We start from the raw sequence: 72089 nt of genomic DNA on the forward strand, positions 1-72089 counted from the left end.
CCACCAAGGCACTTGTTAACATCAGCAACAGAAGCCACGACAAAGGTTTCACAGACTGCAATAACGGGAGATCAATGCCTCACACTGAAAACTACACCATCGCCTAGTTTGCCCTGTGCAACTGGGATGCAAAAATCATTGGAGATTTATGACTTGTGCATCTTGATGAAAGTTAGCCGGTCTACACTTTGAGGGGACAGCCAGATGCGCTTATCTGTCCGTTAACAATCAGTATTAATTTGTTGAGATAGTGTGGCTGGACCACAGAATTAGCACAAAGATGTAGATGCTGAAATGTGGACTGGTGGATGGACCACACAGTTAGCACAAAGGATTTAGTTGTTGAATGTAGACTGGTGATGGGACCACATAATTAGCACAAATGATTTATATGCTGAAATATAGACTGGTGGAAAGATCACTCAATTTGCTCATCAAACACATCCCCCTCCCTCTCGCTCATCATACAGCACCACTATATTAACCAAAGTCCTAACAAAAGCATTAGTGTAAACTTGATCATTTACCGAGCTTTGATCGAATTTTGCCGAATTTGAAGAAAATGTTTTTGAAACTGAACACTAATCCGAATGTGCAAGATTCATGCCGAATTTGAGATGGCGAACTTTCTCCGAACAAGTTCGCTCATCTCTAGTCTCTAGCAGCCCAATGCCTGAGACCGCTGCTGACAATTCACACTACTGTTTCTCATCCGACTGACACCCTTTTAACCTGACACTAACTCCCTGAAGCTGACACTAACCCCCTAAAGCTGACACTAGCCCCCTGAAGCTGACACTAACCCCCTGAAGCTGACGCTAACCCCCTGAACCTGACGCTAACCCCTGAAGCTGACACTAACCCCTGAAGCTGACACTAACCCCCTGAAGCTGACGCTAACCCCTGAAGCTGACGCTAACCCCCTGAAGCTGACGCTAACCCCCTGAAGCTGACGCTAACCCCCTGAAGCTGACGCTAACCCCCTGAAGCTGACACTAGCCCCCTGAACCTGACGCTAACCCCCTGAAGCTGACGCTAACCCCCTGAAGCTGACGCTAATCCCCTGAAGCTGACGCTAACCCCTGAAGCTGACGCTAACTCCCTGAACCTGACGCTAACCCCCTGAAGCTGACGCTAACTCCCTGAAGCTGACGCTAACCCCCTGAAGCTGACGCTAACCCCCTGAAGCTGACGCTAACCCCCTGAAGCTGACGCTAACCCCCTGAAGCTGACGCTAACCCCCTGAAGCTGACGCTAACCCCCTGAAGCTGACGCTAACTCCCTGAAGCTGACGCTAACCCCCTGAAGCTGACGCTAACTCCCTGAAGCTGACGCTAACCCCCTGAAGCTGACGCTAACCCCCTGAAGCTGACGCTAACCCCCTGAAGCTGACGCTAGCCCCCTGAAGCTGACACTAGCCCCCTGAACCTGACGCTAACCCCCTGAAGCTGACGCTAACCCCCTGAAGCTGACGCTAACCCCCTGAAGCTGACGCTAACCCCCTGAAGCTGACGCTAACCCCCTGAAGCTGACCCTAACCCCCTGAAGCTGACACTAGCCCCCTGAAGCTGACACTAACCCCCTGAAGCTTACACTAACCCCCTGAAGCTGACACTAGCCCCCTGAAGCTGACGCTAGCCCCCTGAAGCTGACGCTAGCCCCCTGAACCTGACGCTAACCCCCTGAAGCTGACGCTAACCCCCTGAAGCTGACGCTAACCCCCTGAGCTGACGCTAACCCCCTGAAGCTGACGCTAACTCCCTGAAGCTGACGCTAACTACCTGAAGCTGACACTAACCCCTGAAGCTGACGCTAACCCCTGAAGCTGACGCTAACCCCCTGAAGCTGATGCTAACCCCCTGAAGCTGACGCTAACCCCCTGAAGCTGACGCTAACCCCCTGAAGCTGACGCTAACTCCCTGAAGCTGACGCTAACCACCTGAAGCTGACGCTAACCCCCTGAAGCTGACGCTAACCCCTGAAGCTGACGCTAACTCCCTGAAGCTGACGCTAACTCCCTGAACCTGACGCTAACCCCCTGAAGCTGACGCTAACTCCCTGAAGCTGACGCTAACCCCCTGAAGCTGACACTAACCCCCTGAAGCTGACGCTAACTCCCTGAAGCTGACGCTAACTCCCTGAAGCTGACGCTAACCCCCTGAAGCTGACGCTAACTCCCTGAAGCTGACCCTAACCCCCTGAAGCTGACGCTAACCCCCTGAAGCTGACGCTAACCCCCTGAAGCTGACGCTAACCCCCTGAAGCTGACACTAGCCCCCTGAAGCTGACACTAGCCCCCTGAAGCTGACACTAGCCCCCTGAACCTGACGCTAACCCCCTGAAGCTGACGCTAACCCCCTGAAGCTGACGCTAACCCCCTGAAGCTGACCCTAACCCCCTGAAGCTGACACTAACCCCCTGAAGCTGACACTAGCCCCCTGAACCTGACGCTAACCCCCTGAAGCTGACGCTAACCCCCTGAAGCTGACGCTAACCCCCTGAAGCTGACGCTAACCCCCTGAAGCTGACGCTAACCCCCTGAAGCTGACGCTAACTCCCTGAAGCTGACGCTAACCCCTGAAGCTGACGCTAACCCCCTGAAGCTGACGCTAACCCCCTGAAGCTGACACTAACCCCCTGAAGCTGACGCTAACTCCCTGAAGCTGACGCTAACTCCCTGAAGCTGACGCTAACCCCCTGAAGCTGACGCTAACCCCCTGAAGCTGACGCTAACCCCCTGAAGCTGACGCTAACCCCCTGAAGCTGACGCTAACCCCCTGAAGCTGACACTAGCCCCCTGAAGCTGACACTAGCCCCCTGAACCTGACGCTAACCCCCTGAAGCTGACGCTAACCCCCTGAAGCTGACGCTAACCCCCTGAAGCTGACCCTAACCCCCTGAAGCTGACACTAACCCCCTGAAGCTGACACTAGCCCCCTGAACCTGACGCTAACCCCCTGAAGCTGACGCTAACCCCCTGAAGCTGACGCTAACCCCCTGAAGCTGACGCTAACCCCCTGAAGCTGACGCTAACTCCCTGAAGCTGACGCTAACCCCTGAAGCTGACGCTAACCCCTGAAGCTGACGCTAACCCCCTGAAGCTGACGCTAACCCCCTGAAGCTGACGCTAACCACCTGAAGCTGACACTAACCCCTGAAGCTGACACTAACCCCTGAAGCTGACGCTAACCCCCTGAAGCTGACGCTAACCCCCTGAAGCTGACGCTAACCCCCTGAAGCTGACGCTAACTCCCTGAAGCTGACGCTAACTACCTGAAGCTGACACTAACCCCTGAAGCTGACACTAACCCCTGAAGCTGACGCTAACCCCCTGAAGCTGACGCTAACCCCCTGAAGCTGACGCTAACCCCCTGAAGCTGACGCTAACCACCTGAAGCTGACGCTAACCCCCTGAAGCTGACGCTAACCCCTGAAGCTGACGCTAACTCCCTGAAGCTGACGCTAACCCCCTGAAGCTGACGCTAACTCCCTGAAGCTGACGCTAACCCCCTGAAGCTGACACTAACCCCCTGAAGCTGACGCTAACTCCCTGAAGCTGACGCTAACTCCCTGAAGCTGACGCTAACCCCCTGAAGCTGACGCTAACTCCCTGAAGCTGACGCTAACCCCCTGAAGCTGACGCTAACCCCCTGAAGCTGACGCTAACCCCCTGAAGCTGACGCTAACCCCCTGAAGCTGACACTAGCCCCCTGAAGCTGACGCTAGCCCCCTGAACCTGACGCTAACCCCCTGAAGCTGACGCTAACCCCCTGAAGCTGACGCTAACCCCCTGAAGCTGACCCTAACCCCCTGAAGCTGACCCTAACCCCCTGAAGCTGACGCTAGCCCCCTGAACCTGACGCTAACCCCCTGAAGCTGACGCTAACCCCCTGAAGCTGACGCTAACCCCCTGAAGCTGACGCTAACCCCCTGAAGCTGACGCTAACTCCCTGAAGCTGACGCTAACTCCCTGAAGCTGACGCTAACCCCTGAAGCTGACACTAACCCCTGAAGCTGACGCTAACCCCCTGAAGCTGACACTAACCCCCTGAAGCTGACGCTAACTCCCTGAAGCTGACGCTAACCCCTGAAGCTGACGCTAACCCCCTGAAGCTGACGCTAACCCCCTGAAGCTGACGCTAACCCCCTGAAGCTGACGCTAACTCCCTGAAGCTGACGCTAACCCCCTGAACCTGACGCTAACTCCCTGAAGCTGACACTAACTCCCTGAACCTGACGCTAACTCCCTGAACCTGACGCTAACCCCCTGAACCTGACGCTAACCCCCTGAACCTGACGCTAATTCCCTGAAGCTGACACTAACTCCCTGAACCTGACGCTAACTCCCTGAACCTGACGCTAACTCCCAAGTTCCCCCTGCCAAACTGGGTCGACCATTAGTTAACTCTGCTTAAGCTAAACTGTAACCCCAGTGAGTGTTTCCCTTTTATAACATACATGAGCATCAATACATGTAACTCTTTAGAATGTCAGGGAGCAGACCATCAGCTTTACCACTCCTGCATACTTTCCCATTGAGGCTCTCTTCTTGGCCCAATAAGTAACAGAATGACTCACAATCCAGATGACTAAAGGATTACTTAACCCCTTCATGTCGCGGCCCTTTTTCGTTTTTGTGTTTTCGTTTTTCGCTCCCCTCCTTCCCAGAGCCATAACCTTTTTATTTTTCCGTCAATATGGCCATGTGAGGGCTTATTTTTTGCGGGACGAGTTGTACTTTTGAACGACATCATTGGTTTTACCATGTCGTGTACTAGAAAATGGGAAAAAAATTCCAAGTGCGGTGAAATTGCAAAAAAAGTGCAATCCCACACTGTTTTTTTGTTTGGCTTTTTTGCTAGGTTCACTAAATGCTAAAACTGACCTGCCATTATGATTCTCCAGGTTCATAGACACCAAACATGTCTAGGTTATTTTTTATCCAAGTGGTGAAAAAATTATTCCAAACTTTGCTTAAAAAAAAAAAAAAAAAAGTTCCATTTTCCGATACTCGTAGCGTCTCCAATTTTCGTGATCTGGGGTCGCGTGAGGGCTTATTTTTTGCGTGCCGAGCTTATGTTTTTAATGATACCATTTCGGTGCAGATACGTTCTTTTGATCGGCCGTTATTGCATTTTAACGCAATGTCGCGGTGACCAAAAAACCGTAATTCTGACGTTTCGGATTTTTTTCTCGCTACGCTGTTTAGCGATCAGGTTAATGCTTTTTTTTATTTGATAGATCGGGCGATTCTGAACGCGGCGATACCAAATATGTGTAGGGGTTTTTTTTATTATTGTTTTATTTAGGATGGGGCGAAAGGGGGGTGATTTAAACTTTTATATTTTTAATATTTTTTTCACATTTTTAAAAACTTTTTTTTTTCACTTTTGCCATGCTTCAATTGCCTCCATGGGAGGCTAGAAGCAGGCACAGCCCGATCGGCTCAGCTACATAGCAGCGATCATCAGATCGCTGTTATGTAGCTGAAATGCAGGTGTGCTGTGAGCGCCGACCACAGGGGGCGCTCACAGCAGGCCGGCATCAGAACCATAGAGGTCTCAAGGACCTCTATGGTTACCATCCTGATGCATCGCCGACCTCCGATCATGTGACGGGGGTCGGCGATGACGTCATTTCCGGCCGCCCGGCCGGATGCGGTAGTTAAATGCCGCTGTCTGCATTTGACAGCGGCATTTAACAGGTTAATAGTGGCGGGTGAATAGCGATTTCACCCGCCGCTATTGCGCGCACATGTCAGCTGTACAAAACAGCTGACATGTCGCGACTTTGATGTGCGCTCACCGCCGGAGGCCGCATCAAAGCAGGGGACCCGACATGCGCAGTACATGTACGGCGCATGTCGCGAAAGGGTTAAAGAAAATAATAGATTAATCAATCAACAGTTCTGGTCTAACATATATTTTAAACCTGTTTGAATCACGGTGGCCTAATTTTTTTTTATAACAGACTCCTCTAGAACCAGTCTGGCTGCTTCTGTCACTGCGCCAATCCTAAATAATTGTGATGAAATTTTATAATCATCTAAATTTAACAGATTTAAAGGGCACCAGTCATCGGGAATAATGCTGTTAACCTGCACATATGCGGTTTTCTGCAGGTTATCAGCTTTATTATGCTGCTAGGTGCCTGCATGCAGTGGGGAGAAAATTAACTTTATTTTCCCCAGCAGCATTTGGTATTCAGTCGTGGAGGCTGGGGTGCCGTGGGTTCAGTCACCGCTCTGAGTATGCAGAGCGGCCGCTGTAACTGCGCCCTCGGCTTTGACTGACACTGGCTTTACATTGAGCCCAGCTGTCAGTCATTTTTAAGCATTTCTTTAAAACTGTGATGAATTGAAATTTTGTTAGTGGAGACTGGTCTCTATGCTACAAAAAAGGAACCCTGAACTGTTTCTTGACATTCTGTACTGGACAAAGGAAAGAACAAAGTTTATCCAAAAACCTTTCTCTGGGTGATCAGTATTAGATGTTTTTAATAAAATCGACACCGATGTCTGCTTCAGTAACATATTTACAAATGGTAATCCCAAAATACTTGCCTTATTGCTGGCCACTAGGTCACTTATCTACAAATCAGAGAAGAAAGCTTAGCACAAGGGGAATTCTGAACAAACATAACTGAAAGCTGTCAATACAAACTTCAGATAAAATTAAGCTCAATTCTTATAATAAACTCACGGTATCTACTATCCAAGCTGATATAAGACTTATGATAAATGTTCAACATCTGTTTTTCAAGGCAATAAAAGGATATATTGCCTGTTTCCCTTACAATTTTAGAAAAAAATGAGAGTTAGGTCCAGAAATATTTGGACAGTGACTGAACCTTAGCGATTTAGGTTCTACATGCCACTATTTTGGATTTAAAGCAAAATAACTTTTCCATTCTTCCTTGGAAAATTCTTCCAGCTCTGTGAGATTCCTGGGTTTCTTGCGCATTATTATTTATATATATATATATATATATATATATATATATATATATATATATATATATATATATATATATTACTTTAAACCTGTTTCTCTTGTAAACCACTTTGTTGATTTTACACAAACCGATCTTTTCCTATTGTATGTATACATACAAAAAATAAGCAAATAATGAAACTGTGTACAGAAAGAAAGACCAGATATTGCGTATCAAATCTAAAAAGATGTCAAACGTTGAAAAACAAAAACAAATATGAAGTGTGCCTATCAACAGCCGCATTGATGACATTTTGACACATACATTTTTTGCGGATGTCAAATATAAAGCGGCTGTTTCCATTAGGCCGGGTTGACATTGCGTTAATTTCAGCCCGTTGAACACATGCGTAAACTTTCTGCTTTTAACGCAAGCGTCGTTATGGCTGGACGCTAGCGCAGATAGAGCATCTGCTTGCTCTAACTGCGCTAGCGGTGGTGGACCCTGAAATTCAGCAGACTAGTTCTCGGGGTGTGTTACTCAATGACGGCACATAGCTAGGGCACGCCCATTGTTGTCGCGCGTTAGCACTGCGTCAGACATTGCATTCAATGTCCTTGTTAATGTTCGACGTTACAACACTTCATGGCACGGTGTTACGTGGTCCGTCTAACGGACGGGTTACACTAAATCTGAAACTAGTCAAAATTATATGTTACATGGGAATGTTCAAACATTCTAGTTTTGACATATCCAAAAAAAATACAATAATGCACACTATTGCTACCGAAAGTAATCATGCAGATATTCAATTTTTTTAAAATTATTTAGCATGTTAATGAAGATTCCATTATAATTGGCAATTAGTATTTTCCTATTTTTCATGTAATTATGATTTCTGATTAAAAAAGGTATGTTACATGTTGTGTCTGTCCTTGACATTTAGTGAGAATGTTGCGTGATTCAAAATTTTTTTAAATATTATTTTATTTTTGAGAAACCACAAAAAAAGTCATCAGACAAATGGACTAAAACGTTACATCATTCGTCTAACATTCACATCAAAAGATACAGCCAAATGGCCATATTTGCATTGGCGGGGAAGGCAGTGAGGCCCTGGGTGCAGAGAGATGACAGGGTGTAGACAGCAGTTGTGCTTAGCCACAAACAGCCTTCCAACAGCAACATGTGAGCGCACACCAGCTGTGGGTTTTTTTGTGGTTGTTTAAATCCATATTTACTCACCATGTTAGGTACAGTCTCCTCTTTATTGCTTTCCATAATAATATAATCAGTACAGTAATTAAATAATGATTACCACAATAATTATGTTATTTTTTAAATGTTGACTTTTTATTTTTCTTCTACCTAAAAAGATATAATAAAAAATATTTTTAATTATAGATATATACACAGCGGTAGATGGATTATATATATATATATATATGTATAAAAAAAAATTGAATCGAGACCTTAGTTATCTTTTCCAATATGCTTTTTGGCTATGTGCACACGTCCTGATTTGATACATAAATATCAACCGGCAATTCTGGAACTCGCAGTCGAAGTTAAAACCCATGCAGAATTGGCCTTCATTTTCAATCAAAACACAGAATAGTTTTACAACCGTAATTAGCTTACAGAATGCTAGCTTTTTACAAGCAATCTGTTGCATCACAAGGTAGCTCACACTTGTCAAACAGAATGTGACATTTTTTTTTTTACATAATATGGAACACAGGGCCTGGAGAAGAGTCTCCTCTCCTCCACCCCAGGTACCATACGCACATGATCCACTGAATTTCCGCATGGTGGCCATTGTCATTTGTGGAAAGTATTCGTATAAGTGCATTTGTATGTTTCATCATGCTCCCCCATCACCATATATTGGTCCACAGTGTGGTTTAACCCCTTCCCGACATTTGACGTACTATCCCGTCGAGGTGGGGTGGGCCCCCATGACCGCCGACGGGATAGTACGTCATACGCGATCGGCCGCGCTCACGGGGGGAGCGCGGCCGATCGCGGCCGGGTGTCAGCTGCATATCGCAGCTGACATCCGGCACTATGTGCCAGGAGCGGTCACGGACCGCCCCCGGCACATTAACCCCCGACACACCGCGATCAAACATGATCGCGATGTGCCGGCGGTATAGGGAAGCATCGCGCAGGGAGGGGGCTCCCTGCGGGCTTCCCTGAGCCCCCCGCAGCAACGCGATGTGATCGCGTTGCTGCGAGGGTCTTACCTCCCTCCCTGCCTGCTCCAGACCCGGATCCAAGATGGCCGCGGATCCGGGTCCTGCAGGGAGGGAGGTGGCTTCACAGAAGCCTGCTCAGAGCAGGCACTGTGAAGCAGCCTGCACTTCTCGCAGATCGGTGATCTGTCAGAGTGCTATGCAAACTGACAGATCACCGATCTGTATTGTGCCCCCCTGGGGCAAAGTAAAAAAGTAAAAAAAAAATTTTCCAGATGTGTAAAAAAAAATAAAAAAAATATTCCAAAATAATGAAAAAAAAAAAAATATATTATTCCCATAAATACATTTCTTTATCTAAATATAAAAAATAAAACAATAAAAGTACACATATTTAGTATCGCCGCGTCCGTAACGACCCGACCTATAAAACTGGCCCACTAGTTAACCCCTTCAGTAAACACCGTAAGAAAAAAAAAAAAAAACGAGGCAAAAAACAACGCTTTATTATCATACCGCCGAACAAAAAGTGGAATAACACGCGATCAAAAAGACAGATATAAATAACCATGGTACCGCTGAAAGCGTCATCTTGTCCCGCAAATGACGAGCCGCCATACAGCATGATCAGCAAAAAAATAAAAAAGTTATAGTCCTGAGAATAAAGCGATGCAAAAATAATTATTTTTTCAATAAAATAGTTTTTATCGTATAAAAGCACCAAAACATAAAAAAATGAGATAAATGAGGTATCGCTGTAATCGTACTGACCCGAAGAATAAAACTGCTTTATCAATTTTACCAAACGCGGAACGGTATAAACGCCTCCCCCAAAAGAAATTCATGAATAGCTGGTTTTTGGTCATTCTGCCTCACAAAAATCGGAATAAAAAGCGATCAAAAAATGTGACGTGCCCAAAAATGTTACCAATAAAAACGTCAACTCGTCCCGCAAAAAACAAGACCTCACATGACTGTGGACCAAAATATGGAAAATTTATAGCTCTCAAAATGTGGTAACGCAAAAAATATTTTTTGCAATAAAAAGCATCTTTCAGTGTGTGACGGCTGCCAATCATAAAAATCCGCTAAAAAACCCGCTATAAAAGTAAATCAAACCCCCCTTCATCACCCCCTTAGTTAGGGAAAAATAAAAAAAAAGTATTTATTTCCATTTTCCCATTAGGGCTAGGGTTGGGGCTAGGGTTAAGGCTACAGTTAGGGTTGGGGCTAAAGTTAGGGTTAGGGTTGGGGCTAAAGTTAGGGTTAGGGTTTGGATTACATTTACGGTTGGGAATAGGGTTGGGATTAGGGTTAGGGGTGTGTCAGGGTTAGAGGTGTGGTTAGGGTTACTGTTGGGATTAGGGTTAGGGGTGTGTTTGGATTAGGGTTTCAGTTATAATTGGGGGGTTTCCACTGTTTCGGCACATCAGGGGCTCTCCAAACGCGACATGGCGTCCGATCTCAATTCCAGCCAATTCTGCGTTGAAAAAGTAAAACAGTGCTCCTTCCCTTCCGAGCTCTCCCGTGTGCCCAAACAGGGGTTTACCCCAACATATGGGGTATCAGCGTACTCCGGACAAATAGGACAACAACCATTGGGGTCCAATTTCTCCTGTTACCCCTGGGAAAATACAAAACTGGGGGCTAAAAAATAATTTTTGTGGGAAAAACAAAGATTTTTTATTTTCACGGCTCTGCGTTATAAACTGTAGTGAAACACTTGGGGGTTCAAAGTTCTTACAACACATCTAGATAAGTTCCTTGGGGGGTCTAGTTTCCAAAATGGGGTCACTTGTGTGGGGCTTCTACTGTTTAGGTACATTAGGGGCTCTGCAAACGCAATGTGACGCCTGCAGACCATTCCATCTAAGTCTGCATTCCAAATGGCGCTCCTTCCCTTCCGAGCCCTCCCATGCATCCAAACGGTGGTTCCCCCCACATATGGGGTATCAGCGCACTCAGGACAAATTGGACAACAACTTTTGGGGTCCAATTTCTCCTGTTACCCTCGGGAAAATGCAAAACCGGGGGCTGAAAAATATTTTATGTGGGAAAAATTTTTAGTTTTATTTTTACGGCTCTGCATTATAAACTTCTGTGAAGCCCTTGGTGGGTCAAAGCGCTCACCACACATCTAGATAAGTTCCTTAGGTGGTCTACTTTCCAACATGGTGTCACTTGTGGGGGGTTTCTACTGTTTAGATACATTAGGGGCTCTGCAAACGCAATGTGACGCCTGCAGACCATTCCATCTAAGTCTGCATTCCAAATGGCGCTCCTTCACTTCCGAGACCTTCCATGCGTCCAAACGGTGGTTCCCCCCCACATATGGGGTATCAGCGCACTCAGGACAAATTGGACAACAACATTTGGGGTCCAATTTCTCCTGTTACCCTCGGGAAAATACAAAACTGGGGGCTAAAAAATAATTTTTGTGGGAAAAAATTTTTGTTTTATTTTTATGGCTCTGCATTATAAACTTCTGTGAAGCCCTTGGTGGGTCAAAGTGCTCACCACACATCTAGATAAGTTCCTTAGGGGGTCTACTTTCCAACATGGTGTCACTTGTGGGGGGTTTCTACTGTTTAGGTACATTAGGGGCTCTGCAAACGCAATGTGACGCCTGCAGACCATTCCATCTAAGTCTGCATTCCAAATGGCGCTCCTTCCTTTCCGAGCCCTCCCATGCGCCCAAACAGTGGTTCTCCCCACATATGGTGTATCATCGCACTCAGGACAACTTGGACAACAAATTTTGGGGTCCAATTTCTCCTGCTACCCTCGGGAAAATACAAAACTGGGGGCTAAAAAAATAATTTTTGTGGGAAAAAATTTTTGTTTTATTTTTACGGCTCTGCATTATTAACTTCTGTGAAGCCCTTGGTGGGTCAAAGCGCTCAAAACACATCTAGATAAGTTCCTTAGGGGGTCTACTTTCCAAAATGGTGTCACTTGTGAGGGGTTTCAATGTTTAGGCACATCAGTGGCTCTCCAAACGCAACATGGCGTCCCATCTCAATTCCTGTCAATTTTGCATTGAAAAGTCAAACGGTGCTACTTCCTTTCCGAGCTCTCCCATGCGCCCAAACAGTGGTTTACCCCCACATATGGGGTATCAGCGTACTCAGGACAAATTGTACAACAACATTTGGGGTCCAATTTCTCCTGCTACCCTTGGAAAAATACAAAACTGGGGGCCAAAAAATAAGTTTTGTGGGAAAAAAAAGATTTTTTATTTTCATGGCTCTGCGTTGTAAACTGTAGTGAAACACTTGGGGGTTCAAAGTTCTCACAACACATCTAGATAAGTTCCTTGGGGGGTCTAGTTTCCGATATGGGGTCACTTGTGGGGTTTTTTTACTGTTTGGGTACATCAGGGGCTCTGCAAATGCAACGTGACGCCTGCAGACCAATCCATTTAAGTCTGCATTCCAAATGGCGCTCCTTCCCTTCCGAGCTCTGTCATGCGCCCAAACAGTGGTTTCCCCCCACATATGGGGTATCAGCATACTCAGGACAAATTGGACAACAACCTTTGGGGTCCAATTTATCCTGATACCCTTGTAAAAATACAAAACTGGGGGCTAAAAAATCATTTTTGTGAAAAAAAAAAAGAATTTTTATTTTCACGGCTCTGCGTTATAAACTGTAGTGAAACACTTGGTGGTTCAAAGTTCTCACAACACATCTAGATAAGTTCCTTGGGGGGTCTAGTTTCCAATATGGGGTCACTTGTGGGGGGTTTGTACTGTTTGGGTACATCAGGGGCTCTGCAAATGCAACGTGACGCCTGCAGACCAATCCATTTAAGTCTGCATTCCAAATGGCGCTCCTTCCCTTCTGAGCTCTGTCATGCGCCCAAACAGTGGTTCCCCCCCACATATGGGGTATCAGCATACTCAGGACAAATTGGACAACAACTTTTGAGGTCCAATTTATCCTGATACCCTTGTGAAAATACAAAACTGGGGGCTAAAAAATCATTTTTGTGAAAAAAAAAAGAATTTTTATTTTTACGGCTCTGCATTATAAACTTCTGTGAAGCACTTGTTGGGTCAAAGTGCTCACCACACATCTAGATAAGTTCCTTAGGGGGTCTACTTTCCAAAATGGTGTCACTTGTGGGGGGTTTCAATGTTTAGGCACATCAGGCGCTCTGCAAACGCAACATGGCATCCCATCTTAATTCCAGTCAATTTTGCATTGAAAAGTAAAATAGCGCTCCTTCCCTTCCGAGCTCTGCTATGCGCCCAAACAGTAGTTTACCCCCACATATGGGGTATCGTCGTACTCAGGACAAATTGCACAACAACTTTTGTGGTCTAATTTCTTCTCTTACCCTTGGGGAAATAAAAAAATGGGGGCGAAAAGATCATTTTTGTGAAAAAATATGATTTTTTATTTTTACGGCTCTGCATTATAAACTTCTGTGAAGCACTTGTTGGGTCAACGTGCTCACCACACATCTAGATAAGTTCCTTAGGGGGTCTACTTTCCAAAATGGTGTCACTTGTGGGGGGTTTCAATGTTTAGGCACATCAGGGGCTCTCCAAATGCAACATGGCGTCCCATCTCAATTCCAGTCAATTTTGCATTGAAAAGTCAAATGGCGCTCCTTCCCTTCCGAGCTCTGCCCTGCGCCCAAACAATGGTTTACACCCACATATGGGGTATCAGCGTACTCAGGACAAATTGCACAACAATTTTTGAGGTCCAATTTCTTCTTACCCTTGGGAAAATAAAAAATTGGGGGCGAAAAGATCATTTTTGTGAAAAAATATGATTTTTTATTTTTACCGCTCTGCATTATAAACTTCTGTGAAGCACTTGTTGGGTCAAAGTGCTCACCACACATCTAGATAAGTTCCTTAGGGGGTCTACTTTCCAAAATGGTGTCACTTGTGGGGGGTTTCAATGTTTAGGCACATCAGGGGCTCTCCAAATGCAACTTGGCGTCCCATCTCAATTCCAGTCAATTTTGCATTGAAAAGTCAAATGGCGCTCCTTCCCTTCCGAGCTCTGCCATGCGCCCAAACAGTGGATCACCCCCACATATGGGGTATCAGCGTACTCAGGACAAATTGTACAACAAATTTTGGGGTCTATTTTCTCCTGTTACCCTTGGTAAAATAAAACAAATTGGATCTGAAATAAATTTTGTGTGAAAAAAAGTTAAATGTTCATTTTTATTTAAACATTCCAAAAATTCCTGTGAAACACCTGAAGGGTTAATAAACTTCTTAAAAGTGGTTTTGAGTACCTTGAGGGGTGCAGTTTTTAGAATGGTGTCACACTTGGGTATTTTCTATCATATAGACCCCTCAAAATGACTTCAAATGAGATGTGGTCCCTAAAAAAAAATGGTGTTGTAAAAATGAGAAATTGCTGGTCAACTTTTAACCCTTATAACTCCGTCACAAAAAAAAATTTTGGTTCCAAAATTGTGCTGATGTAAAGTAGACATGTGGGAAATGTTACTTATTAAGTATTTTGCGTGACATATGTCTGTGATTTAAGGGCATAAAAATTAAAAGTTGGAAAATTGCGAAATTTTCAAAATTTTCGCCAAATATTCGTTTTTTTCACAAATAAACGCAAGTTATATCGAAGAAATTTTACCACTATCATGAAGTACAATATGTCACGAGAAAACAATGTCAGAATCGCCAAGATCCGTTGAAGCGTTCCAGAGTTATAACCTCATAAAGGGACAGTGGTCAGAATTGTAAAAATTGGCCCGGTCATTAACGTGCAAACCACCCTTGGTGGTGAAGGGGATAATGCTCCACCATCAGGGTATATTGGTCCACAGTGCGGTATAATGCTCCACCATCAGGGTATATTGGTCCACAGTGCGGTATAATGCTCCACCATCACCGTATATTGATCCACAGTGCGGTATAATGCTCCACCATCACCGTATATTGATCCACAGTGCGGTATAATGCTCCACCATCACCATATATTGGTCCACAGTGCGGTATAATGCTCCACCATCACCATATATTGGTCCACAGTGCGGTATAATGCTCCACCATCACCGTATATTGATCCACAGTGTGGTATAATGCTCCACCATCACTGTATATTGTTCCACAGTGCGGTATAATGCTCCACCATCAGTGTATATTGGTCCACAGTGCGGTATAATGCTCCACCATCACAGTATATTGGTCCACAGTGCGGTATAATTATGGCCACATCAGTATATAATTTTCCTTCTCGATGGGTAAAGATCACCCCCATTCAGTGCCCTAGCCATACACCTAACAAACACCCAGACAAAACACACACACCAGCTAGCAGGAATATGCAAGGTTTGTTCCCGGCGATTGCAAGGAGGATCGATCAGCTGAAGATACAGACGCTGTAAGGCGGAGGACCTGGGTGAGTGGCTGACACACGCAGTGCGCATGCCCAGGAATCCCAGCCCCGCACTGTGCATAATGCATAACACACTGCGGGGCTGGGATTCACAAGCTGGGTGGCCGCACAGGTGCAGTCTGCAAGACTGCATGTGAGGTCAGACCGCCAGAGCTCACTGCGCCTGCCCCAGCCAGTACTAAACAGCGCAGGCACCAGATTTGAGTGGAAAACAGCGCGGAGGGGGCGGCGCCTGGCGCTGAAGGAGATCCGAGTGACTGGAGTGTGGCGGTTGCAGCAGAGGGGTTAAGACCTGCCTCCAGGGCTAAAGAGAGGTATTTTGGCGAAATTATAAAACACTTTATTTTGGCTATAACTGCACCACAAACCTTGTTAGAATGCAGCATTACTGCTGCACAAGGTGGCTCTTTTAGTTTATAACGGCTGGAGGGGGTGACAGAGTCCCTTTAAATTTGGTAGCCCCATTATCACATACATTTTTAAAGTAGGCAAAAAAATGTTATTTTGCTGTGTTCAATATCTACATTCATATAAGTTTAAAATATGCAAATTTGTAATTTAAATATACCTTAAGGTTAATCCCGTATGACGTACTATACCGTCGAGGTGGGGTGGGCCTTAATTCCCGGTGACGGGATAGTACGTCATACGCGATCGGCCGCGCTCACGGGGGGAGCGCGGCCGATCGCGGCCGGGTGTCGGCTGCATATCGCAGCTGACATCCGGCACTATGTGCCAGGAGCGGTCACGGACCGCCCCCGGCACATTAACCCCCGGCACACCGCGATCAAACATGATCGCGGTGTACCGGCGGTACAGGGAAGCATCGCGCAGGGAGGGGACTCCCTGCGTGCTTCCCTGAGACGATCGGTACAAGGTGATGTACTCACCTCGTACCGAACGTCTTCTCCCTGTAGGCCCCGGATCCAAAATGGCCGAGGGGCTGTATCCGGGTCCTGCAGGGAGCACTTCCGGGTCGGAGCAGGCTGCAGATGAAAGCTGCAGCCTGCTCCGATGAAAGGATGATCGCCGATCTGATAGAGTGCTGTGCACACTATCAGATCTGCGATCTGTGATGTCCCCCCCTGGGACAAAGTAAAAAAGTAAAAAAAAAATTTTCCACATGTGTAAAAAAAAAAAAAAAAAATTCCTAAATAAATAATAATAAAAAAAAAAAATATTATTCCCATAAATACATTTCTTTATCTAAATTAAAAAAACAAAACAATAAAAGTACACATATTTAGTATCGCCGCGTCCGTAACGACCCAACCTATAAAACTGGCCCACTAGTTAACCCCTTCAGTAAACACCGTAAGAAAAAAAAAAAAAAAACGAGGCAAAAAACAACGCTTTATTACCATATCGCTGAACAAAAAGTGGAATAACACGTGATCAAAAAGATGGATATAAATAACCATGGTACCGCTGAAAACGTCATCTTGTCCCGCAAAAAACGAGCTGCCATACAGCATCATCAGAAAAAAAATAAAAAAGTTATAGTCCTCAGAATAAAGCGATGCCAAAATAATTATTTTTTCTATAAAATAGTTTTTATCGTATAAAAGCGCCAAAACATAAAAAAATGATATAAATGAGGTATCGCTGTAATCGTACTGACCCGACGAATAAAACTGCTTTATCAATTTTACCAAACGTGGAACGGTATAAACGCCTCCCCCAAAAGAAATTCATGAATAGCTGGTTTTTGGTTATTCTACCTCACAAAAATCGGAATAAAAAGTGATAAAAAATGGTCACGTGTCCGAAAATGTTACCAATAAAAACGTCAACTCGTCCCGCAAAAAACAAGACCTCACATGACTCTGTGGACCAAAATGTGGAAAAATTATAGGTCTCAAAATGTGGAGACGCAAAAACTTTTTTCTATAAAAAGCGTCTTTTAGTCTGGTTTCACACTTGCGTTTTTATCTGCATGCGTTTTTTAAAAAAAACGCATGTGTGAAAAAATGCATGTAAACGCGGTAAAACGCATGCGTTTTTATAGAAAAACACAAGAAAACAAGAAAAAAACCCTAACCCTACCCCTAACCCTAACCCTACCCCTAACCCTGACCTGAAATACGTGGCACTGAAATACGTGGCACTGAAATATACGTTTATATACTTATATACGTACATAAGTGCCACGATATTTCAGTGGCCACGTATATAAGTGCCACGTATATAAGTGCCACGTATATAAGTGCCACGTATATAAGTGCCACGTATTTAAGTGCCACGTATTTAAGTGCCACGTATTTAAGTGCCACGTATTTAAGTGCCACGTATTTAAGTGCCACGTATTTCAGTGCCACGTATTTCAGTGCCACGTATTTCAGTGCCACGTATTTTTCAGTGCCTGAAATACGTGGCACTGAAATACGTGGCACTGAAATACGTGGCACTGAAATATCGTGGCACTGAAATATCGTGGCACTGAAGTATTTACGTGCCACGTATTTTTCAGTGCCTGAAATACGTGGCACTGAAATACGTGGCACTGAAATACGTGGCACTTAAATACGTGGCACTTAAATACGTGGCACTTAAATACGTGGCACTTAAATACGTGGCACTTAAATACGTGGCACTTATATACGTGGCACTTATATACGTGGCACGTATATACGTGGCACTTATATACGTGGCACTTATATACGTGGCACTTATATACGTGGCACTTATATACGTGGCACTTATATACGTGGCACTTATGACTGTCAGAAAATGTTCAGTAAACGGTTAGGGGTCAGGTTAGGGGTAGGGTTAGGGTTACCGTTGGGATTAGGGTTAGGGGTGTGTTTGGGTTAGGGTTTCAGGTAGAATTGGGGGGTTTCCACTGTTTTGGCACATCAGGGGCTCTCCAAACGCGACATGGCGTCCAATCTCAATTCCAGCCAATTCTGCGTTGAAAAAGTAAAACAGTGCTCCTTCCCTTCCGAGCTCTCCCGTGCGTCCAAAAAGGGGTTTACCCCAACATATGGGTTATCAGCGTACTCGGGACAAATTGAACAACAAATTCTGGGGTCCAAGTTCTCTTGTTATCCTTGGGAAAATAAAAATTTGGGGGGCTAAAAATCATTTTTGTGGGAAAAAAAATGTTTTATTTTCACGGCTCTGCGTTGTAAACTGTAGTGAAACACTTGGGGGTTCAAAGTTCTCACAACACATCTAGATAAGTTCCTTGGGAGGTCTAGTTTCCAATATGGGGTCACTTGTGGGGGGTTTGTACTGTTTGGGTACATCAGGGGCTCTGCAAATGCAACGTGACGCCTGCAGACCAATCCATTTAAGTCTGCATTCCAAATGGCACTCCTTCCCTTCCGAGCTCTGTCATGCGCCCAAACAGTGGTTCCCCCCACATAGGGGGTATCAGCGTACTCAGGACAAATTGGACAACAACTTTTAGGGTCCAATTTATTCTGTTAGCCTTGTAAAAATACAAAGCTGGGGGCTAAAAAAATCATTTTTGTGAAAAAAAAAAGAATTTTTATTTTCACGGCTTTGCGTTACAAACTGTAGTGAAACACTTGGGGGTTCAAAGTTCTCACAACACATCTAGATAAGTTCCTTGGGAGGTCTAGTTTCCAATATGGGGTCACTTGTGGGGGGTTTGTACTGTTTGGGTACATCAGGGGCTCTGCAAATGCAACGTGACGCCTGCAGACCAATCCATTTAAGTCTGCATTCCAAATGGCGCTCCTTCCCTTCCGAGCTCTGTCATGCGCCCAAACAGTGGTTCCCCCCCACATATGGGATATCAGCGTACTCAGGACAAATTGGACAACAACTTTTAGGGTCCAATTTATCCTGATACCCTTGTGAAAATACAAAACTGGGGGCTAAATTTCATTTTTGTGAAAAAAATAAATAAATTTTATTTTCACGGCTCTGCGTTATAAACTGTAGTGAAACACTTGGGGGTTCAAAGTTCTCACAACACATCTAGATAAGTTCCTTAGGGGGTCTACTTTCCAAAATGGTGTCACTTGTGGGGGGGTTTAATGTTTAGGCACATCAGGGGCTCTCCAAACGCAACATGGCATCCCATCTTAATTCCAGTCAATTTTGCATTGAAAAGTAAAACAGCGCTCCTTCCCTTCCGAGCTCTGCCCTGCGCCCAAACAATGGTTTACACCCACATATGGGGTATCAGTGTACTCAGGACAAATTGCACAACAATTTTTGGGGTCCAATTTCTTCTCTTACCCTTGGGAAAATAAAAAATTGGGGGTGAAAAGATCATTTTTGTGAAAAAATATGATTTTTTATTTTTACGGCTCTGCATTATAAACTTCTGTAAAGCACTTGTTGGGTCAAAGTGCTCACCACACATCTAGATAAGTTCCTTAGGGGGTCTACTTTCCAAAATGGTGTCACTTGTGGGGGGTTTCAATGTTTAAGCACATCAAGGGCTCTCTAAATGCAACATGGCGTCCCATCTCAATTCCAGTCAATTTTGCATTGAAAAGTCAAATGGCGCTCCTTCCCTTCCGAGCTCTGCCCTGCGCCCAAACAATGGTTTACACCCACATATGGGGTATCAGTGTACTCAGGACAAATTGCACAACAATTTTTGGGGTCCAATTTATTCTCTTACCCTTGGGAAAATAAAACATTGGGGGTGAAAAGATCATTTTTGTGAAAAAATATGATTTTTTATTTTTACGGCTCTGCATTATAAACTTCTGTAAAGCACTTGTTGGGTCAAAGTGCTCACCACACATCTAGATAAGTTCCTTAGGGGGTCTACTTTCCAAAATGGTGTCACTTGTGGGGGGGTTTAATGTTTAGGCACATCAGGGGCTCTCCAAACGCAACATGGCATCCCATCTTAATTCCAGTCAATTTTGCATTGAAAAGTAAAATAGCGCTCCTTCCCTTCCGAGCTCTGCCCTGCGCCCAAACAATGGTTTACACCCACATATGGGGTATCAGTGTACTCAGGACAAATTGCACAACAATTTTTGGGGTCCAATTTCTTCTCTTACCCTTGGGAAAATAAAAAATTGGGGGTGAAAAGATCATTTTTGTGAAAAAATATGATTTTTTATTTTTACGGCTCTGCATTATAAACTTCTGTAAAGCACTTGTTGGGTCAAAGTGCTCACCACACATCTAGATAAGTTCCTTAGGGGGTCTACTTTCCAAAATGGTGTCACTTGTGGGGGGTTTCAATGTTTAGGCACATCAAGTGCTCTCTAAATGCAACATGGCGTCCCATCTCAATTCCAGTCAATTTTGCATTGAAAAGTCAAATGGCGCTCCTTCCCTTCCGAGCTCTGCCCTGCGCCCAAACAATGGTTTACACCCACATATGGGGTATCAGTGTACTCAGGACAAATTGCACAACAATTTTTGGGGTCCAATTTCTTCTCTTACCCTTGGGAAAATAAAAAATTGGGGGTGAAAAGATCATTTTTGTGAAAAAATATGATTTTTTATTTTTACGGCTCTGCATTATAAACTTCTGTAAAGCACTTGTTGGGTCAAAGTGCTCACCACACATCTAGATAAGTTCCTTAGGGGGTCTACTTTCCAAAATGGTGTCACTTGTGGGGGGTTTCAATGTTCAGGCACATCAAGGGCTCTCTAAATGCAACATGGCGTCCCATCTCAATTCCAGTCAATTTTGCATTGAAAAGTCAAATGGCGCTCCTTCCCTTCCGAGCTCTGCCCTGCGCCCAAACAATGGTTTACACCCACATATGGGGTATCAGCGTACTCAGGACAAATTGTACAACAACTTTTGGGGTCTATTTTCTCCTCTTACCCTTGGTAAAATAAAACAAATTGGAGCTGAAATAAATTTTGTGTGAAAAAAAGTTAAATGTTCATTTTTATTTAAACATTCCAAAAATTCCTGTGAAACACCTGAAGGGTTAATAATTTTCTTGAAAGTGGTTTTGAGTACCTTGAGGGGTGCAGTTTTTAGAATGGTGTCACACTTGGGTATTTTCTATCATATAGACCCCTCAAAATGACTTCAAATGAGATGTGGTCCCTAAAAAAAAATGGTGTTGTAAAAATGAGAAATTGCTGGTCAACTTTTAACCCTTATAACTCCGTCACAAAAAAAAATTTTGGTTCCAAAATTGTGCTGATGTAAAGTAGACATGTGGGAAATGTTATTTATTAAGTATTTTGCATGACATATGTCTGTGATTTAAGGGCATAAAAATTCAAAGTTGGAAAATTGCGAAATTTTCAAAATTTTCGCCAAATATTCGTTTTTTTCACTAATAAACGCAAGTTATATCGAAGAAATTTTACCACTAACATGAAGTACAATATGTCACGAGAAAACAGTGTCAGAATCACCAAGATCCGTTGAAGCGTTCCAGAGTTATAACCTTATAAAGGGACAGTGGTCAGAATTGTAAAAATTGGCCCGGTCATTAACGTGCAAACCACCCTTGGGGGTGAAGGGGTTAAGAGTTCTGCCCCCTACAGGCCAGTTAGACGCTCCTAATCAGCTCGTTACCTGCATTACAGACAGCTGTCTGATCTCAAGGCAGCTGGGGCCTAGCCAGTCTACAGACCTTAATCCCATAGAAAACTTATGGAGGGAGTTGAAGCTCTGAGTCGCCAAGCGACAGCCTGAAAATCTTAATGATTTAGAGATGATCTGCAAAGAGGAGTGGAACAAAATTCCTCCTGACATGTGCGCAAACCTCATCGTCAACTACAAAAAAAAAGTCTGACTGCTGTGCTTTCCAACAAGGGTTTTACCACCAAGTATTAAGTCTTGTTTGCCAGCGGTATCAAATTCTTATTTTTCACTGCAAAATGCAAATACATTTATATAAATTTATACAATGTCATTTCCTGGATTTTCTTTTTTATATTCTATCTCTAACTTACAAAATCAGCAAGGGATCAAAAACTTACTTCCCCTACTGTACATCCACATGTGACGCTTCCTACCTCAGAGTCAGATCAGCCCCGGCTTCCTATTGATGTTCAATATGCCTGAACTGAATGCGGGACAGTGAAGTTGGCACTGATTGGACGCAGGTCTTGTGTGATGAATCAACCTCACATGAGCCCCGGGAATGCGAGCTCCGACACTACTGAAATGTCACCAACATAGGATGGGAGTTTGAGTATTTTTATTTTAACAACACCAAACATGAGGAATGACAAGGGGTTGTAGTAGTGAACAACACCTTTAAGAAAATGCACATTTTTGGTTCAAACATTTCCAATATTCTGAACAAGAAAAAGGCTTCTCCCTTGTTTGACTTTTCTCATGTTTATTAAGAGTTGACTTCGAAGCAAATTGTTTCCCACATTAAGAATATACAAAGGTTTCTCCGCTGTGTGACTGTTTTGGTGTTTTCTAGTTAAAACATTTCCCAAATTCTGAACATCTAAAAAGACTTCTACCCTGTGTGAGTTTTCTGGTGATTAACAAGAATCCATTTCTGGTTAAAATATTTCACACATTGTGAACATGAAAATGGTTTCTTCCCTGTGCGAGTTCTCTGATGTGTAACAAGAGCCGATATCTCTGTAAAACATTTTTCACCTTCTGAACAGGAAAAAGGCTTCTCCCTTTTGTGAATTATTTGGGGTTTTAAAAAATTTAAATTTCAGTGCAATACATTTTCCACATCTTAAATATGAAAAAGGCTTCTCCAGTGTGACTTTTCTGATGTTTATTAAAACCTTCCTCTTGTGTTAGGGTCGTGACCGACCCGTTTTAGGTTTTAAATGCATAAAAATTCTACATACATTTGTTTATCGCATCAAGACTTTTTGACTTTGTCAGGAACTTATTTTTAAACAAAATACAATAAAATAAAACTATTTCACTAAATTGTAAAATGCTCTTATTAAAATTATAACATTTGTGTTGTTGGGGTCAATTTCGACCCAGGTCTAATATAAGAGTTAAAAAACAATAATAAGTCCCAAAACTGAACTCAAACACAATATAAACCAGCAGCCCACAGCCAGCTCTACCTCCAACAACTTGAGTTAGGGACATGTCCAGGCATGTATGGCCAAATCTTTATACCAAAAGACTACTTGAATCATAATAACCACAAGATCATCAATATTATCTCAACAATATAAATAATTTTATTAAAGACACCAAACAAAATTTACACAAAAACAGGATTAAAAATGATGAAAGCGCCACTTAGTCACCAGAACAATCACACAGTGGAGAAACCTTTTTTATATTCTTAAGGTGGGAACTGTTTTGCTTCAAAATCATTTCTTAACCTTCCTGTTGTGTTAGCTTTCTGTTAGGGTACGTCACACAGTGCCATTTTCATCGCTACGACGGCACGATTCGTGACGTTGCAGCGTCGTATAAGTATCGCTCCAGCGTCGTATACTGCGGTCACACGTTGCAATACACGGCGCTGGAGCGATAATTTCATGACGTATTTGCGATGTAGAAGCCGTTGGTTACTGTGCGCACATCGTATACAACCTGTGTCACACAATGCAATCATGCCGCCACAGCGGGACACTAGACGACGAAAGAAAGTTTCAAACGATCTGCTACGACGTACGATTCTCAGCGGGGATCCGGATCGCAGTAGCGTGTCAGACACAGCGATATCGTAAATGCATCGCTGGAACGTCACGAATCGTGCCGTCGTAGCGATCAAAATTGCACTGTGTGACGGTACAAAGCGCCACTTAGTCACCAGAACAATCACACAGTGGAGAAACCTTTTTACATTCTTAAGGTGGGAACTGTTTTGCTTCAAAATCATTTCTTAACCTTCCTCTAGTGTTAGCTTTCTGTTACTCTTTCTTATGTTAATGGGTCGGCTTTGACCCGTGTCTTAAATCAACCCTCAGGATACCCTAAAAACAGTTATTTATGATCCAATTTGTTTCTTACCTCTTAGTTACCATGTTAGGGTTTCTCATCCATGGAAGGATTGCTTTTAATATTTTTGTTGTGGCCCCCTGGGCCTTTCATTTGAGAGCATACCCTTCATTTTCAATATAAAAATATTGTCAAATGAACCTCGAGAATATCTATACTCTGCAAAGTACCAACTCTAAGCTGATTTGGCCATACATTAAACCAAAAAATAGGAGTAAGAATGACCTAATACAATTAAATCATATTCAAATAGAAAACCAAATCTTTATACCAAAAGACTACTTGAATCATAATAACCACAAGAACATCAATATTATCTCAACAATATAATTTTATTAAAGACACCAAACAAAATTGACACAAAAACATGATTAAAAATGTATAAGACAAATTAAAAACAAGGAGAGCAGGTCACCACACAGGATAAATTGAGTTTCCAAGAATTAATATTATACCATATAAATATCTATACCAATTTTAGTGAAATACACAAAATACGCTAATAATATCAACATCCATCATGATCATATAATCCGAAAACACGCTGTATAAATATAGAATCCTATAGTATCAATACAAGTACAGTGCAAATAATGTATATTTAGTAAAGTACTTCGACCTCCAGGTACATAATAAAGTGCCATGATTTAATTGTATTAGGTCATTCTTACTCCTATTTTTTGGTTTAATATATTCTGTTTTTTAGGAGGAGCCTTATTTACCATGGATTATAAAAGCCGGGACACCAACTGGCTTACACAATTGTCTACTATTTTTGGAAATATTCAGATAAGACTAAAGAGATTAATGATGGTATTGAGGCCGATGGGCAGCGACTGAGAGATTTGTTGTTTAAACGCACCAAAACATGGTGGAACTGTAAAACATTGGAACAATATCTACAGCGTGGATTGATACCACGAGGACTTCGTGTCCAGGTTTTCCCCTCATTTCCCATTGAGGACACAGGGATTATACAAAGATGGGAGGAGGCGTGTGATAAATGCTCTAAGATATTTTTGGAGTTGCTGATCTCCTTTGATCAGAAAAAAATGGAAACATTAGAGGGACAAATTCGGCCTTTACAGGAGAAAATTAAAGATAAATTGACTGTTAATGAGCTAACTGCTTTTGAGGAGGATCTTAAAAAGAAGTATGCCAAATGGGAGGAGGATTTGAAAAAATCCAAGACGCATAAGTTTCAGCGTGATCAGGTTGATTACAAGACTAAAAAAGTATATAGATGGAGTTCACAACAGAATCGTTCACGATCGAATTCCGGTACCTCGCATGTCTCGGCCAATACCAGCACTAAAGAACCAATAATGGATTCGAGACGCTATAATACCCGCCAGATGGCTGATGGACGTAACAGGAATAATATGAGAGGTAACCGTAGGCACTACTATTGTGAGTGGTGCACAAGTAGGTGCCCAAACCGTATAATCTTGTGAAGTAACTTGGCACACACGTGATCAGATGCTATTGTGATTTAATAAAGAGAGTACATACAAACGTTTCGGTCATAGACCTTCTTCAATGTACTAAACAAAATGATAAATGATAATATAAATAAAGTATATACAATAAATATATGAATGCATGGTCACATATAAGTACACATGGCTGAGAAAATACAACTGCTCAGAAGAAAATTTCGTACTGGATATACCCGTCTCTAGTGGGATGCAGTTATCATGAAGAAACGTGCCAATAATCATGCACAGGTTGTGAAGGGAAACTAATTAAATAGTGACCGTTGGAGTGAGAGTAATGAGGGAAGGAAACAAGAAGACCTACCCTCTCTCAGAGATAATGTCTGGTAGAATGATTTTTAAGGAGAATAGACCTGTAAATATATGCTGGATCTCAGAATCATGAGGCATGTGGTAACGCACATTTGAGTGGTGTTGGGAAATCAAAATCAACATACCCCTTGTAGTATCTGGTAGTGATGATTTCTGGGCTATACCCTTAATCAGGTACTGTGGGGAGAAATGAAATTGATGCCGAAGTCCTGCATTAAACCTCAGGGGGGTGAGCCGTGGGTAGAGGTGTATCTGGCTTACCTAGGGAGTTCCTGTCCTGGACGCGGTGTCCACCGCTTGTCCTCGGTGTGGGGAAGCTGCTGTGCTTGTGCCGTTTTAAGTGCGCGCTAAAAGACGCGCTACCGGAAGTGCCTAACCGGAAGTGACCCGGCAGCGTGGGTATGGCTAAGTTGCGTTCCACTATTGTTAGAGTAGGTGGGGCCGTGCGTTCCACTGCGGGCATGCGCAGTGGAGGGGTGTCCTGACGTTCTGGGATGCATAATCAGATCCTCCAAAGTGGTGAAAAGTGGTTCTAGCTGTCAGATGGTGAAACGTGATCGTTCTTGGTGACCATAAGCAGTGAGGATAAGCAGGGGTGATCTATGTTCCAGACAATATTAATAAAGCCGATTCTGTGAATGAAAGATAATGGAATTAGACTGGAAAAACACAGATTGATATCAGCATATTATATCACAATATGTTACAACAGAGATAGCGTTTTAGGGGTCACATTAGATATATTCCATGAGCATATATTACAATAGAAATGGCACTGCGAGGGTCACATTTGATATATTCCATAAGCAAAAAAAGCACTGTAAGGATCACATTAGATGTATTCCACAGGTATAAGTTCATCATATGTTACGAGAGAAATGATTGGATATCGTAGTCTCTGTTCAAGCCCCTTGGGGCTAAAGTCTGTAATTCATGTATCCAGTAGGCCTCCCTCTTTTTAAGGAGGCCTACCCTATCTCCCCCTCTACGTGGTTGTGATACCTGCTCGATCACTTGGAATCTTAGCTGGGCAATGGTATGGCCCTGAGTGATGAAGTGATAGGGAATAGGTAATAAGGTGTTTTTGCATCTTATGGTGGATTTGTGCTTCGAGATCCTTTGCTTAATGGGTTGAGTTGTTTCCCCCACGTAATAAAGTCCGCACGGGCATTTTATTAAGTAAATTACATACGTCGAGTCGCATGTGAAAAAGCCTTTGATGGGGTATTCTTTACCACTGTGTGGATGGTATATAGTGGTGCCTCTTTGGATGTTATTACACTGTATGCATTGTAGGCATGGAAATGTGCCTGTCCTAGGATTGGTAAGGAAACGCTGTCTGGATATAGATTGAGTACTCCCTATGTCTGCTCTTACCAACTTATCACGTATATTGCGTGGTCTGCGAAAACAAGGAAGGAAAGGTTCAACAAATTCTTTGACCCCTGGGTGGGCTGCTCCTAGGATATGCCAGTGGCGTCTAATAGACTTATGGAGTAGGTAGACCAGGGGATGATAGTTGTGGATGAAGGGAATGCGATTTTTGGTACCTCTCTTCCTGACGGCGGAAGGATTCGTGGTAGAGGTGTCTAAAGTATGCGGGGGATATCCCCTCTCTTGAAATTTTGTGCGCATCTCTTCTAGCCGTTTGGTTTGTAGATTTTTATCAGAGACTATTTTCTGGACCCTCTGAAATTGGGATTTTGGGATGGACTCTTTCATTTTTTTCGGGTGGAAGCTGTCATAGTGTAATAGGCTATTACGGTCTGTTGGCTTGATGTGTAGATCTGTGGAAAGTTTGCCTTCTTTATTTTTGAGAATGGTGGTGTCTAAGAAATGTACTTGGTCCTGATCGTAAGTGATGGTAAAGTCTAGGCCTTGCCAGGAAGTTTTGAGGAATCCAAAGAAGGATATCAATGATGTTTCGGGGCCATTCCAGATGCAGAATATGTCGTCAATGTACCTTTTCCACACTACAGCATGTGTGCGGAAAAGGTCATTCACGTAAATGGTGCTGATTTCGTAATCCGCCATATAGGCATTAGCGTACGGTGGCGCAGCGTTACTGCCCATCGCGGTGCCCCTCCTCTGTAAATAGAATTTGTCCTCAAATAGGAAGTAATTTTTGGTGAGTACCAGAGACAGTAACTCACAGCAGAGGTTGACCTGATCAGGGTCTAGGTCCGAGGTACTAAGTAACTTCCTTACCGATTCGATGCCTTCCATGTGTGGTATGGACGTATATAGGTCCTTTACGTCGAATGTAACAAGATAAGCCTCTGGTGGAATGGTTTTTAGTTCATCTATCAATTTCAAAAAGGCTCCTGTATCTAGTAAGAAGGAGGGAGTTCGTTTAATCATGGGTGTCAAGATTTTTTCTATATATTTCGATAGGGGTGAGAGAATTGAATCTGTTGAAGCCACTATGGGTCTTCCTGGTGGATTGGCTAGGCTTTTGTGAATTTTTGGTAGTACGTAAAGGACTGGCATGATGGGATTTTGTTTGGTTAGATATTCACATGTTTTTTGGTCCAGTATTTTTAATTCTCTGTATTTGGTAAGTGTATTTTGTATTTCTTCCCTGATATTGTTGGTCGGGTCCCTCTCTAGGGGTGTATAGATGGAGCTATCATTCAATTGGCGGTAGACCTCTTGTCTGTATGCGGACTTGTCTAGTACGACTATGGCTCCCCCCTTGTCTGCCGGTTTGACTATTATATCTTTGTCTGCCTGTAGGGAGTTGAGTGCTTGTAGATCAAGGGCAGTGAGGTTAGATGGAGCATGTAGTCTGCCTCTATCAAAGTCATCCCTTAATTTGTGAAATGAATCATTCACAAAGGAGATGAATGTTTCTAGTGCCGGGGAACCTGTTGGTGGTCTATAATTGCTCTTGTTCCTCAGGCCTAGACTCCTTGAAGTGAGGAGGCGGTCATCTGTGATGCTAGGAGGTGGATCACTAGTGTCAGAATCTGCAAAGTGTAGCTTGAGTCTAAGAGATCTGTAAAATCTCTGTAGATCCATCTCTAAGTTGAAAGTGCTTAGTTTATAGCTTGGGCAGAAGGATAGCCCTTTTTGTAGCACCTGGTGTTCTGCGATGCTTAATGACTTGGAAGAAATATTTATTACCAGGGGGTTCGTACCTGAGAGCGGGTTATGCGCGTGAAGTCCGTGTTTCTTTGTCCGTCTCTTTCCTCTACGGGTCCTCTTCTTCTCGGTTGTCTCCTTCCACGTCCTAAAAAACGGCCTGTTGATGGTCTTTCGCGTCGTTCTTGATCCGATCCTGACGTCGAGATGTCTGTTGTAGATCTGTAGTTGGAGCGTGTGGAGAAAGCCCCGGAGTTCGAGTTGTCTCGCCATTAACCAGGTACGAACCCCCTGGTAATAAATATTTCTTCCAAGTCATTAAGCATCGCAGAACACCAGGTGCTACAAAAAGGGCTATCCTTCTGCCCAAGCTATAAACTAAGCACTTTCAACTTAGAGATGGATCTACAGAGATTTTACAGATCTCTTAGACTCAAGCTACACTTTGCAGATTCTGACACTAGTGATCCACCTCCTAGCATCACAGATGACCGCCTCCTCACTTCAAGGAGTCTAGGCCTGAGGAACAAGAGCAATTATAGACCACCAACAGGTTCCCCGGCACTAGAAACATTCATCTCCTTTGTGAATGATTCATTTCACAAATTAAGGGATGACTTTGATAGAGGCAGACTACATGCTCCATCTAACCTCACTGCCCTTGATCTACAAGCACTCAACTCCCTACAGGCAGACAAAGATATAATAGTCAAACCGGCAGACAAGGGGGGAGCCATAGTCGTACTAGACAAGTCCGCATACAGACAAGAGGTCTACCGCCAATTGAATGATAGCTCCATCTATACACCCCTAGAGAGGGACCCGACCAACAATATCAGGGAAGAAATACAAAATACACTTACCAAATACAGAGAATTAAAAATACTGGACCAAAAAACATGTGAATATCTAACCAAACAAAATCCCATCATGCCAGTCCTTTACGTACTACCAAAAATTCACAAAAGCCTAGCCAATCCACCAGGAAGACCCATAGTGGCTTCAACAGATTCAATTCTCTCACCCCTATCGAAATATATAGAAAAAATCTTGACACCCATGATTAAACGAACTCCCTCCTTCTTACTAGATACAGGAGCCTTTTTGAAATTGATAGATGAACTAAAAACCATTCCACCAGAGGCTTATCTTGTTACATTCGACGTAAAGGACCTATATACGTCCATACCACACATGGAAGGCATCGAATCGGTAAGGAAGTTACTTAGTACCTCGGACCTAGACCCTGATCAGGTCAACCTCTGCTGTGAGTTACTGTCTCTGGTACTCACCAAAAATTACTTCCTATTTGAGGACAAATTCTATTTACAGAGGAGGGGCACCGCGATGGGCAGTAACGCTGCGCCACCGTACGCTAATGCCTATATGGCGGATTACGAAATCAGCACCATTTACGTGAATGACCTTTTCCGCACACATGCTGTAGTGTGGAAAAGGTACATTGACGACATATTCTGCATCTGGAATGGCCCCGAAACATCATTGATATCCTTCTTTGGATTCCTCAAAACTTCCTGGCAAGGCCTAGACTTTACCATCACTTACGATCAGGACCAAGTACATTTCTTAGACACCACCATTCTCAAAAATAAAGAAGGCAAACTTTCCACAGATCTACACATCAAGCCAACAGACCGTAATAGCCTATTACACTATGACAGCTTCCACCCGAAAAAAATGAAAGAGTCCATCCCAAAATCCCAATTTCAGAGGGTCCAGAAAATAGTCTCTGATAAAAATCTACAAACCAAACGGCTAGAAGAGATGCGCACAAAATTTCAAGAGAGGGGATATCCCCCGCATACTTTAGACACCTCTACCACGAATCCTTCCGCCGTCAGGAAGAGAGGTACCAAAAATCGCATTCCCTTCATCCACAACTATCATCCCCTGGTCTACCTACTCCATAAGTCTATTAGACGCCACTGGCATATCCTAGGAGCAGCCCACCCAGGGGTCAAAGAATTTGTTGAACCTTTCCTTCCTTGTTTTCGCAGACCACGCAATATACGTGATAAGTTGGTAAGAGCAGACATAGGGAGTACTCAATCTATATCCAGACAGCGTTTCCTTACCAATCCTAGGACAGGCACATTTCCATGCCTACAATGCATACAGTGTAATAACATCCAAAGAGGCACCACTATATACCATCCACACAGTGGTAAAGAATACCCCATCAAAGGCTTTTTCACATGCGACTCGACGTATGTAATTTACTTAATAAAATGCCCGTGCGGACTTTATTACGTGGGGGAAACAACTCAACCCATTAAGCAAAGGATCTCGAAGCACAAATCCACCATAAGATGCAAAAACACCTTATTACCTATTCCCTATCACTTCATCACTCAGGGCCATACCATTGCCCAGCTAAGATTCCAAGTGATCGAGCAGGTATCACAACCACGTAGAGGGGGAGATAGGGTAGGCCTCCTTAAAAAGAGGGAGGCCTACTGGATACATGAATTACAGACTTTAGCCCCAAGGGGCTTGAACAGAGACTACGATATCCAATCATTTCTCTCGTAACATATGATGAACTTATACCTGTGGAATACATCTAATGTGATCCTTACAGTGCTTTTTTTGCTTATGGAATATATCAAATGTGACCCTCGCAGTGCCATTTCTATTGTAATATATGCTCATGGAATATATCTAATGTGACCCCTAAAACGCTATCTCTGTTGTAACATATTGTGATATAATATGCTGATATCAATCTGTGTTTTTCCAGTCTAATTCCATTATCTTTCATTCACAGAATCGGCTTTATTAATATTGTCTGGAACATAGATCACCCCTGCTTATCCTCACTGCTTATGGTCACCAAGAACGATCACGTTTCACCATCTGACAGCTAGAACCACTTTTCACCACTTTGGAGGATCTGATTATGCATCCCAGAACGTCAGGACACCCCTCCACTGCGCATGCCCGCAGTGGAACGCACGGCCCCACCTACTCTAACAATAGTGGAACGCAACTTAGCCATACCCACGCTGCCGGGTCACTTCCGGTTAGGCACTTCCGGTAGCGCGTCTTTTAGCGCGCACTTAAAACGGCACAAGCACAGCAGCTTCCCCACACCGAGGACAAGTGGTGGACACCGCGTCCAGGACAGGAACTCCCTAGGTAAGCCAGATACACCTCTACCCACGGCTCACCCCCCTGAGGTTTAATGCAGGACTTCGGCATCAATTTCATTTCTCCCCACAGTACCTGATTAAGGGTATAGCCCAGAAATCATCACTACCAGATACTACAAGGGGTATGTTGATTTTGATTTCCCAACACCACTCAAATGTGCGTTACCACATGCCTCATGATTCTGAGATCCAGCATATATTTACAGGTCTATTCTCCTTAAAAATCATTCTACCAGACATTATCTCTGAGAGAGGGTAGGTCTTCTTGTTTCCTTCCCTCATTACTCTCACTCCAACGGTCACTATTTAATTAGTTTCCCTTCACAACCTGTGCATGATTATTGGCACGTTTCTTCATGATAACTGCATCCCACTAGAGACGGGTATATCCAGTACGAAATTTTCTTCTGAGCAGTTGTATTTTCTCAGCCATGTGTACTTATATGTGACCATGCATTCATATATTTATTGTATATACTTTATTTATATTATCATTTATCATTTTGTTTAGTACATTGAAGAAGGTCTATGACCGAAACGTTTGTATGTACTCTCTTTATTAAATCACAATAGCATCTGATCACGTGTGTGCCAAGTTACGTAACAGGAATAATAGACCTCAGGACTACAGACAAGGCAGTGATTCCAAGGTAATTAATTTGTCGGATATTGCCCTTACACCAGCTCAACAATCTGTGTTAACTTTGGGTTTGACTTTTTGCCCAACATCCAATTTTAATACCTTTGTGGCTGTTAAGGATGTATTTCTCTTTGCCCGAAAACTTATTTTGAAGAAATTTCATAGTAAGAATGATACACCTTTTTCTACAGAGGCGGAATTGGAAGCGCTCCGGGTATTAGAGAGTCTTCTTCTTGAACAACAGGAATCGGAACGGTAAGTTTCCTGATTTCATTAAAGGGAACCTGTCACCCCGTTTTTTCGGTATGAGATAAAAATACCGTTAAATAGGGCCTGAGCTGTGCATTACAATAGTGTAGTTTGTGTACCCCGATTCCCCACCTATGCTGCCGAAATACGTTACCGAAGTAGCCGTTTTCGCCTGTCAATCAGGCTGGTCTGGTCAGATGGGTGTGGTGTCCTCCCCCAGATCTTGCGTAGTTTTCCGTTGGTGGCGTAGTGGTGTGCGCATGTCCAAGGTCCCGAATCCTCTGCCAGGGGTGTGAAAACAACAGCGATGTCCGTTATTCCATTGGTGGTCGGTGGGCGCGGCCATCTTGCTTTGGCCGCAGAAGCGGCGCTCTGCTGGCCGCGGCTTCAGGAAAATGGCCGCGGGCATCCGCGCGTGCGCAAATGGCTATTGCGGCGGCCATTTTCGTGAAGCCGAGATGCGAATTCTGCTTCACGAAAATGGCCGCCGCGATAGCCATCTGCGCATGCGCGGCATCCCGCGGCCATTTTCCTGAAGCCGCGGCCAGCAGAGCGCCGCTTCTGCGGCCAAAGCAAGATGGCCGCGCCCACCGACCACCAATGGAATAACGGACATCGCTGTTGTTTTTACACCCCTGGCAGAGGATTCGGGACCTTGGACATGCGCACACCACTATGCCACCAACGGAAAACTACGCAAGATCTGGGGGAGGACACCACACCCTTTTGACCAGACCAGCCTGATTGACAGGCGAAAACGGCTACTTCGGTAACGTATTTCGGCAGCATAGGTGGGGAATCGGGGTCCACAAAATACACTATTGTAATGCACAGCTCAGGCCCTTATTTAACAGTATTTTTATCTCATACCGAAAAAACGGGGTGACAGGTGCCCTTTAAGAAAAGGTTCAAAACTTTTCCACCTATCACATTGAACTCCTCAATTGAGATTCTTGTGAGAATGGTTTGCAATGAACTATATCAGTTGCAAACTAGGAGACCCTATGACAATCTGACTTTGATACAACGTAGGGCACTGCAGGAGCTCAAGGACATGAAGCAGGTGGTATTTAAACCTGCTGACAAAGGTGGTAATGTGGTGGTATGGCCTGTACAGCAATATGAAAAAGAGGCATTTAAACAACTTAAGGATAACACCTGCTATCAGAAATTGTCCTCGGACCCCACATCCACCTTTCAGTCACAGCTATTTCATGTCCTTGATATGGCATTGGAAAGGGGGTGTATTACCAAAAAAGTATGGGAAGGTTTACGGGTTGTTTATCCAGTGGTTCCAACCATATACTTTTTACCTAAAGTCCATAAAAGCCTGCTGAATCCACCCAGGAGACCTATTGTCTCTGGTTGTGGTGGATTGAATGAGATGGTCTCTAGGTTTTTGGACTATTATCTCAAACCGTGTGTGGTGGAATTGCCATCATACATTAAGGACTCTGGTGACGTATTACGGAGATTGCAGGATATTACATTCGAATCCGATATGTTACTCATATCTGGGGATGTGGAATCGCTGTATACATGTATTGAGCATCAGAAGGGGATAGCGGCTGTTAGATTCTTTCTATCGAATAAAGGTATGGATCTTGAGTTATTAGAACTATTATTGGAATTACTGGAATATGCTCTAACTCACAACTATTTCACCTTCAAGGATCAGTTTTTTCAACAAAAACGGGGAGTGGCGATGGGGGCGTGTCTCGCGCCTTCGTACGCAAATTTGTTTATGGGACATTGGGAACAGGAACATATGCTGTCTTATCTGTCCAATATGCCTGTACCGACCGTCTTGAGCTGGATGAGCTTTATAGATGATGTCCTTATTATTTGGCAGGGCAGTAGAGCTGGATTGGATGATTTCCTGCTGCATCTCAACAACAACAATTGGAATGTTAAGTTTACCTTTAAGGTGGCAGTGAATAAAATAGATATTTTGGATCTTCAGCTTTCAGTTGATCGATTGGGTAATATTCATAGTACTATTTACCGCAAAGAATCAAGTACTAACTCCTTGCTGCATGAAAGATCTGCACATCCAAAACACACTATTAAAGCAATTCCCAAGGGGCAATTTATCAGAGCCAGAAGGATCTGTGACTCGGATGGGGAATTTGAAAATCAAGCTAGAGAATTGAAATCACGATTTCTCTAACGTGGATATGAGGAGGAGGATATTGAGAGGGGTTAAGATACAGTCACACTAAGCAACGTCGCCAGCGATCTGTGACGTTGCAGCGTCCTAGGTAGCGATATCGCTGTATTTGACACGCAGCAGCGATCTGGATCCCGCTGTGAAATTGCTGGTCGCTGCTAGAAGGTCTGCACTTTATTTGGTCGCTAGGTCGCCGTGTATCGCCGTGTTTGACAGCAAAAGCAACCATACCAGCGACATTTTACGCTGGTAACCAGGGTAAACATCGGGTTACTAAGCGCAGGGCCGCGCTTAGTAACCCGATGTTTACCCTGGTTACCAGCGTAAAATGTAAAAAAAAACAAACACTACATACTCACATGCGTCCCCCGGCGTCCGCTTCCCACACTGACTGAGCGCCGCAAATTGAAAGTGAAAGCACAGCACAGCGGTGACGTCACCGCTGTGCCCTGCTACTGCCGGCGCTCAGTCATTACAGGAAGCGGACGCCGGGGGACGCATGTAAGTATGTACTTACATTTTACGCTGGTAACCAGGGTAAACATCGGGTTACTAAGCGCGGCCCTGCGCTTAGCAACCCGATGTTTACCCTGGTTACCCGGGGACCACGGCATCGTTGGTCGCTGGAGAGCGGTCTGTGTGACAGCTCTCCAGCGACCACACAGCGACGCTGCAGCGATCGGCATCGCTGTCGCTATCGCTGCAGCGTCGCTTAGTGTGACGGTACCCTTACCAACAGGCGAAGAGCAGAGATCGTAACAGTCTTCTTCACCATCAAGCTGGGGTAAAGGATGAGTCACGTCTGCAGATTATTACCAATTACAACAGCAGATGGAGAGATATGAGTGATATCATGAACCGTTTTTGGCCTATTTTGAAACAGGATCCTGAACTAACTAAATTGGTGGAAGATACACCACGGATTGTTGCGAGAAGGAGCAAGACTATAGGTGAGATGATAACTCATAGCCATTATGTTCCTCCTAGATCACGGTTTATTTTCAATTCTAAGGGACCTACTTGGGGTTTGCGATCTTGTGGAGATTGTAGTGCCTGCAGATACATGGTCAAGAGTGATACTTTTGTTAATTCTTCAAATTTGCGTACATACAAGATTGTACATCCTATTAATTGCAAAACAACATCTGTGGTATACTATATTATGTGTCCATGTGGACTTATTTATATAGGTCTTACATCTAGGCAATTGCGTGTGCGTATTTTGGAACATGCTAAGGATATACGAGCAGCTAGATTAATAGGTTCAGACGACGCATGTAGGGATGAGATTGTTAAGTTGAAAACAATACCCTCTCATTATCGAAAATTCCATCCAACGGGCCCTATTGATATGCAGATGAAGGGCATTGATGTTGTTCATTTGGGCACCCGAGGTGGTAATCTGATGAAAGATTGGCACAGAGGGAGTGTGGTTGGATCACAACCCTTAGAACAATGAAGCCACATGGTCTGAATGATCAGTGGGGCTTCTCCAGTTTCTTGTAGATCTTGTTTTTATCTCTTTGGTTATTAGCCTCATTTTATGCCATATACTAAATATTTAATATACATTGGAATATTATTATAATTATATATTTTTTGTTTTGTATTTTAGCATATTTATTCTTTATTTTTATTTCTTGTACATATATTTTTATTTTTTGTTTTTCTTGTATATATTTTTAATCTCTTTTCTATTAGGGAGGTATATGTGGTGTTGATATGGGTCTAAAAATATGCTCTTTCTATTTTTCTTCTTTAGAATTATAGGTTCGGTATATGATCATGATGTGATTGATTCTATTTGAACTTCATGTGAAGATTGCATAGATATGGGCTGGAGAATGGGAGTCTATTTGGAATATGCATCTTTGAAGCACTTTAGGATGTATGTTTATCACCTTATTCACTATTTGTATATTTTTCATTATGTATTGTTTCACATTTTTGTATATTATATTATCTATCACATTTATATCTTTTATATATATTTTTTTATTCTATATTTGGGTCACTTGCCATGTATTTAATGCATATTATATACTATATTTGTGTTTCACGTATTTTTATATAAGTTAGAGCTTCTCTGTTATGTATTTGGTTTGTCACTTTATGATATAACTACTCATGCATATTTTATTTATATTAGTTTTTATGTAATGCGGATAACGTATTTGCATTATATCTATTGATAGTGTTTTATGCTCATCCTTTTGCCTTTTTTGTCAATGGCCGATTGTGTGCTGTGCGCTTGGTTCTGCCTTCCCTGCACACATACCGGGTCACGTGCCTCACCTGTGACGTTGCAGATGGTGCGACTGCGCCATCTAGTGACATTGTCGTGAGGTCGGTGACATGGATGTGATGGCGGCGGCGGTGAATCAAGCGCCGAATCAAACACACATGGTAAGCTTTTAGCCATTGGCTGTATTTGATAGTGTGGACCTATATTAACTCCTGTTTCCCATCACTCCCTGACGAAGCAACGTGTGAAACGCGCGTTGGAGTGAGGGGCAGCAGTGACACCACATGTAAAAAGAATCCTGGTTAGTATCTGGATATATATTTCATTACTTTTGGATATCTTGCTTCTTGTAATCACTGTATTTTGATTGGCACCTTGGCACTTTATTATGTACCTGGAGGTCGAAGTACTTTACTAAATATACATTATTTGCACTGTACTTGTATTGATACTATAGGATTCTATATTTATACAGCGTGTTTACGGATTATATGATCATGATGGATGTTGATATTATTAGCGTATTTTGTGTATTTCACTAAAATTGGTATAGATATTTATATGGTATAATATTAATTCTTGGAAACTCAATTTATCCTGTGTGGTGACCTGCTCTCCTTGTTTTTAATTTGTCTTATACATTTTTAATCATGTTTTTGTGTAAATTTTGTTTGGTGTCTTTAATAAAATTATTTATATTGTTGAGATAATATTGATGTTCTTGTGGTTATTAGATTCAAGTAGTCTTTTGGTATAAAATTTTGGTTTTCTATTTGAATATGATTTAATTGTATTAGGTCATTCTTACTCCTATTTTTTGGTTTAATGTATGGCCAAATCAGCTTAGAGTTGGTACTTTGCAGAGTATAGATATTCTCTTGAGGTTCATTTGACAATATTTTTATATTGAAAATGAAGGGTATGCTCTCAAATGAAAGGCCCAGGGGGCCACAACAAAAATATTAAAAGCAATCCTTCCATGGATGAGAAACCCTAACAAGGTAACTAAGAGGTAAGAAACAAATTGGATCATAAATAACTGTTTTTAGGGTATCCTGAGGGTTGATTTAAGACACGGGTCAAAGCCGACCCATTAACATAAGAAAGAGTAACAGAAAGCTAACACTAGAGGAAGGTTAAGAAATGATTTTGAAGCAAAACAGTTCCCACCTTAAGAATGTAAAAAGGTTTCTCCACTGTGTGATTGTTCTGGTGACTAAGTGGCGCTTTCATCACAAACCATTTTCCACATCCTGAACATGAAAGTGGCTCCTCCCCTGCGTGAGTTCCCTGATGTTTGATAAAGATTTGAGTTCTCTGGAAAACATTTCCTTATTCTGAACATGAAAAAGGTTTCTCCCCTGTGTGGGTTCTCTGGTGCTTAACAAAGTGTGATCTACGGGTAAAACCCTTTCCACATTCTGAACATGAAAATGGCTTCTCCCCAGTGTGGGTTCTAAGGTGTGTAACAACATGTGATTGCTGTTTAAAATGTTTCCCACATTCTGAACATGAGAAAGGCTTCTCCCCTGTGTGTGTTCTTTGGTGCGCATCAATATGGGCTTTACATATAAAACATTTCCCACATTCTGAACAAGAAAAAGGCTTCTCCCCGGTGTGAGTTCTCTGGTGGTAATCAAGATTTACTTTCGCATTAAAACATTTCTCACATTCTGAACACGAAAAAGGCTTCTCCCCTGTGTGAGTTCTCTCGTGTCTTACAAGAGATGATTTCCCTGTAAAACATTTCCCACATTCTGAACACGAAAAAGGCTTCTCCCCTGTATGGGTTCTCTCGTGCTTAACCAAATCTGATTTGTGTGTAAAATATTTCTCGCATTCTGAACATGGAAAAGGCTTTTCCCCTGTGTGAGTTCTCTCGTGTCTTACAAGAGATAATTTCCCTGTAAAACATTTCCCACATTCTGAACATGAAAAAGGTTTCTCCCCTGTGTGGGTTCTCTGGTGCTTAACCAAATCTGATTTGTGTTTAAAACATTTGCCACATTCTGAACACGAAAAAGGCTTCTCCCCTGTATGGGTTCTCTGGTGCTTAACCAAAACTGATTTGTGTGTAAAATATTTCTCGCATTCTGAACATGGAAAAGGCTTTTCCCCTGTGTGGGTTGTCTGGTGTATAACAAAATCTGATTTATGGCTAAAACCCTTCCCACATTCTGAACACGAAAAAGGCTTCTCCCCTGTGTGAGTTCTCTCGTGTCTTACAAGAGATGATTTCCCTGTAAAACATTTCCCACATTCTGAACACGAAAAAGGCTTCTCCCCTGTATGGATTCTCTGGTGCTTAACCAAATGTTTTTTGTGTGTAAAATATTTCTCGCATTCTGAACATGGAAAAGGCTTTTCCCCTGTGTGGGTTCTCTGGTGTATAACAAAATCTGATTTATGGCTAAAACCCTTCTCACATTCTGAACATGAAAAAGGCTTCTCCCCTGTGTGAGTTCTCTCGTGTCTTACAAGAGATGATTTCCCTGTAAAACATTTCCCACATTCTGAACACGAAAAAGGCTTCTCCCCAGTGTGGGTTTTAAGGTGTGCAACAACATGTGATTGCAGTTTAAAATGTTTCCCACATTCTGAACAAGAAAAAGGCTTCTCCCCGGTGTGAATTCTCTGGTGGTTATCAAGATTTACTTTCACATTAAAACATTTCTCACATTCTGAACATGAAAATAACTTCTTCTCTGTGTGAGATCTCTGGTGACTAACCAGATGTGATTCCTCTTTAAAACATTTTTCACACTTGGAACAAGAAAATGTATTCTCCGCTGTGTGAATTTTTTGATGTTTAAGAACAGACTTTTCAAGGGGAAAACTATTTACATATTCAGAACGTGAAAATGGCTCATTTGTTTTACAAGCGGCTTGATTTTTCATGCTTATTTTGTGACTTAAATTTTTTTTAGTAGTCAGTAATGAATCAGAAGACAGGATCTGTCTAAAAGGATCAGATGACAGATCTTTGCTGTGAAGGGAGGATGGTATATCTGGAGTAATGGCATTCACTTCAGTTGTATCCTGTGGGATCTCAAGATCTTTTGATTTAAAAATTGAAGATGTCAGCTGTCCCTCTGATCTTCTGGTAGAGTCATCTGCTAAGAAGACAGTGAATTATTATTTTATATAAAATATCTTAAAATTTTATATTTTTCAATATTTCTAGTGTAAAAATGGCAAGTTGTGTTAAGAAACTGAATTATTCACCAAAACAATGACAGTTCACGGTCTAACAGAAAACCTCATAGGATAAACTAGTGGAGCGTGGTGTTCAACTGTTTATTCATTCTGCCTCCCAAATATGGAATGAAAAACCAACCAAAAAACGTTACGTATGAGAAAATAATACCAATAAAAACTTTACTCATCTCAGAAAAAACAAGCCCCCACTCAGGTCCATCATCTGTCAGAGCAAAAAATATAGTTACTTACTGATAACGGTATTTCTCTGAGCCCATGACAGCACCACGGAGAGAGGGGATCCGCCCATCAAGGACAGGAAACCTACAGCTAAAAAGGCAGTACCTCTCTCCCACATCAGTTTGTTTACAGAGCATGAAGGGAATATCAGGTTAATTAAAACGTATTCAACATTACTATAGTTTCAGAAGAGATACCGCGTGATTATTTCTTACGTACTAGCTTAGCTCTATACTAGTGTGCACATCACTCATGAAGGGAGGGAAGGTACTGGTGCCGTCATGGGCTCAGAGAAAATAGAATTATTCTTACCGTTAATTCGGTTTCTAGGAACCTTCCACCACGGCATATGGAGGTTGTCTCTTTGCCCTAATGGGGAACAGGAAACACAGAGAGGTTAAAAGGACCTCCCACCTCCCACTTGCCAGTGACTTACAACTGAGACCACAGCACCGGTTTACCTTCTGAATCCCAGAATTAATCCCGGAATATATAGAGGGTGGGAAATTAGTGCCGTCGTGGAAGGTTCCTAGAAATCGAATTAACGGTAAGAATAATTCTATTTTCACTAGTCACCTTCCATGACGGCATATGGAGGAATACCAACTAATTGGCACTAGGGAGGGACAATGGCCTGAAGAACTTTGCGGCCGAAGACTAAATCCTTATTGGATAATACATCCAATCTATAATATTTTGGAGAAGGTATGGAGTGAGGACCATGTATCTGCCCTGCAGATCTGCTCCGGAGATGCGCCTGCTCTTTCTGCTCAGGAAACCGACGTAAATCTGGTTGAGTGGGCTTTGATCCCTACCGGAGGTAGTTTATTTTGAGCAAGGTAAGATTCTGTTATAGCTTTTTTAATCCATGTAGCAATGGTACTCTTGGCTACCTTCTTTCCCTTATTTTGCCCTGAGGAATGGACAAAAAGGTTAAGATCAATTCTAAGAGCACGGGTTTGATCCAAGTAATGAAGCAGAATACGCCGAACATCCAGAGTGTTAAATTTTCTTTACTCTGAGTTTGCAGGTTTATTGCAAAAGGTAGGTAGAACGATTTCTTGAGAACGATGAAATTCAGAGACCACTTTTGGAAGGAAAGAAGGATCAAGTTGGAGCACTATTGAATCTTCTCTAACCAGTAAATAAGGTTCTCTTATTGATATGGCCTGTAATTCACCCACTCTTCTGGCTGAAGTTATAGCCACCAAAAAACAGTTTTGCAAGCAAGATTTTGTGGTGAACAGGTAGACAGCGGTTCAAAGGGTGGACCTGTAAGACCTTGGAGTACAATGTTAAGATCCCATGGAGGAACTATGATTTGTTGCCTAGGGTTTATTCTGATCGCTGAGGTCATGAATCTTTTGATCCAGCGATGGCCTGCTAGATCTTGATCAAAGATAGAACTGAGCGCAGAAACCTGGACCTTCAGAGTACTGGGTTTCAGACCAATCTCCAAGCCTTTTTGTAAGAAATCTAATATCCTAGGTATATCCAGCCTGAGAGGGTCTGGAGGGTTAGGTAGACAAAAAAATGAAAACTTTTTCCAGATTTTATTGTAAATGGCGTTTGTTACTGGTTTTCTGGATTTTTGCAAAGTAGCTATGACAGGGTTCGATAACCCTTTTGCTTTCAATACCTGGGCTTCAGAAACCACGCCGCTAAATTCCATTTCTGAGGGTCTGAGTGGAGAACTGGCCCCTGAGAGAGGAGATTGTCTTTTATCGGTAACATTACCGGCCCGTCCACTTGTAGTTGGATGATCAAGTTGAACCAACTTCTTTTGGGCCAAAATGGAGCAACCAAAATAGTTGGGGTCCTTTCTATCTGTATTTTCCGTAGCACCTTTGCAAGAATCAGGATTGGTGGAAATGCGTAGGCCAGATGAAAATGCCAATCTTGAACTAAGGCATCTACTGCTCTGGGATTGTCTCTTGGATTCAAGGAGAAATATGTTTCGACTTTTGCATTTTGGTGAGAGGCAAAGAGGTCGACTTCCGGGAGACCCCACTTGTTTACCAGAAAGTTGAATGTTTGACGATCCAGACTCCATTCGCCTGGGTGAATATCCCGGCGGCTCAGATAATCTGCCTGAATATTGGCAGTACCTTTCAGGTGAGTTGCCGTCAGGGACAATAGGTGATTTTCGGCCCAAGCAAAAATTCGAGCAGAGACCTTCTTTAGGCTGGTGAATTTTGTACTGCCCTGGTGTTTGATATGAGCCACCGTGGTCATGTTGTCTGAGTATATCAGAACATGTTGCCCAGAAATCTGACGATTTGCTTCTAAGAGAGCTTCTTCCACAGCTTTGAGTTCTCGGAAATTTGACGATCTCCCTCCGATCGTCTGGTCCCAAAGACCTTGATAAGGAACATGATTTATCATGGCTCCCCAGCCTCTCTTGCTGGCATCTGATTTGATCGTGGTTATTGGGAACTGAATCCAACTCACACCCCTGAGAAGGTTTTTGGATTTCATCCACCATGTTAAGGATGCTTTCACCCGACCTGGTGTGTGAATCCTTTTGGTTAGTGAGCCGGGATGACCATCCCAATGGTCTAGGACATGGGTTTGAAGAATTCTCGAGTGGGCTTGAGCCCAAGCCACGGACTGAATGCAGGCTGTCATGGAGCCTAAGGGTACCGTCTCACTATACGATTTACCAACGATCACGACCTGCGATACGACCTGGCCGTGATCGTTGGTAAGTCGTTGTGTGGTCGCTGGGGAGATGTCACACAGACCGCTCTCCAGCGACCAACGATGCCGAGGTTCGCTGGTAACCAGGGTAAACATCAGGTTACTAAGTGCAGGGCCGCAGTTAGTAACCCGATGTTTACCCTGGTTACCAGCGTAAAAGTAAAAAAAAACAAACCGTACATACTCACCATCTGATGTCCGTCAGGTCCCTTGCCGTCTGCTTCCTGCTCTGACTGAGCGCCGCCGTACAGTGAGAGCACAGCACAGCAGTGACGTCACCGCTGTGATCTGCTCTCACTTTCCGGCCGGCAGACAGTCAGAGCGGGAAGCAGACGGCAAGGGACCTGACGGACATCAGATGGTGAGTATGTACGTTTTTTTTTTTTTTACTTTTACGCTGGTAACCAGGGTAAACATCGGGTTACTAAGCGCAGCCCTGCGCTTAGTAACCCGATGTTTACCCTGGTTACAAGCGAACGCATCGCTGGATCGCTGTCACACACAACGATCCAGCGATGACAGCGGGAGATCCAGCGACGAAAGAAAGTTTCAAACGATCTGCTACGACGTACGATTCTCAGCAGGGTGTCTGATCGCAGTAGCGTGTCAGACACTGCGAGATCGTAACGATATCGCTAGAACGTCACGAATCGTGCCGTCGTAGCGATAAAAATGCCACTGTGTGACGGTACCCTAAGAGCGACATTCCCTCCCGGAGTGTAGGAGATCTCATCTCCTTGTATTTCCTGATCTTTACTACTAACGGTAGTCTGTGATCGTCTGGAAGAAAGGACATTTGTTTCGCCGAGTCCAGAACCACTCCTAAAAACTTCCTGGTTTTTGAGGGTTGAAGCTGAGATTTCTTTATATTCGGAATCCAACCCAGAGACTTCAATATCTCTAATGTAGTTGACACATGGGATATCAGGGTTATCTCGGTGGGAGCTACTATCAGCAGATCGTCCAGACAGGGCACTATACAGACCCCTTGTCTCCAGATAAATGACACCGCCTCTGCCATTACTTTGGAGAACACCCTCGGAGCTGATGAAATGCCGAAGGGAAGGACTCCAAACTGATAGTGTTCCACTTGGAGACTCTCCTGTATCGCAAACCTGAGATATTTTCTGTGTCTTGGGTGGATAGGAATGTGAAAATATGCATCCTTTAGATTGATAGTTGCCATAAAGGAGTGTTGATCTATTAAAGGAATGTTTGATTTTACAGACTCCATCTTGAACCTTCGATATTTCACATACTGATTCAGACCCCTTAAATTTATAATGATACGGACTTCCCCTGATGGTTTGGGAACCAAGAATAATCGGGAATAATGTCCCAGACCCCATTCTGACTGTGGAACTGGGGAGATCACGTTTGATCTTAGAAGATCTCTGAGACCCAATGTAAATAAATTGTGATGTCTTGTTGGAAGGGTAGTAATCTTTAGACCCTGAGGGGGGGGGGAAATTAACTCGATCAATAGGCCCTCTTTGATAACATTGAGGACCCAGTGGGAACTGGTGATGTTTTCTGTTGTGAACTCTGTTAGTAGGCTCCCTCTTGTGGTCACAACTGGTATTGTATGAGTGTTGTCTTTGGGCTCCCTCCGGTGGTTTGTTTATCTTCCTGCGGGTTTGTGGCAGGATCAGCTGTCTCGTTATCCACCAGGGAGGTTTTCTATTTAGCTCAGCTGCAACTTCATTTGTTGCCGGCTGTCAATGTGTTCAGACCTACTCTGATTTCATCTGACTACGTTTGGTCTCAGTCTTTCCAAGACAAGCTAAGTTTGCTTTTCAGTTTTTTGCTCATCAGTTTTCAATATTTGTTCTGTGTATGATGAGTTTAATCCAGCTTGCTAACATGTGATTTTCTGCTTGCTGGTAGCTCTGGGGTTCAGACTTGCTCCCCTCACACCGTTAGTTGGTGTGAGGGCTCGCGCATTTTCTGAGTGGATTTTTAGAGGGTTTTTCACTGACCGCATAGACCCCTTTCTATTTTCTGCTATCTAGTATTAGCGGGCCTCCTTTGCTGTATCTGATTCATCTCTGTGTTTGTATTTTCCCCTTAACTCACCGTTATTATTTGTGGGGGGCTTTTCAATATCTTTTGGGGTCATTTCTCTGAGGCAAGAGAGGTCTTGATTTCTCTTTAGGATTAGTCAGTTTCTCAGGCCGTGAAGAGACATCTAGGATTTTAGGCACGTTCCACGGCTACCTATAGTTGTGTGTGGTTAGGATCAGGTATGCGGTCAGTCCAGTTACCACCTTCCCAGAGCTGGTCTATGGTTTAGTATTTAGCTGGTCAGATTTTGGATCCTCTGCCACTGGGATCATAAGTGTACAGCCGGCCTATTGTTAATGCATTGCAGAAGCGGGATAAAGAGAAGCTTGGAGTTTTTTTGTTTTGTTTTTTTTTCCTCCTCTGCTGCAGTGTGTCTAGCTTGTCTAGCTTCTCTTCTCCCCTTAATCTTTGTGTGGCTTTGAGTTCAGCTGCAGACATGGATATTCAAAGTTTGACTTCTAGTGTTGATCATCTTGCTACAAGGGTACAAAATATTCAAGATTTTGTTGTTCACAGTCCTATGTCAGAGCCGAAAATACCTATTCCTGAGTTATTTTCTGGAGATAAATCTAAGTTTCTAAATTTTAAGAACAATTGCAAGTTGTTTCTCTCTTTGAAACCTCGTTCCTCTGGTGATTCCGCTCAGCAAGTTAAAATTGTTATTACCTTCTTGCGTGGCGACCCTCAGGATTGGGCCTTCGCATTGGCGCCAGGAGATCCTGCATTGCTTAATGTGGATGCGTTTTTTTCTGGCGCTTAGAATGCTCTATGAGGAACCTAATCTTGAGAGCCAGGCAGAAAAGGCTTTGTTGGCTCTCTCTCAGGGTAAAGATGAAGTAGAGGTGTATTGTCAGAAATTTCGGAAGTGGTCGGTGCTTACTCAGTGGAATGAGTGTGCTCTGGCTGCAAATTTCAGAAAAGGTCTTTCTGAAGCTATTAAAGATGTCATGGTGGGGTTTCCCACGCCTGTTAGTCTGAATGATTCCATGACTTTGGCCGTTCAGATTGATCGGCGTTTGCGGGAGCGCAAACCAGTGCATCATTTGGCGGTGTTTTCTGAGCAGAGACCTGAGTCTATGCAATGTGATAGAATTCTGACTAGAAATGAACGGCAAAATTATAGACGTCAAAATGGGTTGTGTTTTTACTGTGGTGACTCTACTCATGTTATCTCAGCATGCTCTAAACGCACAAAAAAGATCTATAAATCTGTCACCATCGGTACTTTACAGTCTAAGTTCATTTTGTCTGTTACCTTGATTTGTTCCCTGTCTTCCTACCCGGTTATGGCTTTTGTGGACTCGGGTGCTGCCCTGAGTCTAATGGATTTGTCATTTGCCAAGCGCTGTGGTTTTGTCTTGGAGCCATTAAAATTCCCTATTCCACTGAGGGGAATTGATTCTACACCATTAGCCAAGAATAAACCTCAGCACTGGACTCAGGTGACCATGTGCATGACTCCTGTGCATCAGGAGGTAATTCGCTTTCTTGTGTTGCATAACTTGCATGATGTTGTAATTTTGGGTCTGCCATGGTTGCAGACTCATAATCCAGTCCTGGATTGGAAAGCAATGTCTGTGTCAAGTTGGGGTTGCCAGGGAATTCATGGCGACGCTCCTGTGGAGGCAATTGCTTCGTCCACTCCTTCTGAAGTCCCTGCGTTTTTGTCAGACTACCAGGATGTATTTGATGAGCCCAAACTCAGTTCCCTACCTCCTCATAGGGATTGTGATTGTGCTATAAATTTGATTCCTGGTAGTAAATTCCCTAAGGGACGACTTTTTAATTTGTCTGTGCCAGAACATGCTGCTATGCGGAGTTATATAAAGGAGTCTCTTGAGAAGGGACTTATTCGCCCGTCCTCTTCTCCTCTTGGTGCGGGGTTCTTTTTTGTGGCTAAGAAGGATGGTTCGCTGAGACCTTGTATTGATTATCGCCTTCTAAATAAAATCACGGTCAAATTTCAGTATCCCTTGCCTTTGTTGTCTGATTTGTTTGCCCGGATTAGGAGTTCTAGTTGGTTCACCAAGGTAGATCTTCGTGGTGCGTATAACCTTGTGCGTATCAAGCAGGGCGATGAATGGAAAACAGCATTTTATACGCCCGAAGGCCATTTTGAGTACTTGGTGATGCCTTTTGGACTCTCTAATGCTCCTTCTGTGTTTCAATCATTCATGCATGACATCTTCCGTGAATATCTGGATAAGTTCATGATTGTGTATCTGGATGATATTTTGGTCTTTTCTGATGATTGGGAGTCCCATGTGAAGCATGTCAGGATGGTATTTCAGGTCCTGCGGGCTAATACCTTATTTGTGAAGGGCTCAAAATGTCTTTTTGGAGTCCAGAAGGTTTCTTTTTTGGGTTTCATTTTTTCTCCTTCTGCTAGTGAGATGGACCCAGATAAGGTCAAGGCTATTCATGACTGGACTCAGCCTACATCTGTTAAGAGTCTTCAGAAGTTCTTGGGTTTTGCTAATTTTTACCGTCGCTTCATCGCCAATTTTTCTGGTGTTGTTAAGCCTTTGACGGATTTGACCAAGAAGGGTTCTGATGTGACTAATTGGTCTCCTGCGGCTGTGGAGGCCTTTCAGGAGCTGAAGCGCCGGTTTTCGTCTGCTCCAGTCTTGTGTCAGCCAGATGTCTCTCTTCCTTTCCAGGTTGAGGTGGATGCTTCGGAGATTGGAGCAGGAGCTGTTTTGTTGCAGAGAAGCTCTGATGGCTCTGTGATGAGGCCATGTGCTTTCTTTTCAAGAAAGTTTTCGCCTGCTGAGCGGAATTATGATGTCGGTAATCGGGAGTTGTTGGCAATGAAGTGGGCATTTGAGGAATGGAGACATTGGCTCGAGGGAGCTAAGCATCGTGTGGTGGTCTTGACTGATCACAAGAATCTGATTTATCTTGAGTCTGCCAAGCGCCTGAATCCTAGACAGGCTCGTTGGTCATTGTTTTTCTCTCGCTTCAACTTTGTGGTCTCGTACCTGCCTGGTTCGAAGAATGTGAAGGCTGATGCTCTTTCTAGGAGTTTTGTGCCTGACTCCCCTGGAGATTCTGAGCCGGCTGGTATTCTCAAAGAGGGGGTGATTGTGTCTGCTATTTCCCCAGATTTCCGACGTGTGCTGCAGAAATTTCAGGCAGATAGACCTGATCGGTGCCCACCAGGGAGACTGTTTGTCCCAGATAGATGGACCGGTAGAGTTATCTCTGAGGTTCATTCCTCAGTGTTGGCAGGTCATCCTGGAATTTTTGGTAACAGAGAGTTGGTGGCCAGGTCCTTTTGGTGGCCTTCTTTGTCGCGGGATGTGCGTTTCTTTGTGCAGTCCTGTGGGGTTTGTGCTCGGGCTAAGCCTTGCTGTTCTCGTGCCAGTGGGTTGCTCTTGCCCTTGCCTGTTCCTAAGAGGCCTTGGACGCACATTTCCATGGATTTTATTTCGGATCTTCCTGTCTCTCAGAGAATGACTGTCATCTGGGTTGTTTGTGACCGTTTCTCTAAAATGGTCCATTTGGTGCCCTTGCCTAAGTTGCCTTCATCTTCTGATTTGGTTCCGCTGTTTTTTCAGAATGTGGTTCGTTTGCACGGGATTCCTGAAAACATTGTTTCTGACGGATCCCAGTTTGTGTCCAGGTTTTGGTGGACTTTTTGTGCCAAGATGGGCATTGATTTGTCTTTCTCGTCAGCCTTCCATCCTCAGACGAATGGCCAAACTGAGCGAACTAATCAGACCTTGGAGACCTATTTGAGATGTTTTGTTTCTGCTGATCAGGATGATTGGGTGACCTTTTTGCCATTGGCCGAGTTTGCCCTTAACAATCGGGCTAGTTCTGCTACTTTGGTTTCGCCTTTTTTTTGTAATTCTGGTTTTCATCCTCGTTTTTCCTCGGGTCAGGTGGAGTCTTCTGACTGCCCTGGGGTGGATTCTTTGGTGGATAGGTTGCAGCGGATTTGGAATCATGTGGTGGACAACTTGAAGTTGTCACAAGAGAAGGCTCAGCGCTTTGCCAACCGCCGTCGCTGTGTGGGTCCTCGACTTGGGGATTTGGTGTGGTTGTCTTCTCGTTTTGTCCCGATGAAGGTTTCTTCTCCTAAGTTCAAGCCTCGGTTCATTGGTCCTTATAAGATTTTGGAAGTTATTAACCCTGTGTCATTTCGTTTGGACCTCCCAGTATCGTTTGCCATTCATAATGTGTTCCATAGGTCATTGTTGCGGAGGTATGTGGTGCCTGTGGTTCCTTCTGTTGAGCCTCCTGCCCTGGTGCAGGTTGAGGGAGAATTGGAATACGTGGTGGAGAAGATCTTGGATTCTCGTATTTCAAGACGGAGGCTTCAGTATTTGGTTAAGTGGAAGGGCTATGGTCAGGAAGATAATTCCTGGGTTGTCGCCTCTGATGTTCATGCGGCCGATCTGCTTCGTGCCTTCCATGTAGCTCATCCTGATCATCCTGGGGGTGTTGATGAGGGTTTGGTGACCCCTCCTCAAGGGGGGTACTGTTGTGAACTCTGTTAGTAGGCTCCCTCTTGTGGTCACAACTGGTATTGTATGAGTGTTGTCTTTGGGCTCCCTCTGGTGGTTTGTTTATCTTCCTGCGGGTTTGTGGCAGGATCAGCTGTCTCGTTATCCACCAGGGAGGTTTTCTATTTAGCTCAGCTGCAACTTCATTTGTTGCCGGCTGTCAATGTGATCAGACCTATTCTGATTTCATCTGACTACGTTTGGTCTCAGTCTTTCCAAGACAAGCTAAGTTTGCTTTTCAGTTTTTTGCTCATCAGTTTTCAATATTTGTTCTGTGTATGATGAGTTTAATCCAGCTTGCTAACATGTGATTTTCTGCTTGCTGGTAGCTCTGGGGTTCAGACTTGCTCCCCTCACACCGCTAGTTGTTGTGAGGGCTCGCGCATTTTCTGAGTGGAATTTTGGAGGGTTTTTCACTGACCGCATAGACCCCTTTCTATTTTCTGCTATCTAGTATTAGCAGGCCTCCTTTGCTGAATCTGATTCATCTCTGTGTTTGTATTTTCCCCTTAACTCACCGTTATTATTTGTGGGGGGCTTTTCTATATCTTTTGGGGTCATTTCTCTGAGGCAAGAGAGGTCTTGATTTCTCTTTAGGATTAGTCAGTTTCTCAGGCCGTGAAGAGACGTCTAGGATTTTAGGCACGTTCCACGGCTACCTATAGTTGTGTGTGGTTAGGATCAGGTATGCGGTCAGTCCAGTTACCACCTTCCCAGAGCTGGTCTATGGTTTAGTATTTAGCTGGTCAGATTTTGGATCCTCTGCCACTGGGATCATAACAGTTTTCCCACTGATCCACATATTTTGAGAGTCTTCCCCCCATCGGGTCGGAGTCATTGTTTATCCTGTTGGGATGGCTGCTGCTGCTGCTGTTGTTGAGGGACAAAAATATTTTTCCCTCTACCTTTTGCATAGCTCTGTTATGATCCTTAGTGGCTGAGGATCACAAATATACCAGCTAGGTAACTAAACAGAGGACAAGCTCTAGGGAGATGGTAACTGGACTGACCGCAAATCTGAACCTATCCAAACACAACTAGAGGTAGCCGGTGAACGTGCCTGAAATCCTAGACGTCTCGAGCCAGCCTGAGAAACTAACTACCCCTAGAGAGAAAGAAAGACCTCGCTTGCCTCCAGAGAAATAATCCCCAAAGATATAGAAGCCCCCAACAAATAATAACGGTGAGGTAAGAGGAAGGCACATACATAGGGGTGAAAACAGATTCAGCAAATGAGGCCCACTAATACTAGATAGCAGAAAATAGAAAAGGGATCTATGCGGTCAGTAAAAAACCCTTACAAAATATCCATGCTGAGATTTCAAGAACCCCCGCACCAACTAACGGTGTGAGGGGAGAAACTCAGTCCACTAGAGCAACCAGCAAGCGAGGGAATCACATTTTAGCAAGCTGGACAAATAACATGATGAACACTGATGATGATCAAAAAATGAACAAACAAAAACTTAGCTGGTCTTGGAGAGACTGGGAGCAAGGTAGTCAGAAGGAATCTGAATAGTACTGATTACATCGACAGCCGGCAACAAGTGGAAGTGAAACAGAGCTATATAGGAACCTCCCAGTGAATAACAAGGCAGCTGATCAGCCAAGACCAGCAGGATAACAAACAAAGCCACCAGGGGGAGCCCAAAACAAAAGTCACACCATACCACCTGTGACCACAAGAGGGAGCCTGAAAACAGAGTTCACAACATAGCTCCATCTGCCGGTTTTGCCTTTACCTCTCGGTTGAGAGGGCTGAGACAGTGGGGCACGAAAAAAAGTTTCTTCAGTTGTTTTTGCTCCGGGAGCGCCTTTTTCTTGTCAGTAGCCTTGTCAAGAATGTCGTCTAAGGCCGGACCAAACACAGTCTCCTTTAAAGGGAATGGCGCACAACTTAGCCTTAGAGGTGATATCACCATTCCATAATTTGAGCCAGAGGGCCCTTCTGGCAGAGTTGGAAAGTACTAAAGATCTGGCGGCAATCCTAACGGATTCTAGAGAAGCGTCCGCCAGAAACCCAGTAGCTTTATGTAGTATAGGGAGTGAATCCAACATCTCACCTCTAGAGGTACCCTGAGATATGTGAGATTCTAATTTTTGTAGCCAGCAGGAAAGGGCCCTAGCTACACAGGTAGAGGCGATATTAGCCTTAAGGACAGACGTAGAAGTTTCCCAAGACTTCTTTAGGAGACTCTCAATCTTCCTGTCCATAGGATCTTTCAATTGCGAAAAATCCTCAAAGGGGAGTGCCGTTCTTTTGGCAACTCTGGCCACCTGCACATCAACCTTGGGAATGTCAAGTTTGACAAAATCACTTTCTAGAGGAAATCTATATTTCATCTCTGAAGACATGCTAAGGCGTTTTTCAGGGAGTTCCCATTCCTGCTCAATCATATTAACAACATTAGCGTGAACGGGGAACCCTGCCTTTTTCTCCGATCTGAGCCCACCAAACATATGATCCTATATGGACTGTGGTACAGGTTCCTCTTCAAGTCCCATTGTGTTACGTACAGCAGACACTAGGTCCTCAATATACTCTGAGGAAAAGAGGTATTTCCTGACCTCAGCCTTAGGAGATGCTGGATCTTCCCAGCCAACAGATGAAGTATGAGAGTGGTCTGAATCAGTATCAGATTCTACGACCTGAAACTTCCTCTTCTTGGCTGGGGAATGTGGAGGCGGAGGCGGGGGTGGAGGTGTAAAAGCTGCCAAGGAAGATTGTACCTCCTGTTTAACAAGAGAGCGTATTTCATCTAGTAGGGATGGTTGCTCAGCTTTAATTATCGTGTCAGTACATGGCTGGCAGAGTTTTTTATCCTTCTTCCTATAAGTAGCTTTAGGGGCAGACTTTTCTCCCTGAAATAGAAAGGGAGAGAAGAGTGAGGAGCTAACCCCCTAAAGGAACTACCTCCCGGATCCCGTCCCTGCGTACTCACAGTAGCAGTGGCAGCGCTGGGCTCTGCAGACGCAGGGCATAAAGAACCGTCCATACTGAAGAATTTAGTCTTACCTCAGTGGTGGTTCAGCAGGCTTTTATGAAGCAGCGCTCCCAGCACCTGCCTCCAGCGGACATAATTCCCCCTCCCCCTCCAGGATCCACGTGTGGGAAGCCATAGCTCCGACAACGCCGGCCGGCGAAACCCGGAAGTACCGGCTTCAGGGAGATACGAAAACCGGAAGTGACGCGCGCGACCGCTGACGTCACTTCCGGAACACCGAGCCGAGCCGTATGGAGGGGGAGAAGCCGGGAAGCTCAGAGAGGATCCCGGCTGGGGATCCCAGGCCTGCTTTACTCTCATGGGGGCGCAGGAAGGCCTGGAAGGGGTCCCGATGTACCTGAGATACAGGACAACGGGAGCAGCACAAGGAGAGGCACGGAGCGACACCAGCTGCCCGGCACAACAGGTAAAAACCTGTATTAGACACTGCAGCCGCCGGCCACTACAGCATGTGGAAAACCGCTCCCTGTCCCATGGGGAACAGGAAAGACACTGGCAAGTGGGAGGTCCTTTTAACCTCTCTGTGTTTCCTGTTCCTCATTAGGGCAAACAACCTACATATGCCGTCGTGGAAGGTGACTAGAGAAATACAGTTATCGGTAAGTAACCCTATTTTTCTCTGTCCCCCATGATGGCACCACGGAGAGAATTGCAGCGAATGTTGAGGGTGAAGACCAAGTAGCAGCTCTACATATCTGATCAATTGAAGCACCAGCTCTTCCCGGCCAGGATGACGCCACTGCCCTCGTTGAGTGAGCTTTAACTTCCCTTTGAGCTGACACTCCACTCGAGGAGTATGACAGGTTGATGGTGTCTCTGATCCATCTTGCTAATGTGCCTTTGGAAGCTTTTTTACCTTTCCGAGGACCCTGAAAACACACAAAAAGATCTGTGCTCCCTACACTCCCTAGTGGCTTCTAGGTAATGGATCAGGCACCTTCTAACATCCAAGGTGTGTAAGGTTTTTTCCCCCTCTCATTCTTGGGAATCGGACAGAAGGAGGGAAGAGAAATCTCCTGAAACCTGTGGAAACGAGAGGTTACTTTTGGTAGATAAGCCGGGTCTGTTTTTAGCACCACCCTATCGTCTAAGATCTGCATAAAAGGTGGGTTAACTGATAAGGCTTGAATGTCACTAATCCTGTGGGCTGAAGTGAGAGCTACCAAAAGGGAGGTTTTGAGGGATAAGATTTTTAAGGGAGCATCCTCCAAGGGAGATTTAGTTAGGGCTGTGAGAACTAAATTTAAATCCCAATGCGGGGCCCTCCGTAAGGGTAGGGGACACCTTTCTACTGCTTTAATGAACCTGGAAATCCAATGATTTCTTGCTAGGTAGTAGTTAAACAAAGCTCCCAAAGCCGCTACCAGGGTATCTGTGGCTAGACCTTGCTCTAACCCATTTTGTAGGAACTCCAATATAGCTTTAAGCGGGACTCCCTCAGACACATTAGAGCCTGAAGATGAAAGGAATTTCTTCCAGACTTTACCATATTGCTTGGTAGTTGTTAGTTTCCTACTTTGTAGGAGGGTTGATACTAGGCCTTGTGAAAACCCCTTACCTCTTAGTAACCCCCTTTCAAATTCCAAGCTGTCATGTGTAGCCTTGCCACTTGTGGATGTGATACTGGTCTCTGGGAGAGAAGATTTCCCTTTCCCTCTTTCTTGGGGGGTAACTTCCAGGAGAACTCCCTTCTCTAGTAGTGCAGTAACCTCCTGTTCCAGAGCTAGTTGTTCCTCTACTAAGGATCTCCAGGATGTTAACAGGAAGGATGGTTGAGGCGGAGTGTGAAATTTGAACTTTAGTCCCGACATTATTAAGTCCAGAATCCAGGCGCTGCTAGTTATCTTCTCCCAGGCTGAGAGGAAGAGGGACAATCTTCCTCCCACCTGGGGCAAGAGTTCATTGGGGAGGGGGTTAGTATCGGTGGGGCTTTTGTTTAACATAAACCCCTTGTTCTTATTCTGTTTATCTTCCCATCTGTCTTTTACTCCGAAAGGGCCGCTTATAGGATGGGTATGAGAGGATGGGGAAGGACTTTTTCTTATTCCCTGCCTTGTCCAGGATATCATCTAAAGTGGAGCAGAATAGGAATTCTCCTTCACAGGGAATGTTATATAGCTTTGATTTCATTTGAAGGTCTCCCGGACAGCATTTAAGCCAGAAAGCTCTTCTGGCTGCATTGGAGAACACTGTTGATCTGGCAGCCAGTCTAATAGAGTCTGCAAACACATCTGCCAGGAAAGGGCTGCCCCTCTCATTACTGGTAGGGTATTTAGCACGCTGTCCCGGGATCTTTTCTCCTTAAGCTGAGATTTAACTGATCCAGACAGACCATTAGGGAACGGGAAGTACAGGCGGCGGTCACCGCTGGTTTTAGCCCCCCCGGCTGCTTCCCAAGAGCTTTTCAGAAAAGCATCTGTTTTTTTCTCCATGGGGTCTTTTAAGACCCCCATATCTTCAAATGGAAGAGCGAACTTTTTTTGACGCTTTAGCGATAGCTACGTCCAATTTGGGAGCTTTTTCCCAAAAGGAGCATGCTGGGTCCTCAAAGGTGTACTTTCTTTTGGGCGCAAGTAGGGCCTTCCTTATGGGTTTTTTCCATTCTTTGTTAATTAAAGCCTGTATTTTCTCATTAAGCAGGAAAGCTCCTTTTCTTTTGCTCGAGCCCCCCAAACATAATATCCTGGACTGATTTTTTGGGATGGGAGTCTTATGTCCCATGAATGAGACATTTTACAGACTGTCCTGTACATTTTACATGCTGTATTGCAGTTTCTCATATTGTTTATTGTTGCTATGTGTTCTTGTGTTTTGCATAGCTGAAATCCTCCCTTTCCATGAAGTTTGTCCCTTCTGTCTCCCTCTGCTGGGTGTCATGTCACTTCCTTCTTCTCCCTGTGTCTCAGTCTCCATCTTGGCTTCATTAGAGGCACATGTGCTTTCAGCTTGTCTGAAGAAAGTCTTGTTTACCTGCTGCTGTTTATGCATTCAACAAGAATTCTTAAAGAAATCAAAGTCTCTTCTGGATTCTTCATAACATGTGTGCCTGCAGCTGAGTTAAGCTATCTGCGACCGTCGCCAATTGTAAGGTGAAGAGATCCAGCATCTCACAGAGCCATATTTGCAGCCACAGGCCCTGGGGACAGAATAGTAAAAAAGACTTACCAGATTCATCTGTAAAGCCACCAACAGCTTCTATAAAGCTACAGAATTTCCTGCAGAGCATCTGATCTCAGCATATAAGAGACTATACAGCTCCCCTTCTCCCTGTGAATCAGGATGGCTGAAGGAATGACTACATGGTCTCTGCCAGACCCACTGTTAGAGGAAAAGTGCATAGAACTTGATCCACGATCTAGTGAGAAGGCTAGACGTCCCACAAAGCCCACATGGAAAGTGAGAGAGAACCTAGAATCCAGTAAACATGAACTTCTCCGTGCCATAGCAGAGCAATGGCAAAAACTGCTAAGTCACATAGACAGCCTGTCTCAGCCTGCTTCTCTCGAACGACCACCAGAGGGAACCCTTACACAACTGTGTTCAGATTATCAACTGTATGCAGAAACAGCAGATCAGTACATCTCCTTGATACAGAGACTTAACCCGTCAGTTCCCTGCAAAGAGCTGCAAGCTTTCCAACAACTTAACTGAGATAGAAAGCATGGTGCGCAATATAAAAGCGAAGACAGCGGCAAGAATCGTGCTAATAGCCGAGATGTTATCTTGTATTTCTGGCTCAGCCAGACAGTCAAAGCGATCATCTAAGTCACACTCTTCAAAGTCCTCAACCCTTAGCGAACAGCTCGTAAGAGCACGTGCAGAGGCCATTAAAATACAAGCTGCCTTCGCTCAAAAGAAAACTAAGATGGAAATAGAGACAGCCGAAGCAGTGCGCAGAAATGCAGAAACAGAGGCCCTAGAGAAGAAAAGAAAGGCAGAAACAGAGGCCCTAGAGAAGAAAAAAAAGGCAGAAACAGAGGCCCTAGAGAAGAAAAAAAAAGGCAGAAATAGAGGCCCTAAAGAAGGAATGCGAACACGCTGCAGCCATGGCAAGGTTAAAGGCCCTGGAACAAGCCATCAGTGGGAGCCAAAGAGACAGTGTCAGTTTAAGTGATTTTGATACTGAAGACCCTCTTAAGCTTACTAGAGACTATGTACAAAGCCAATACAGCGCTCCCCTTGCTCCTGCAATCCTTCCTGACCGCACAGATTCTCCCCTGAGACAACAGGACTCAGGGTGTTTACCCGCATCCTGCCCCCAAGGTCAGTACAATACGCTACCAACCCTGCATCTTGATCCTCCTCTGTGCACCGCACCAAACCTTGTACACAAACATGCGTGCAGGCCAATATGCAGGCAAGTCACCACACTCCGGTCAATAGCACAATTCCTAAGCACATGATCTAACTAAGACCAGTCTTACAAAGTTTGACAATAAACCTGAGAACTACAGGGGTTGGAAGTGCACCTTTAAAACCACAATCAGTGACCTCGGCATCACCGCCGCTGAAGAGCTAGACCTGCTAATCAGGTGGCTTGGGCCACAATCCACGGATTGGGTCAAGAGACTTAAATCCGTCCACATCACTAATCCTATTGCGGGTCTCACCACTGCATGGAAGAGGCTAGAAAGAAGCAATGGCAGTCCTGAGGCCATAGAAAAGGCCCTGTTCAAGAGACTAGAGGATTTTACAAAGGTATCTAGTAAGTACAGTACAAGGTTCCAAGAGCTCAGCAACCTTCTGTTAGAGCTTCAGCTGGCCAAAGCAGACCCGTACCTGCCTGGCCTCAGCTACCTGGACACTGCTCATGGGGTAACCCCAATAATTTCCAAGCTGCCGACCAATATCCAAAATAAGTGGGCCATGCTTGGATCAAAATACAAAAGGGAAAACCAAGTCTCCTTTCCTCCATTTTCCTACTTCAGCGAGTTTTCGAAAATATTGCAGAGTGTAAGACTAATCCAAGTTTTTCCTATGAAGAACACAGCGACCCTGTTTCATCGCCTAAACACGAGAGTCCACGTCTTAACTACAGGAACCGCCGAGCTCCAATGTCCATCAAAAAGACTGATGTTCTTCCCACACCTGCAGTATCACAAGATAAGAGAGCAACAAAGGTGAGGTTGAGAATCCTAATCGTATGTGTCCCATTCACAAGAAACCTCACCCCTTAACCCCTTCCTGACATCCGACGTACTATCCTGTCGAGGTGGGGTGGGCCCCCATGACCGCCGACGGGATAGTACGTCATAGCCGATCGGCCGCGCTCACGGGGGGAGCGCGGCCGATCGCGGCCGGGTGTCGGCTGCATATCGCAGCTGACATCCGGCACTATGTGCCAGGAGCGGTCACGGACCGCCCCCGGCACATTAACCCCCGGCACACCGCGATCAAACATGATCGCGGTGTACCGGCGGTACAGGGAAGCATCGCGCAGGGAGGGGGCTCCCTGCGGGCTTCCCTGAGACGATCGGTACAAGGTGATGTACTCACCTCGTACCGAACGTCTTCTCCCTGCAGGCCCCGGATCCAAAATGGCCGGGGGGCTGCATCCGGGTCCTGCAGGGAGCACTTCCGGGTCGGAGCAGGCTGCAGATGAAAGCTGCAGCCTGCTCCGATGAAAGTATGATCGCGGATCTGATAGAGTGCTGTGCACACTATCAGATCTGCGATCTGTGATGTCCCCCCCTGGGACAAAGTAAAAAAGTTAAAAAAAAAAATTTCCACATGTGTAAAAAAAAAAAAAAAATTCCTAAATAAATAATAATAAAAAAAAAAAATATTATTCCCATAAATACATTTCTTTATCTAAATTAAAAAAACAAAACAATAAAAGTACACATATTTAGTATCGCCGCGTCCGTAACGACCCAACCTATAAAACTGCCCCACTAGTTAACCCCTTCAGTAAACACCGTAAGAAAAAAAAAAAAAAAACGAGGCAAAAAACAACGCTTTATTACCATACCGCTGAACAAAAAGTGGAATAACACGCGATCAAAAAGATGGATATAAATAACCATGGTACCGCTGAAAACGTCATCTTGTCCCGCAAAAAACGAGCCGCCATACAGCATCATCAGAAAAAAAATAAAAAAGTTATAGTCCTCAGAATAAAGCGATGCCAAAATAATTATTTTTTCTATAAAATAGTTTTTATCGTATAAAAGCATCAAAACATAAAAAAATGATATAAATGAGGTATCGCTGTAATCGTACTGACCTGAAGAATAAAACTGCTTTATCAATTTTACCAAACGCAGAACGGTATAAACGCCTCTCCCAAAAGAAATTCATGAATAGCTGGTTTTTGGTTATTCTACCTCACAAAAATCGGAATAAAAAGTGATAAAAAATGGTCACGTGTCCGAAAATGTTACCAATAAAAACGTCAACTCGTCCCGCAAAAAACAAGACCTCACATGACTCTGTGGACCAAAATGGGGAAAAATTATAGGTCTCAAAATGTGGAGACGCAAAAACTTTTTTCTATAAAAAGCGTCTTTTAGTCTGGTTTCACACTTGCGTTTTTATCTGCATGCGTTTTTTAAAAAAACCGCATGTGTGAAAAAATGCATGTAAACGCGGTAAAACGCATGCGTTTTTATAGAAAAACACAAGAAAACAAGAAAAAAACAAAAAACCCTAACCCTACCCCTAACCCTAACCCTACCCCTAACCCTGACCTGAAATACGTGGCACTGAAATACGTGGCACTGAAATATACGTTTATATACTTATATACGTATATAAGTGCCACGATATTTCAGTGGCCACGTATATAAGTGCCACGTATTTAAGTGCCACGTATTTAAGTGCCACGTATTTAAGTGCCACGTATTTAAGTGCCACGTATTTAAGTGCCACGTATTTTTCAGTGCCTGAAATACGTGGCACTGAAATACGTGGCACTGAAATATCGTGGCACTGAAATATCGTGGCACTGAAGTATTTACGTGCCACGTATTTTTCAGTGCCTGAAATATGTGGCACTGAAATACGTGGCACTGAAATACGTGGCACTGAAATACGTGGCACTGAAATACGTGGCACTGAAATACGTGGCACTGAAATACGTGGCACTTAAATACGTGGCACTTAAATACGTGGCACTTAAATACGTGGCACTTATATACGTGGCACTTATGACTGTCAGAAAATGTTCAGTAAACGGTTAGGGGTCAGGTTAGGGGTAGGGTTAGGGTTACCGTTGGGATTAGGGTTAGGGGTGTGTTTGGATTAGGGTTTCAGGTAGAATTGGGGGGTTTCCACTGTTTTGGCACATCAGGGGCTCTCCAAACGCGACATGGCATCCAATCTCAATTCCAGCCAATTCTGCGTTGAAAAAGTAAAACAGTGCTCCTTCCCTTCCGAGCTCTCCCGTGCGTCCAAAAAGGGGTTTACCCCAACATATGGGTTATCAGCGTACTCGGGACAAATTGAACAACAAATTCTGGGGTCCAAGTTCTCTTGTTATCCTTGGGAAAATAAAAATTTGGGGGGCTAAAAATCATTTTTGTGGGAAAAAATATATGTTTTATTTTCACGGCTCTGCGTTGTAAACTGTAGTGAAACACTTGGGGGTTCAAAGTTCTCACAACACATCTAGATAAGTTCCTTGGGAGGTCTAGTTTCCAATATGGGGTCACTTGTGGGGGGTTTGTACTGTTTGGGTACATCAGGGGCTCTGCAAATGCAACGTGACGCCTGCAGACCAATCCATTTAAGTCTGCATTCCAAATGGCACTCCTTCCCTTCCGAGCTCTGTCATGCGCCCAAACAGTGGTTCCCCCCACATAGGGGGTATCAGCGTACTCAGGACAAATTGGACAACAACTTTTAGGGTCCAATTTATCCTGATACCCTTGTGAAAATACAAAACTGGGGGCTAAATTTCATTTTTGTGAAAAAAAAAAATAAATTTTATTTTCACGGCTCTGCGTTATAAACTGTAGTGAAACACTTGGGGGTTCAAAGTTCTCACAACACATCTAGATAAGTTCCTTGGGAGGTCTAGTTTCCAATATGGGGTCACTTGTGGGGGGTTTGTACTGTTTGGGTACATCAGGGGCTCTGCAAATGCAACGTGACGCCTGCAGACCAATCCATTTAAGTCTGCATTCCAAATGGCGCTCCTTCCCTTCCGAGCTCTGTCATGCGCCCAAACAGTGGTTCCCCCCCACATATGGGGTATCAGCGTACTCAGGACAAATTGCACAACAATTTTTGGGGTCCAATTTCTTCTCTTACCCTTGGGAAAATAAAAAATTGGGGGTGAAAAGATCATTTTTGTGAAAAAATATGATTTTTTATTTTTACGGCTCTGCATTATAAACTTCTGTAAAGCACTTGTTGGGTCAAAGTGCTCACCACACATCTAGATAAGTTCCTTAGGGGGTCTACTTTCCAAAATGGTGTCACTTGTGGGGGGTTTCAATGTTTAGGCACATCAAGGGCTCTCTAAATGCAACATGGCGTCCCATCTCAATTCCAGTCAATTTTGCATTGAAAAGTCAAATGGCGCTCCTTCCCTTCCGAGCTCTGCCCTGCGCCCAAACAATGGTTTACACCCACATATGGGGTATCAGTGTACTCAGGACAAATTGCACAACAATTTTTGGGGTCCAATTTATTCTCTTACCCTTGGGAAAATAAAAAATTGGGGGTGAAAAGATCATTTTTGTGAAAAAATATGATTTTTTATTTTTACGGCTCTGCATTATAAACTTCTGTAAAGCACTTGTTGGGTCAAAGTGCTCACCACACATCTAGATAAGTTCCTTAGGGGGTCTACTTTCCAAAATGGTGTCACTTGTGGGGGGGTTTAATGTTTAGGCACATCAGGGGCTCTCCAAACGCAACATGGCATCCCATCTTAATTCCAGTCAATTTTGCATTGAAAAGTAAAATAGCGCTCCTTCCCTTCCGAGCTCTGCCCTGCGCCCAAACAATGGTTTACACCCACATATGGGGTATCAGTGTACTCAGGACAAATTGCACAACAATTTTTGGGGTCCAATTTCTTCTCTTACCCTTGGGAAAATAAAAAATTGGGGGTGAAAAGATCATTTTTGTGAAAAAATATGATTTTTTATTTTTACGGCTCTGCATTATAAACTTCTGTAAAGCACTTGTTGGGTCAAAGTGCTCACCACACATCTAGATAAGTTCCTTAGGGGGTCTACTTTCCAAAATGGTGTCACTTGTGGGGGGTTTCAATGTTTAGGCACATCAAGGGCTCTCTAAATGCAACATGGCGTCCCATCTCAATTCCAGTCAATTTTGCATTGAAAAGTCAAATGGCGCTCCTTCCCTTCCGAGCTCTGCCCTGCGCCCAAACAATGGTTTACACCCACATATGGGGTATCAGCGTACTCAGGACAAATTGTACAACAACTTTTGGGGTCTATTTTCTCCTCTTACCCTTGGTAAAATAAAACAAATTGGAGCTGAAATAAATTTTGTGTGAAAAAAAGTTAAATGTTCATTTTTATTTAAACATTCCAAAAATTCCTGTGAAACACCTGAAGGGTTAATAATTTTCTTGAAAGTGGTTTTGAGTACCTTGAGGGGTGCAGTTTTTAGAATGGTGTCACACTTGGGTATTTTCTATCATATAGACCCCTCAAAATGACTTCAAATGAGATGTGGTCCCTAAAAAAAAATGGTGTTGTAAAAATGAGAAATTGCTGGTCAACTTTTAACCCTTATAACTCCGTCACAAAAAAAAATGTTGGTTCCAAAATTGTGCTGATGTAAAGTAGACATGTGGGAAATGTTATTTATTAAGTATTTTGCATGACATATGTCTGTGATTTAAGGGCATAAAAATTCAAAGTTGGAAAATTGCGAAATTTTCAAAATTTTCGCCAAATATTCGTTTTTTTCACAAATAAACGCAAGTTATATCGAAGAAATTTTACCACTAACATGAAGTACAATATGTCACGAGAAAACAGTGTCAGAATCACCAAGATCCGTTGAAGCGTTCCAGAGTTATAACCTTATAAAGGGACAGTGGTCAGAATTGTAAAAATTGGCCCGGTCATTAACGTGCAAACCACCCTTGGGGGTGAAGGGGTTAAAGAAGCGCATCGGCTTCAGAAAGAAACCACTCCAGGAACGCAAAGAGCTTCTGAAGAACTTTGGGATATGTTACAGGTGCTGCGCTTCTACTGAACACTTTGCTAAGAACTGTAAAATATCTATTAAGTGATTGGAGTGCGACAGTGAGGAGCATGTGCAAGCGCTCCATTCATCCCAATCTAACACTGCCCAGCCAACGCCTTCCCCCACCACAAGGCAAGGCGGGGAGGATGCTGTTCAAACAGCAGAGTTCTATCACTATCTTCTTCATGCACAGAAGTCTGCGGAGAAGGCCTCTGGGACAAGTCGTGTGCGAAGATATGTCTGGCGAATGTGTATCCCAAGGATCGACCAGAGAAAACCGCAAGGGTGTATGTTATCCTGGACGATCAGAGCAACCAGCCACTTGTAAGGTCAGAGCACTTTGATATGTTTGACTTAAAGGGAAACTCTCACCCCTACACCCTGGGCACCTTAAGCAGTGTTACAGAGGTCTCTGGGAGAAGAGCCATTGGACTCATGGTGTCTTCTCTTGAGAACAATGTGGAGATACCCTTACCCACTCTGGTCGAATGCAACCAGATACCGTCCAACAGACAGGAAATCCCAACTCGAGAGGCTGCACTCCATCACCCTCATCTAAGGACTTTAGCAGTCAAGATACCAGCTCGGCAACAATGCAAACATTCTGATTCTGCTTAGCAGAGACATTCTGCGACTACACAAGGCACACCAGCAAATCAACGGGCCACACGACGCTCCATTTGCTCAACGCTTCGACTTAGGCTGGGTTATCATAGGCGATGTCTGTATAGGAAAGAAGAAGAGACCCACGAGGATTTACTCATTTAAGACTCGCATCCTACCAAATGGTCGCAGCACTTACTTTCAACCATGCCCACATCATTACTGGGTGAAAGAGAAGATAAGCGATAACAAGTGGAAGAAAGAAACCTCTGACGACACAAACATATTCCTGTCCCACAATGATGACCTTGGGTCAACAGTGTTCAACTCTACAAGAGAAGACAACCAGCTAGCACCTGCAAGGGAGGACAAAGAGTTCATAAAGATTATGGAAAAGGAATTCGCCCAAGACGATTCAAATAGCTGGGTAGCACCTTTACCTTTTCGTTCTCCAAGAACAAGACTACCTAATAATCTGCAACAAGCAACGGCAAGGTTTTCATCTCTAAAACACACCTTAAAGAGAAGGCCAGAGATGGAGAAACATTGTCGACTTCATGCAGAATATATTCGACAGAGGTCACGCAGAACCCGCCCCCGCCCCCCCCCCCTAAAAGAGGGTGAAGAATGCTGGTATCTCCCATCCTTTGGTGTCTACTATCCTCGCAAATCCGACCAAATTAGAATGGTGTTTGACTCCAGTGCTCAGTATGAAGGCATCTCCCTAAATAGCCTACTGCTCACTGGGCCTAATCTAGACGTCGGCTTTATGGGAGTACTGATTCACAGGCAAGAACCTGTTGCAGTAATGGCAGACATTCAACAAATGTTTCATTGTTTTATAGTGAGAAAAGACAGCAGAAGCTCCCTCAGATTCCTATGGCACAAAGACAACGACGTCCGCAACAAGGTCATAGACTACAGGATGAAGGTGCGCGTCTTCAGGATCAGCCCCTTGCCTGCAGTGGCCATCTATGGACTAAGACGGACAGCACAGGAAGGTGAGAGAGAGTATGGGTCTGATGCTCGTCTATTTGTGGAAAGAAACTTCTACGTAGATGATGGGCTTAAGTCTCTTCTCACAAGTGAAGAGACAATCGATCTGCTCTCTAGGACTCAGGAAATGCTGTCAACAGCAAACCTTGGACTCCACAAGATCATCTCCAACAGTAAAAAAGTAATGGATCTGATAATCACGCTGCTGGTGTAAGGGATCTTGTTCTGGGTTCTGACGTTCCTCCCACGATGATGAATTAGAAGAGTCTGAATTTCTTCCCTCATTATCTGTGTCACTAGAATCAGGTTTAGTTAGTGTCTAACCTTCCTTCGCTTTTTACCCTCCTGGAAGGATCTAAAGGTATCCTCTACTTGGGTTTTAATTAACGACTTAAGTTCTGTTGCGAACCCGGGAAGCCCTTCACAGAATGTTTGCTCTATACATGACCTGCACAGTCTTTTCTACCATGTGGCGGGCAGATCTTCTTTACAAAGCGCACATATCCTGCGCTTGGATTTCCCTGAACTTTTCCTCCCCTACAGAAGAGATAAGATGGTCTTCTCCCGACTTTTCTCAGTGGATGATTTCACAAACTCCCCTCTCCCGCTCTCTGACCACAACCTCCTTTCTTTCTCTATCAAGAACTGCCATCCCGCTCAGGTCACCCCCACTTTACACACTTATAGAAACATACAGACCATTAACACCCAGAAACTTATGAAGAACTTGCAGTCATCATTGGCCCCCATCTCTTCCACCTCATGTCCTGATTCTGCTCTGAAGCATTACAATGAAACCCTGCAAAGTGCCCTGGATGAAATTGCACCTCCTATACATAGGACAACTCGGCACAGACGGCGACATCCGTGGCACACGCTGCAAACACGTTTCCTGCAGCGGTGTTCCAGGTGCACCGAACGTCTGTGGAGAAAATCTAATCTACCCGAAAATTTCATTCATTATAAGTTCATGCTTAACCCCTGTACCCCCAAGGGTGGTTTGCACGTTAATAACCGGGCCAATTTTTACAATTCTGACCACTGTCCCTTTATGAGGTTATAACTCTGGAACGCTTCAACGGATCTTGGCGATTCCGACACTGTTTTCTCGTGACATATTGTACTTCATGATAGACCCCCCATGGAACTTATCTAGATGTGTGGTGAGAACTTTGAATGCCCAAGTGCTTCACAGAAGTTTATAATGCAGAGTCGTGAAAATAATAATTTTTTTTTTTCCACAAAAAAGATTTTTTAGCACCCAAGTTTTTATTTTCACAAAGGTAACAGGAAAAATTGGACCCCAAAATTGTTGTCCAATTTATCCCGAGTACGCTGATACCCCATATGTGGGGGTAAACCACTGTTTGGGCGCACGACAGAGCTCAGAAGGGAGGGAGCACCATTTGACTTTTTGAGCGCAAAATTGGCTGTCGTGTTTGGAGACCCCCTGATGTACCTAAACAGTGGAAACCCCCCAATTCTAACTCCAACCCTAACCCCAACACACCCCTAACCCTAACACACCCCTAACCCTAATCCCAACTCTAACGATAATCACAACCCTAACCCCAAAACAACCCTAATCTCAACCCTAACCATAACCCTATTCAAAACCCTAAATCCAACACACCCCTAATCCTAATCTCAACCCTAACTGTTGTGAATTCCGTTCTCGAACTCCCTCCTGTGGTCATGAATGGTACTTCGGTGAGTTCTGTCTGTGGACTCCCTCTGGTGGCTGTGAGTGGAACTGCTGGCTCTGAGGTTGCTTCATCAGCTGACCTCGTTTGCGGCTAGGCTGGCTTCTCTATTTAACTCCACTCAGATCGTTACTTGATGCCAGCTGTCAATGTATCAGTACTGGTTCAGATCTCTCTCGGATCTTTCTGATGACCTGTCTACTCCAGCAGAACCTAAGTCCCTGCTAGTTCATTTGTTGTTCATTGTGTACTGAATATCTTTATTAGTACTTGCTAAGTTCTAGTCCAGCTTGCTAAAATGATATTGCCTTGCTAGCTGGAAGCTCTGGGGTGCAGAGTGGCACCTCCGCACCGTGAGTCAGTGCGGGGGTCTTTTTGCACACTCTGCGTGGCTTTTTGTAGTTTTTTGTGCTGACCGCATAGATCCCTTTTCTATCCTTAGTCTATTTAGTAAGTCTGGCCTCCTTTGCTGAAACCTGTTTCATTCTGTTGTTTGTGACTTTTCCTCTTAACTCACAGTCAATATTTGTTGGGGGCTGCCTTTTCCTTTGGGGAATTTCTCTGAGGCAAGGTAAGGCTATATTTTCTATCTTTAGGGGTAGTTAGCTCTTAGGCTGTGAAGAGGTGTCTAGGGAGAGTTAGGTACGCTCCACGGCTATTTCTAGTGTGTGTGATAGGATTAGAGTTTGCGGTCAGCAGAGATCCCACTCCCCAGAGCTTGTCCTGTCGTCTAGTTTAACCATCAGGTCATTCCAGGTGCTCCTAACCACCAGGTCATAACAGTACAGCTGGCCAACAAAGTGTTAATGCATCTCAATAGAGGGATAAGAGAAGTTCTGAGACCTTTTTTTTTTTTCTGCAGTGTGTTTTGCCTTTCTTTTCCCCTTAATCTCTGGGTGGTTCAGAACTCAGGTGTAGAGATGGATATTCAAGGTCTGTCCTCTTGTGTTGATCAACTCACTGCAAGGGTACAAAGCATTCAAGATTATGTAGTTCAGAATCCTATGTTAGAGCCTAGAATTCCAATTCCTGATTTGTTTTCTGGGGATAGATCTAAATTTCTGAATTTCAAAAATAATTGTAGACTGTTTCTTGCTTCGAAACCCCGCTCCTCTGGTGACCCCATTCAGCAAGTGAAAATTATTATTTCTTTGTTACGTGGCAACCCTCAAGACTGGGCATTCTCCCTTGCGCCAGGAGATCCTGCATTGCTTAATGTAGATGCGTTTTTTCTGGTGCTTGGATTGCTTTATGACGAACCTAACTCTGTGGATCAGGCAGAGAAAATCTTGCTGGCCTTGTGTCAGGGTCAGGATGAAGCGGAGGTATATTGCCAAAAGTTTAGAAAGTGGTCTGTGCTTACTCAATGGAATGAGTGTGCCCTTGCAGCAATTTTCAGAAAGGGTCTTTCTGAAGCCCTTAAGGATGTTATGGTGGGGTTCCCCACACCTGCTGGTCTGAATGAATCAATGTCCTTGGCCAATCAAATCGATCGGCGCTTGCGTGAGCGCAAGGTTGTGCACCATTTGGCGGTATCCTCTGAGCAGAGGCCTGAGCCTATGCAATGTGATAGGACTTTGACCAGAGCTGAACGGCAAGAACACAGACGTCAGAATGGGCTGTGTTTTTACTGTGGTGACTCCACTCATGCTATCTCTGATTGTCCTAAGCGCACTAAGCGGTTCGCTAGGTCTGTCACCATTGGTACTGTACAGCCTAAATTTCTTTTGTCTGTTACTCTGATTTGCTCTTTGTCGTCCTACTCTGTTATGGCATTTGTGGATTCAGGCGCTGCCCTGAATTTGATGGACTTAGAGTTTGCCAGGCGCTGTGGTTTTTTCTTGGAGCCCTTGCAGTATCCTATTCCATTAAGGGAAATAGATGCTACGCCTTTGGCCAAGAATAAACCTCAGTATTGGACTCAGTTGACCATGTGCATGGCTCCTGCACATCAGGAAGATATTCGTTTTTTTGGTGTTGCATAATTTGCATGATGTGGTCGTGTTGGGTTTGCCATGGCTACAGGTCCATAATCCAGTATTGGATTGGAAATCAATGTCTGTGTCCAGTTGGGGTTGTCAAGGGGTACATGGTGATGTTCCGTTGTTGTCCATTTCTTCCTCTACTCCTTCTGAAGTCCCTGAGTTTTTGTCGGATTACCGGGATGTGTTTGATGAGCCCAAGTCCAGTGCTCTAGCTCCTCATAGGGATTGTGATTGTGCTATTAATTTGATTCCCTGGTAGTAAATTTCCTAAGGGATGACTTTTCAATTTATCTGTGCCGGAACACGCCGCTATGCGGAGTTATATAAAGGAGTCCTCGGAGAAAGGGCATATTCGCCCGTCGTCGTCACCGTTGGGAGCAGGGTTCTTTTTTGTGGCCACGAAGGGTTGTTCTCTGAGACCTTGTATAGATTACCGCCTTCTCAATAAAATCACGGTCAAATTTCAGTACCCTTTGCCTCTACTGTCTGATTTGTTTGCTCGGATTAAGGGGGCTAGTTGGTTCACCAAGATAGATCTTCGAGGGGCGTATACTCTTGTGCGCATTAAACAGGGCGATGAATGGAAAACAGCATTTAAGACGCCCGAGGGCCATTTTGAGTACCTGGTGATGCCATTCGGGCTTTCTAATGCTCCATCTGTGTTTCAGTCCTTTATGCATGACATCTTCCGAAAGTATTTGGATAGATTCATGATTGTATATTTGGATGATATTTTGGTCTTTTCGGATGATTGGGAGTCTCATGTGAAGCAGGTCAGAATGGTGTTCCAGGTCCTTCGTGCTAATTCTTTGTTTGTGAAGGGGTCTAAATGTCTCTTTGGAGTTCAGAAGGTTTCCTTTTTGGACTTCATTTTTTCCCCTTCTACTATCGAGATGGATCCTGTTAAAGTTCAGGCCATTTTTGATTGGACTCAGCCTACATCTGTGAAGAGCCTTCAGAAATTCCTGGGCTTTGCTAAGTTTTACCGTCGCTTCATCGCTAATTTTTCTAGTGTGGTTAAACCGTTGACTGATTTGACCAAGAAGGGTGCTGATGTGGTGAATTGGTCCTCTGAAGCCGTTGAGGCTTTTCAGGAGTTGAAACGTCGTTTTTCTTCGGCCCCTGTGTTGTGTCAGCCAGATGTTTCGCTCCCTTTTCAGGTCGAGGTTGATGCTTCTGAGATTGGAGCAGGGGCTGTTTTGTCTCAAAGAAGTTCTGATGGCTCTGTGATGAAGCCATGTGCTTTCTTTTCTAGAAAGTTTTCGCCTGCTGAGCGTAATTATGATGTTGGCAATCGGGAGTTGTTGGCTATGAAGTGGCGACATTGGCTTGAGGGAGCCAAGCATCCCGTGGTGGTCTTGACCGATCACAAGAATCTGACTTATCTCGAGTCTGCCAAGCGGTTGAATCCTAGACAGGCTCGATGGTCGCTGTTTTTCTCCCGTTTCGATTTTGTGGTTTCGTACCTTCCGGGTTCTAGGAATGTGAAGGCCGATGCCCATTCGAGGAGTTCTGTGCCTGATTCTCCGGGAGTTTCTGAGCCGGCTGGTATTCTCAAGGAGGGGGTAATTCTGTCTGCCATTTCACCTGATTTGCGGCGGGCGCTGCAGGAGTTTCAGGCTGATAGACCTGACCGTTGTCCAGCGGAGAAACTGTTTGTCCCTGATAGATGGACTAGTAGAGTTATCTCTGAGGTTTATTGTTCGGTGTTGGCTGGTCATCCTGGGATTTTTGGTACCAGGGATTTGGTGGCGAGGTCCTTTTGGTGGCCTTCCTTGTCACGGGATGTGCGTTCTTTTGTGCAGTCCTGTGGGACTTGTGCTCGGGCCAAGCCCTGCTGTTCTCGTCGTGCCAGTGGGTTACTTTTGCCATTGCCAGTCCCGAAGAGGCCTTGGACGCATGTTTCCATGGATTTTATTTCAGATCTCCCTGTCTCTCAAAGGATGTCGGTCATCTGGGTGGTTTGTGATCGCTTCTCTAAGATGGTCCATTTGGTACCCTTGCCTAAAATACCCTCCTCCTCTGATTTGGTTCCATTATTTTTCCAACATGTGATTCGTTTGCATGGCATTCCGGAGAACATCGTGTCGGACAGAGGTTCCCAGTTTGTTTCAAGGTTTTGGCGGTCCTTTTGTGCTAAGATGGGCATTGATTTGTCTTTTTCTTCGGCTTTCCATCCTCAGACAAATGGCCAAACCGAACGAACTAATCAGACTTTGGAGACCTATCTGAGATGCTTTGTTTCTGCTGATCATGATGATTGGGTGACCTTCTTGCCATTGGCTGAGTTCGCCCTTAATAATCGGGCTAGTTCGGCTACTTTGGTTTCGCCATTTTTTTGTAATTCTGGTTTTCATCCTCGTTTTTCTTCAGGGCAGGTTGAGCCTTCGGACTGTCCTGGTGTGGATTCTGTGGTGGACAGGTTGCAGCAGATTTGGACTCATGTGGTGGACAATTTGACATTGTCCCAGGAGAAGGCTCCACGTTTCGCCAACCGCCGTTGCTGTGTTGGTCCCCGAGTTCGTGTTGGGGATTTGGTTTGGTTGTCGTCTCGTTATGTCCCTATGAAGGTTTCTTCTCCTAAGTTTAAGCCTCGTTTCATTGGTCCTTATAAGATTTCTGAAATTCTCAATCCTGTGTCGTTTCGTTTGGCCCTTCCAGCTTCTTTTGCCATTCATAATGTGTTCCATAGGTCGTTGTTGCGGAGATATGTGGCGCCTATGGTTCCCTCCGTTGACCCTCCTGCTCCGGTGTTGGTCGAGGGGGAGTTGGAGTATGTGGTGGAGAAGATTTTAGATTCTTGTATTTCGAGACGGAAACTTCTTTACCTGGTCAAGTGGAAGGGCTATAGTCAGGAGGATAATTCCTGGGTTGTTGCCTCCGATGTCCATGCTGCCGATTTGGTTCGTGCCTTTCATTTGGCTCGTCCTGATCGGCCTGGGGGCTCTGGTGAGGGTTCGGTGACCCCTCCTCAAGGGGGGGGTACTGTTGTGAATTCCGTTCTCGAACTCCCTCCTGTGGTCATGAATGGTACTTCGGTGAGTTCTGTCTGTGGACTCCCTCTGGTGGCTGTGAGTGCAACTGCTGGCTCTGAGGTTGCTTCATCAGCTGACCTCGTTTGCGGCTAGGCTGGCTTCTCTATTTAACTCCACTCAGATCGTTACTTG

General features: G+C 44.1%; 1 protein-coding gene across 1 annotated transcript; it reads right to left on the minus strand.

The window, feature by feature from the left end:
• Nucleotides 1–38423: 38423 nt before the first annotated feature.
• LOC143817425 (uncharacterized) lies at nucleotides 38424–41750 on the minus strand. The gene has a single exon (XM_077298817.1). It carries the CDS (start codon nucleotides 40640–40642, stop codon nucleotides 39077–39079), a length of 1566 nt encoding a protein of 521 aa, XP_077154932.1. The 5' UTR covers nucleotides 40643–41750; the 3' UTR covers nucleotides 38424–39076.
• Nucleotides 41751–72089: the final 30339 nt, after the last annotated feature.

The sequence above is a fragment of the Ranitomeya variabilis genome, chromosome 3, assembly GCF_051348905.1.
Source record: "Ranitomeya variabilis isolate aRanVar5 chromosome 3, aRanVar5.hap1, whole genome shotgun sequence".
Lineage (NCBI taxonomy): Eukaryota > Metazoa > Chordata > Amphibia > Anura > Dendrobatidae > Ranitomeya > Ranitomeya variabilis.

What these genes read in the sequence shown, in the direction of transcription:
- LOC143817425 (XM_077298817.1), bottom strand. Translation starts at nt 40,642, where the DNA reads ATGAAAAATCAAGCCGCTTGTAAAACAAATGAGCCATTTTCACGTTCT.